The 72,089-nt window shown below is 41.8% G+C and overlaps 1 protein-coding gene across 1 annotated transcript; it reads right to left on the bottom strand.

Moving 5' to 3' along the window:
• Nucleotides 1–16,226: 16,226 nt before the first annotated feature.
• LOC126092858 (uncharacterized) lies at nucleotides 16,227–67,134 on the bottom strand. Its single transcript, XM_049908588.1, has 6 exons — nucleotides 66,889–67,134; nucleotides 54,949–55,092; nucleotides 39,752–40,278; nucleotides 30,373–30,472; nucleotides 20,011–20,124; nucleotides 16,227–16,298 (listed from the first exon to the last, which is right to left on the bottom strand). Exons 1-6 carry the CDS (start codon nucleotides 67,132–67,134, stop codon nucleotides 16,227–16,229), a joined length of 1,203 nt encoding a protein of 400 aa, XP_049764545.1.
• Nucleotides 67,135–72,089: the final 4,955 nt, after the last annotated feature.

Below are 72,089 nucleotides of genomic sequence, written 5' to 3'. Positions count from 1 at the left end.
AATTTTTCTTTACGTGGTAATGCTGTTAAGCGATTCTTTAATGGTTTTAGAAGGAAAAATTTTACAAAATTTGTATGGGAGCGAAAGCTGGGTGGATTCAGGTTACCTTATCAACAAGGTTGAGGTTACGGATATGAAAGTAGCTATGATGATTGCGGGTACTAGTAGATGGGAACAATGGCAGGAGGGTGTCCACAATGAGGAAATCAAAGAAAAACTGGGAATGAACTCTATACATGTAGCAGTCAGGGCGAACAGGCTTAGATGGTGGGGTCATGTTACACGCATGGGAGAAGCAAGGTTACCCAAGAGACTCATGGATTCAGCAGTAGAGGGTAGGAGGAGTCGGGGCAGACCGAGGAGAAGGTACCTGGATTCGGTTGAGAATGATTTTGAAGTAATAGGTTTAACATCAGAAGAGGCACCAATGTTAGCACTGAATAGGGGATCATGGAGGAACTGTATAAGGGGGGCTATGCTCAAGACTGAACGCTGAAAGGCATAATCAGTCTTAAATGATGATGATGATGATGATGATGATTTACCCCTTTTCAAAACAGGCTTAGTACACTTGGCTTCATTTTATCGACTTAAATAACTAATTATGAAATATTCTCTATTGTAGCAAATAAAATGATCATTCTGTAGTTACCATTCGAAATAACAAAAACTATCTTCAACTATACAGTGGAATACAGCGAACCAACCACATCCGTGTATTCCAGTGGTGACGAGCTGGTCCACTTTGCTACATTCACATGCCGAAATTTTCATAGTGATCCGCAACAGCTGGCAGCGCTTGTCCATAATGAAAAGGCTGAATATTGACAAATGTGTTCCTCAGGTTTCCATTGGGGGAAAGAATTTCTGTTTCAGGTAAGACACGTTGAAAGTTAATGTACACAGTTGTACCCAGTGGGTCTGAAAGGGTTAAAGTGACTCTACAATGTAATATCTCTAGCCAATACTATAAATGGAAAAATGTGTTTGCAGATGAGCCAGGAAGAACCGCCTTCTAATTTGCTATTATTTTATAAACTCTTCCTAACTTGTACTAATAAATTTCTGCAGCTCTTATTTCTGCAGATTTAGCGATTTATTTTCTCCATCCTCTTTTACTAAAGATAGAATTTGAATTTTCAGTTGATTACGTATTCAGGCAAAGGGAACTGACGGGAAACGATAGCAATATTACAGCAGCTAGGGAAAGAAGCCTTCCTAGACAGAGCCCCACTTACCTGGTTACGCCACATACAACTGAGATGCAGAGCTTTCACTGACGTTTGTTCCACCACAGCAGCCATACGTCTCATCGGTGTCCAACATATCTTGAGATTGAGATTTTCTGCTACAGTGATTTATACCATCCTCGCGAACTGGAATGTTAAGCGATGGTCCCCCTTACCTGTATGAAAGAACGGACTACCGCCGCTCCTTACTGTGGTCGCTGAAGCATGCCTAGAGGTCACGATTAGAGGGACAAGGGTGCGCCTTTCTGTTAAAAATATGTAAAAGGAACATAGACTCTGACATGCTTCGGTGCAGCAGTAATTTGAAAAGGTTGTAATACAGGTAGAACTTGGTGTTCAAACTAATCCTCAGATTGATGATACCTTCACCTTTAAGATATACTGCAGAATTAAGAATTGTGTCCTGCTCCCAACAAGCAGTATTAGCTAGCAGCTCAGAAAAGTGGGGTTCACTGAGCTTGTATCCATCAAACGAATGCTGAGCTCCTTGAAGTTCTCGCCATCTAGATTGACCCAGGGGACACGTGTGGCATTACTGGAATTCTCACGGAGTTGATAGAGCTGGTGATTACTGCTGGAAAAACCGATTTTGGGTCACATCGATTTTTCCCCTCCATTTTAGCGTGACTGTTAAAACCACTCAACATTTTTTCTGTTATTTGTAGAAACCAAAGTAGACACCGAACGTAGATTGAAAAAATATGTTAAATTATCCGTTTCCAAGAGGTACAAGCAGACAGTCTCACTGCATGGACACAGACAGCAGACCAGGTAGTTTCTACTTTTATTGTGAACTGTGAATGAATTGCAATTTTTTTTAATTTAGTACTGCTGTCATAATATCCTTTAACCTTTATAGCCTTCAGCTTCTTAACTTCTGAAACAAACGAACATCGTACTTCACTGCTGCCACACTTCGCAAAACACTTCCCGATTAGGGTTGGTGCCATTCCATAACACAACAGATGTTCAGCGACAACAGCGAGAAACTACCTTATAGCCCAGGCGGGGGCAAGACTTGCACACTCCACGTACAAGCATATCGTCTAAATGCCCGCCCCAAACAACGACAGGTAGATTTTTTTCTCGGTAATGATTTTGCAGTTCTTATGCCACTTGGTTGGGGATTTTACGAATAAATATTATTGGCATTTTAAGCCTTATTGAAAACCAAATAATAGCACCGCTATTATGGTTAATTTATATGCCGGTTGTTTGTTAAAAAGTACTATTATAACGCAGACCATACAAATACCGAAAAATACCGGTTCTTCAGAGCTAAAATACCGGTATCGGTTTTAAACTGACGCCTTTTCCCGTCCCTAGCACGCGGCGACCATTACCCTCCACGTCCCTCAAGGTCGCACGCTCCGCTATTCCTTTACGTGGGACCGGGCAAAAACCGCCGCCACTGTAGTCAAAATCAGACTGTTGACAGGATTCGCCGTCGACTGTTGGCGATTGTTCACCGACAGACTGAGGTGAGCGCGGAAGAGGTGGCCATCGCGCCACCATTTCACCATTTTGTAAATGGAGTGGTGGCTTGCGGGGAGGAGGGTGGGGTTGGGTTAACGAATTTACTGCAGATACACCCAGTTTCAAAACATTACTGAATCTGGGCAACATTATCGCAATATCACATACTGTTAAGCTGTAAGGATGGCTGCAAATGGCTCTGAGCACTATGGGACTTAACATCTACGGTCATCAGTCCCCTAGAACTTAGAACTACTTAAACCTAACTAACCTAAGGACATCACACACATCCATGCGCGAGACAGGATTCGAACCTGCGACCGTAGCAGTCGCGCGGTTTCAGACTGAAGCTCCTAGAACGGCACGGCCACACCGGCCGGCAAGCTGTAAGAACAAAGCCATATAGCTAACTGATACTGCTTCTTGCAAGAAGCAGTACACAGTTGTTAATTCGGTTGTGCGTCTTGAAGGTGCGGTTTCATCAATGTGAAGTTTAGTTTAAACACCAAGTTCCGCGTGTATTACAACCTTTCCCACTCACTACTACATTAAAGCATACCGCCTTCAATATTCCTTTCAAATACTTTTAAGTTCCGAATATGCTTTTGCCTAGTCTTGCGCAGTTAGTTATTTCATGTATCTTCGTTTCATGTGTTTCGAAGCTATCAACGAAAGATATGTAGGCATTCCTCGCTGCAGTGTTTTTCCTATGTTCCATCACTTAGACTGAATTCAGGTAGCAATTTAGCGAGGTACACTTGGAATGGAAAAAATGATTTAATCTAAAATATGGGTATGATTTACAAGACCTACGTTTATTTTGACCAAATAGTAATAGTTTCGACTTGGTCTTATTTCCTGTCCCTGAAATACTATTTTTTTTCTCACCCAGGAGAATATATTCTGTTGCCATGAAGCAAAGTTGAGAGTTTTACTTTCTTGACCTGTATGGTTATATTTAGTGCTAAATTTGTAAGATTTCCAGGAAGACGGGGGGGGGGGGGGTTCTTTTTGTAAATTATTTAGACGTAACATCGAGCATAGATTTAAGTGTCTGGAAGTCATTTCTGAAAGTATTTGTATGGAGTGTAGCCATGTATGGAAGTGAAACATGGACGATAAATAGTTTGGACAAGAAGAGAATAGAAGCTTTTGAAATGTGGTGCTACAGAAGAATGCTGAAGATTAGATGGGTAGATCACATAACTAATGAGGAAGTAGTGAATAGGAGTGGGGAGAAGAGAAGTTTGTGGCACAACTTGACTAGAAGAAGGGATCGGTTGGTAGGACATGTGTTGAGGCATCAAGGGATCACCAATTTAGTATTGGAGGGCAGCGTGGAGGGTAAAAATAGAAGAGGGAGACCAAGAGATGAAGACACTAAGCAGATTCAGAAGGATGTAGGTTGCAGGAGGTACTGGAAGATGAAGAAGCTTGCACAGGATAGAGTAGCATGGAGAGCTGCATCAAACCAGTCTCAGGACTGAAGACCACAACAACAACAACAACGTTATTTGAACATTTTTCGTCAGAGGTACCGACCGGTACGGCGTAACATCTCAAATCAAGCGCTCTTGTAGCACGTAGCCGTGTTTGCTCTCATTGCTGTTAATGTAATTTTCCTTACGGAATCTTCTTCACAGGGGTGAAATGATGTTGCGTCTGCCATGCAGCTCCGAGCACACCTCGCGCTGATTATTGATAGTCAACTTCTGCCAAGGATGCTACAATTCGTTCACTGTGGTGATAGCTATCGATTCGAATCCTGTATCATAGACTCACACTACAAACTGTTCGAATCACTATACTCAAGACGTCTGCACACACCGACTATTGGAAGCACTCTGAGGAATCACAAACTGGTGAGTCATTTGTCTCACGCATTCGTGAATTCCCACCACAGTTTATTCCACGATATGTCGCCATGAGAAATTTTTTTCTTCCTAGGGCATGAAAACCAATTAAAAGTGTATTTTATTCATGTATGTAAATTTCTTGAATATATTCCCTTGAAATTTGACCTTGAAAGTGTCTGCTGTTTCAAACACAGTAGCCTGAGCTACTCGCAAAGTTTTGTTGGCTTTGGTCTGGGTTTATGCCTGTGGCGTTTGTTCTGTTCTTCATCACTCTTTCTTTATGCTCTTAATTACTACAGTGAGTATCCACTTTGTGTAACTAATCGCGACAGATATTCTTCATGTTATAAAGTCCCTTATATTATAGTCTTAATTACTACAATGAACATCCGGTTTGTGTAACAAATCGCGACAGCAATTGCCCATGTCATGAAGTTTGTAGTGAGAACAGTGTTAGAGTTTCGGTTTTTATATTTTATTTTTTTTAATAATTGTTTTTTAAAAGCTTAATACCAGCTAGTTTGTGTCTTCTGTTATATGCTATAGCACTAGATTTTCTGATAATACACTTTAGTTTCCACGTTAAAATACAGTAGAAGCAACTCAATACGCATGTGATTGTAGTAATATCCTTTTCATTGACAGACTCTAAATTAGCTCGACATCACTATGAGAGTTGTCGTCAAAGTCCACCCGCAAATTATTTCTATAATAAATCAGTGAATAGGAGATTCATCATCGCAAGTAGAATTGTGACATAGGAGACTGGACATTGAAATATAACTAACGCAGGATGAATAACGAACTCTGAGTATAGGATACAGAAATATACTGTATTTGAAAATTTAAAAAGACTTGAGGTATATCTGGGAACACGCTTATGCACGAGTAATGAGATTTAACGTACGATGGTTTAATGTGCAGCATGGGACATTTATATACATACGTGAAGGACCCTTATTCATTTCTTGGAAAAGGATGCTTTGTTACACGAACGATAAAATGAAGTAAATAATACACCCAAGGCCCTCGTCGACTGACTCTAAAACGCAGTGGGAAATTATTTATTTGAATTGCAGAACCTTTATGTGTTTGTTCCTTGTTTTTCATTTATTTAATAGCGAGAAGAGTAACGATATACGTTTTATCTCCCGTTCGCTCAGCTTTGGAGAACGTCCATTTGTCTGTAAGTGTTTGTTTTTTAATACTGCGGGCAATATTCCTTTTCCACGTCAGAGCGCAGTCTTTATTTGTAGGAGGAACCTGTTCCATTGACAGCAGTTGTGTCCACACTTATGAAACTTCAGATGACCATTAATTCTTCTAGTAAATTCGACAATTTTTCGATAATCCCTTGTTCATTGTATATGACTACATACCTTGCGTTACAGCGCCTAAAGAAATCCAGAGTGGAACAATTTTTATCATTTACTTAAAACATTACCACAACCATAGCAAATCATATTTATGATTTATTTTTACTCGGCATTTGAAACGACGGATTTTATTGTTATTGTTGGTCTTACAATACTTGCTTCTTACATTGACATTGTAGCTTTGTACATTTATACTTTATAAATATATGTGTTTACAAAGAAAAACACAGAAAGTATACTGAAATTTAAGTTTATTAATATTGTAAGTGTGTACAACATCAGCGTAATGACTATACATACAACTATCATCACTACTGCCACTGAAAAGGAGATACAACATTTCTTATTTTCATTAGAAACTGGTTGTTGATTGTTGCTAACTCAGAAGTCTAATCTTTTAGACACTTGACCATTGTAAATAAGATCCTGAGGATTCAAACCATACCATGTAAATAACAATGACGGTTTCACTTTCCACATCTATTTTGTTGCGAAAGATTCTGCTGTATGTAGTGCCTTCGACAAATTAAACGTACGACTTACGCATCCAGTGTGTCAAGAAGTATATTTGGTGAATATTTTGTAAAGTGTGACACCTACGCTGTCAAGCATACCACTTTCACAATTATATTTCTGTGAACATAATACATACACCAATTTATATCATAGAACGTTGCAAAAACGGCAGAGTGCATTTTGAAATTTCAGCGGTGTTGATCCTTTTTCATGTTTATATGTTCACTGTGTATTTAACAGCATGTTGAATATTGTGTATGAAGCATTCAGTACCTGTAAGAAGATAAGTCTAAATTAGTCATAGCAGTAATTACATCCTACAGCTTAAATATAACTTAGAATTCTTAGTTTGCTATCAGTTTGAAAACTGGCAACTGCTTTTCTCATCCACCTATAGGGATACATGGATAGCATTCCGTTGTGCAGTGATTTACATTTCTCAGTGCCAGATACACTTTCATTTCAAAAATGGTTCAAATGGCTCTGAGCACTATGGGACTTAACAGTTATGGTCATCAGTCCCCTAGAACTTACAACTACTTAAACCTAACTAACCTAAGGACAGCACACAACACCCAGCCATCACGAGGCAGAGAAAATCCCTCACCCCACCGGGAATCGAACCCGGGAACCCGGGCGTGGGAAGCGAGAACGCTACCGCACGACCACGAGATGCGGGCACACTTTCATTTCCCTTTCAAGAAAAATGTGGAAATACGTTATGATACAGAATCTATAAACACTTTTTTAAATATAACAGTTGAGTCAGCTATTTTGAAAAGGGCATGAGTCACATTTTTTGCCGTATTGAGTTATGCTTGGATTCCGAATCCGAGAAAGATACATCGCTGTGTGTGAAAACGGCATGAGTCCAATGCATAACATAGGCAGGGGAAGACAATGAGTTTGTTGAATGTTTTGAAAAGGGCATTAGTCCTGGACTCATGTCCCTTTCAAAACAACTATGCTGCTGCTATCTGGTGACCATTTTAGTAAACTCTTCAAGCAGCTGGTTGAGTGTAGTTTTATAGTTGATTAGCGTGCAAACATGGACAGTGATAGTAACGGATCACCTGGAAAACGCATAAATGGCCAACGAAACCCAGAAGAATATAAACAGAATAAGATTAAAACGTGTAAAGAAAAAGGAAATGAACACGTCAGCTATTCTGGGAAAGTCATTACAGCTAGATCTACAGGACCCAATTGCAGATAAGTTTCTAACCTAACTTTTATGTAGGTTACATCTTATTAAAAACATAATCTAATACAAAATAAGCTTTCAACATAATGGTCAGCAGAACAATAAAAGTCACATTTGTATGAGGCATCGTCGCTCATTAAAACCTATAAAATAAATATATCAAAATTTTAGTGTAGGCTTATTCAGTTTACTGGGATCAATCAATGGATTTTACTGTAATTATTAATCTTCAACCACATAGCAGAAATACAGTCTCACCTGTACTTAAGCTCAAAAAAATTAAAAATCTACAGTATTGAAATTATATTTCCATGGATTTATGCAGGTAACACAGTTTACCTTAATACCCATTACAAGACACTAAAGCCAAAACTAGTAGATTTTGTTTGATTTCAGATGCAGTATGAAGTGTTCTACAAAATTCAGTGACCTAGAGAAGATAACAAATTTGAAAAATTTCCATGAATTTGAAACTAAAATGGAGCAAGATATTTTCCTACAAGGCAATCTGACTTTATCTGATGTTCATCGCTGTACTCCATGGAAGGATACTCCAAAGGCCAGACTCCACAATGGTTTTTACATAATTACTCTTGCAGGTAGTAGACATGCTATTTGCAAAAAAGCGTTCATAAGTTTGTATGGAATATCCGAAAAGAGAATGAGAAGACATGTTGACTTGCTGGCTGCAGGGTAATCTCCAAAAGAAAATCGAGGAAAATCAGAAACCTCTAGAAACAAAGATGTTGCAGGAGCAGTTTGTGAAAAAATAAATGAGCATATTTCCTCATTCCCAGTCAAGGAAACACATCATGCAAATCGAAATCTCAAGTACTTGTATAGAGAGCTAACAGTAAAAATCATGCATTCACTCTTTTGCAAAAAGTATCCAGACATTAGAGTTAATTATTCATTAAAGTATTACATGGAGAACTTCAGCTATGCATTGCAAGGCCACAAAAAGATGTGTGGGCTACTTGTGAGGAGCTTGGTCAAAAAATTAAAAGTAATTTCCTAAATGACAACGCTAAACATGTTGCAGCCGCAGAGCCGTTGATATGTAAGCGTAGATCACAAAAGTTCTACAACATAATGAAGGAAGTAACAGTAAATTGTGTTGAACCAGATGACATCACATGTATTTGTTATGATTACATGCAGCATTTGCCCTTGTCGCACATTACATTGCAAGAGGTATTTTACATGAGACAACTATGGGTGCACTTGCTATGTATCCATGGCATGGAAAAGGGAACTTCAGTACATCATTTATATCATGAGGGCTTGGGCAGAAAATGACCCAACGAGGTGTGCTCACTTCTTAATCATTACATATGAAATAACATACCTGACAGCACCAAGGAGCTTCATTTATTTTCAGATTCCTGTGGTGGTCAAACCGGAAACCACACAGGAACACGCTTCATCATGAGTCTGGTTGCAACACTTAGATTCAACAAAATTGTACAATATTATCCTACATGGGTGCACTCTTCCCTCCTCCCCTGTGACCATCACTTTGGGGTAATTAAAAGATACATAAGGCGGAGTGATCGTGTGTACTCGCCTACAGAGTATGCAATGAAAGTAGCTGAATCAAGTTCAAAATGTAAATTTAATAGCGTACTGAATGAAAAATCATTCAATATTGAATATAAAAGTTGGTGGGCAAAATTTTACAAAAAGACAACCAAGTCGACTGAATCTTTGGGAAATAGGGCGCCAAAAATTGATTTTATTATATCAAAGTATTTCGTGTTACAGTGTGAAAAATATAATCCTTGTGTGTTAAAAGATTGTGAACATATTGATGAGTTACAACACTTTACTCTGGATAAAGCAGGAAACATTTCCTTACTAACAGAGGAGGCTTACAATAACAAGTGCCCAATCAACCATAAGAAAGTTGAAGATATTGAAAAGTTGGTAATGTACATTCCACAGGAGCATCTCCCCTTTTATGAAGAAATATATGAATGTCTGACACAAGACGAAGAACTCAGTGACGACTAAATATAAAATATTACCTTAAAATGCACATATTTTGTTATTTTTTATTGATAATCCAAATAAGTAATAATTTTTTGATACAATGTTAACATATTCAGATTCAGCATTAAACAAAAACACATTTGCTTAGAAAGTCCTATTATTCAAATTTTCTTTTTTTTGAGGGGCCTGAGTCCAGTTACTTTAAACTTTTTTGCGAAAACAAAAAAGATAATCACTTACAATTTAGGTACATAATAGATGTTAAATATATACATTAATGAAAATTACTTAAAAAATGTGAATAAAAACTTTTCAAAAAAAAGTTTAATCGATTTCCCGAAAATTGCTTCTTGTGGACTCGTGCCCTTTTGAAAACCACTGATTCAGTTTAGAATTTGATGTTCAGATTCTTCACCTAGAGATGGTTTCTGTCTGTCAGTATCCATAGTTTTGCAATATAGTGAATACTGCAAATGATGGAAACTTTTTCAAGTGTAGACTGGAAGTGCAATGCAATTATTATTTGAAAAGTAAAGAGGAATGCTAGTTGTCACCAAGGAAAAAACCGGACAAGTGTGAGAAGGACTCGCGTTCTGAGGGTTCCATACAAACATAATTATGTGTATATAGATGATGACGATAATAATAACAATTTTGTGTGGCGCAGTACCCTGTTACAGGGATTTCTACTGATCGTCATTTCGGTGACTTGCGTGTCCCTAACCTACATCAGTTATCCAGTCGGGTAAACGGGACCAACAACTTAACGTCGAGTTCAAAGCATGTGTTGTCGCTGGCGACTGCTCACGTCGTGTAGAAGCAAAGACTAGGTAGGTTTAAACGAAGATATGAAAAGAAGTGATTCGACCGAGATTCGTTCCCGAGCCTTCTCGGTTTTCCTGCACGTGCATCAAAATGTTTGATTTTATTTAATGTGTTATAATTGCAAAACAATGATATTAGAATTTTTAGTATATTACTACTGTGGAATCTATCTTCTTATCAAATTTTATAATTCCAGGCGAACGGTAAGCACGCTACAGGTTTTGATCAGTGAGTTTGGGAGTAGCAAAATACGTTACATAAATTGTCGTTTCTTTTGATTGCAGTGACTTAGCAGATTAAATTCTTCACACAACCTAGAAAGCGCAGACCTTTGTATGTGGCATATGTTGCCGATTGATACCTCTACCCGCTTCTGAGAAAAACACGTCTCAACAGTCGGACGGACACAAACAGATAGACGGACAAGTGAAAGTGTTCCTATAAAAGTTTTGTTTTTACCGATTAAGGAACGGAACCCTCAAATTAATGAGTTTGTCGATCAGAGACCATGAAAATAACTGAACTGATCAAGCGACGAGATATGCTCGAAACAAAGGATCTCAGCTTAAGTGGCATACTGGCACACAACGTTGGATAAACCTGTCTCGCTGTTGAAGAGCGGACAGTGTAGTTTAGCGAACCAAACTGTCCAAAATATGTAGATGGAGTAGCAGCTCTGCCCAAAATTAGCTTAGAAATCAATTTTATGGGTGCTTGCCAACGTCGTCATTTCAGAGTGAGCAGTGTTCCTCTAAGCATTGCAAAAATTTGTATGTTTTAACTTTTAGTGTAAAATTCCTTTAGACTATTGAGTGAGAGAAGGTAAATAATGGTACGAACATAATAACTTGTTCTGAAGTGAAGTGTTGCGTCCTTAGCCAGATGTTCCACGCATTCGTTTTATTGAAACCTCAGACTCACGAAATAAAGATTTTGTTGAAAGAGTTTCGTAAGGGTTTCGTGGGTGTATTATACTCCCGTCGATTTCATCCAATAAGCATCAGTGGAGCCTTTGGGAAGCTTAGATTTACGTAACTGTTCCGCCTTAAGTGCCTTCAGATGGATACTTCTTGGTAATTCATTGGTGTGATTGTAGTGAAATTGCGGACTGTGCAGTCAAACGATTTCGAGAATAGTTTCTGAACATTACATTACACTTATTTATGCTTATGGACATTTTCGTGTGCTAGATTCATCGTTCATGAACATCATAAAACAGCTACAAATGTCCAGCGGCTATACTTTTCTATAGACAACAGCCTGGTCAACGAACAAACTTATAGTACTGGTAACTCTATTACATTGTTTATCCGTATTGAGAGTACATAAATTTCCAAAATGCATCCTTGTGCCAGAGCCGATATTGAATTCTTCTCTCTGAAAAAAATTGTTGAGTGTAGCATACTGGATTCTGTTAATCGAATACTCATTGAAAGAACCACGTATCTGCAAGATACCCCGTGTGATCGAATATTGGACAGTATCTGACGATGCGGTACATGTAGGAGTGTAGCCGTTTACCTGTAATTATTGGTTGCAAGATATAGTGTATGAATGAAGTGATCTGTGTTTTAATATTCTAATCTGAAAACGCTGTAAAAAAAGAACCACAGCTCAGAACGACATCAAAATTTCAGGAAATATTATCGAAGAAGGGGGAGTCGTTATGGAAAAAAAGCTAACAAAAATTTTACTCCTAGATCGCACTGTAAGTGGCAGAATAAGGGTGATAAAAGATACGGGGTACAGGGCTGTTCGTCACTTCCGTCTGAGATGCTCGGCATGACTTTTCAATGCAGGATCTCGCGCTGCTGGTAAAGCTCTTTTACACGAATAATGACTACGTTCCAGTGGTTCTGCAGAAGTTCCAAACACTCAAGAATATGAAAAAAGGTGTTGCTTCAATGCCTGTCAAGGATCTGAAGAAAATGATTACGAAATTAGAAAAGAGAGGTTCTTTTGAAGTGCAATGTGGCACAGGGAGTACAAACTGTGGCCACAGCATTGCAGGAGGTGTCGAGCGTTAGTGTGCAAGGGACGGGGAACTGCCCTAACTTTGGACATGCCTGCGTAATGCATAAAATTCTGCGAAATATCCTGCACTGCTATCTTTACAAAGCTACCTATGTTCAAGCTGACCTTCCAGTAAGACAAACGTTTGCTCCAGAATCTTGCCAACATGGCAGTGGACAGTGAAGGACCATGGCACATTCTGTGCACAGATGAAACCCATTTTGAACTCCAGGGACATGTGAGTACACAGAACAGCAAAATGTGGGCAACGGAAAATCCGCTCACACACTATTGGTACCACTTCATTCAACAAAGGTTGCGGGTTGACGGCATCGTTTATTGTAGGGACATATTTTTTTCAAGGAAATAGGTCCTGCGGATCCTGTTAGCTGTACCTCCACTAGCAAACGCCACGAGAGTCTTTTGCGCACCAGCATCACACCAACCCTGTGTTTCATGTGCGGGCAGGATCATTTTTATACAAGATGGCGCTGCTTCGCACATCGCACAGCCATTGAAGCTGCTGCTGTAGAGGCATTTTGAAAATGCTAAAATCTTTATCAGCCGTTGTTTCCCTACAACCTGGCAGTCCAGATCACCCAATCATAAACTGTGTGACTTCTGGCTGCGATCTCAAAAATGCTGTGTTCAGTGCTCCCATTACAAACGTTGCTAAAATGAAGGTGTATATTGCACAAAGCATTCTGAATGTGCCCCCTGAGACACTCCGATCCGTTGCAGAACATGTTGCTTCTCGATCACAAATTGTGGCAGAAAACGTTGGACAGCATGCTGAACGTGTCTTGCGTTCGTCCCAGGGAGTGGAAACCCAGTTTCATTGTTGTTTTTTATGCGGTTTTTGCCCTCAACCCAATTAAAACCCGATGTCATTGTTTTTTTTATGCAATTTTTGTCCTCAGAACCAATAAAAACCGTTTTTTTTCGCTACTAGATGTGGCGTGACCTTGCAGTGGTGGATGGGATTACGTAATTAACTGCGCCAGTGCTGTTGAATGCCAAACTTGTGCTGTCACGCACATTGCACAGTACATTTGGTTTATTGTGCAACTCACACCATAACCGTCGTACTGTGATTCTTGTAATTCTTCTGACATTTTGTAGCCGAACACATTTACGTTCTGTAGCGTACAAGGTTTTATAGTGGGAAGATTTTCGTAACTTCTTTTTTCATATCGTTTCATTCTTCTTCGTTCATATTTGACGTCATTCTGAGAGGAAGTTCTTTTTTTAGAGGGTTTCGAAACTAGAATTTTAATTATAATTAACCGCTGCAATATATACAGATATCGTACGTATCTACGTCTACATCTACAAACTCCGCTAGCCACCAAGCGGTGTGTGGCGGAGGGCACAATTCACGCCAAAGTCATATTCTCCCCCCCCCCCCCCCCCTCTGTTCCACTCGCGGATCGCACGAGGGAAAAACGACTGTCTGAACGCCTCAGTACGAGCTCTTATTTCCCTTATCTTTGAATGATGACCATGACGCGATTTGAAATTTGGTGATAATAATATCTGCTCTACATCCTCGGTGAAGATAGGATTTCGGAATTTACTGAGCAGCCCCTTCTGTCTGTATCAAGTATCTGCGGCATTACCAGCTTTCATAAGTTAATACTTTGATCAGAAACCGTATCTTTTTCAGATATTCAGTTGTTCTTGAAATTTGCTCCATATCTGTACTCAAATAGAATCACTTTAGTTAAATCAGTTCACATACCTGTAAAAAAGAGTTTCTGGAGAGTGTGACGATTTTGCCTACCCTGATCTTGAGAGGTTGCGACGCCTGTTGCATGAAGATGACGACTGCGCTGCAGAAGCGACCGTCGGCGGCTGGCCAGTCGCAGCTGAAGGCAGAGTCCAGCAGGCGCTCGCTCTAGTAACAGACACACGACGCGTGACGTAGCCTGCGAGATTTCTACGGCATGATATGTTGTAGAAAATAACTGTTTGTGATTGCAAACAAAGTAGTCTAGGTACTTTTCTTACAAATAGTTAATAATGGTCGAAATGTTATGTATCGCATATTAGGACTGAGCCACCCTGCATTAGAAACCATGCCACATAGCTACACTGCTTGGTGAAAAGCACAATTCATTATACCAAATGAAAGAGTACTTTGTGAACAGTACAGTCATATGAATATTGTTGCAACAGATACTCTACTTGAGATATCGAAGCTCGACAAGAACATACACTCAGCTAACTTCATATTCAAAACTTCCAAAATCAAGGTTTCTCTGTGTAACGGTCCTATTTTCATTGCTGTACGCATCAGGCACTGTAAGCTGAGCTGAGCGCTTACTTTAGTCAGAATCTAGCTGCCTCACATCAGCAGAATCTCCCTTAATAGGCATCTTTCTCTTACGTTCAAAAGTTTGGGTAAATAAAAAAACAGTGTCAAATCAGAACATATATAATTATTTTCTCAAATTAAATTCTTATTGCAGCAAGGCTAAATGTAGTCCGATCCGTCTTCAGTCTTTAGTTTCATGCCTGCAGACCACTGAAGTTACTGAATCTCACTTTATTTAAAAATTAGGGGAAACCGAACCGTAATTTCCGTCGGAAACCACATTTTACACTTGGCCTGAATATTTGAAGGTCGTGCAGTTTCATACCTACTTATTTATTTCAGATCATTATACGCGTTCAAACGTTTTAATACATATTACCTTATTGAATTTAAACGTTTCGTTCATATCCATTATATCGAATAGCTGAACTTAGTTTTCTCAGCATGCTTGTAATTTTACTTCGGGACCAAATTTTATGAGCTCATCGTTAAACATTTATTGACTTTCATGTTAATGATTTTTTCCTGCTGAATCTGTTTTCCCGATCTGTCCGCCACTTATGTGCATAATTTTAAGAATGCAAACTTTCTTCTCAGCAATTTATGACCTTTTTCGAAACTGAGAGTGATAGTAAATTTAGAGTTCCCGAGTGAAAGGGCAAAATGAGTGTGAGTTGAAAGAGGTAGATATTAATCAGTTTCATTCGTGCCAAAGAAGTAATTATTCGATTCATTATTGTCTGCTACATCTGAAACAAAATCTCCGCAAAACCTAAAATTTAGCAAGAAGTCTGGCATCTAAAATCCTTTACTCCTCAAAATAATAACATTCTCTCATTCCTTTAACACGAATGCCCTTAAAATAACTTGCATGAATTTCATGTAAAGCTAGCTGTTCCTCCTCCCCCGTCTCTCTCCATCTCCTCCTGCCCCTTCCCTCTCCCACCCCCCTGCCTGCCTATCACTTTCTACCCTTTCTTTGTCCATCTTCTCCTCCTCTCTCTCCCTTTGTGATCCTACCCTCTCCCTCTGCCACCTCTCTCTGTCTCTCTGCTTTTTTCCACTTTCTGTTTCCTTCTCCTGTTCCTCCCTCTTTATGACCTTTAGCATTGGTTATTCATATTGTAAGTTCAGATTCTGTGTTAGTATTCTAATCATGAGCTCATAAACCATAAATACAAACTTATCCGTTTCCCTATCACACATTTTTATCACATATTTTTTGTATTTTTATGCCCAGTAGGTACATAAAAACACTCACATATTCAAATGAAATATTGTGACGAAATTTTAAACCATTCGGTACGGAACTTTCGGAGCCATACGATTTTGAACACACGAACATTTACGTTTCTATATTTGTTTGTTTTGTGACAATTTTTGTAGCTCGTACTACAATACTTATCTTAAAGACCCCAAATGATTTTCACCACTGTTGTACTCGTCAAGAAAAGAGAAGCTACCACAGAAAGGCTGTTGACACAAGCGGAACTCTCAGTTAGGACCAACCAGGCACTTTGGCCGTGATCTACGCTCAAATCAACGGTAACACATTCTTTGGACCCGATCTAGCGTCGCCAGTCATATCACTACATATTTCACGATTGCTGTTGACATCCTATACGTCCTTGTATAGTGTTTAATTGGTATTAATTTTCAGTGTTGCGTATAGTAAATCTCACTGTTACAATAATATGCTACTGCTGTAACTCATCATCAGCATTAATGGGGCGAAAGTGTTGCCATAATTTGTGACGTGGCTGTACACGCCGAGAATGTGCAATGTGGGGAGTTAGAGGCATGTTCAGCAAATACCTGATATTGTTAACTAACATTGAAGTTTCATATAGACATTGTTATCTTTATTTACATCTTATTACAGCAAATAATTATAATGTATTTCTATTATATGAGTAGTCTGCTTAAAAATTATACAGTATTAAGCATATTTGGAATACATGAAGAATGTTAAAAAACTTCACCAACACTAACTAACTTCATTACTCTACCTATAACAGTTACATTCGATTTCTGTATGTGATGTCTTCTGATCTTAGCTTTACATTTGATAATACGAACTTTTGTTACAGATTTAAATGATCTTCCCAGCAATTGTTCCAAGATACGTTGTGCATAATAAATTTCTCAACAAGACAAAAATAATGCAATTAGTACTAAATGAGAAATGTGTTCAATAATTATCATTGGTGTGAATGGTTATCTTAGCCTCATTGTAGACTAGTGGGTGGTGCAGGTAGCGCTGGTAGTGTGGTCATGGGCGTGTGTCATACGCTTTTGTCCTTCAATATCAGTGACAAACATGTTGCCTACACATATATCCGTGTTATACAAAACTAAATAGAACTTTGTGCTGTTATTTCAGTAACTGCCTGTACCAAAACTCTTTTATGTATAAAGCAGGGTGTATGTGTGATTGATTTAAATTGGATTTGGCACAGAAATAGTAGCACTGTGTGGATTATAACCTCATAGCCCCAGTGGGAGTGGATGTATAGGAAGAAATTTTTTTCCCAGTCCCTGATGTATAGCCTGCCCTACACAACAGACATTATGTGGGAACAGTACTGGCCTGCCAAATCAACCTGCTTTGCAGGGCAGTCCAGATGTCAGGGGAAGAAATGTCCTGCAACGTAGGCTGCCCTGTATGACATCACCCTGAATTACTGAACTGTACTGCAGGGGTGCATGTGCTGATGGGCATGCCTGGGGGCAGCTTGAGATGGATATTGAAGGGTATAGACAGAGAGAGAGAAGAAGAAGGAAACGAAAAGATAGAGAGGGGAGGGGGGATATAGAAGGGAGATGGAATGCGTATAGGGGCTAGTGGGCATGTGGAAAAGCAAAAGGGTTAGGAGGAGATGGAAAGAGAGAGCTGGAGGAGGACACAGGCAGGGGCAGTGGAAAGGAAGTTAATATCATAGAGAGAGAATGGAGGAAATAGACAAAGAGAAGAGGAGAGGAGGAGACGAAATAGTGAGGAGGATGGGCTGGGCACAAAGGGGGGGGGGGATAGTGAGGTGTGTTAAATACATGTGTTGAACACATACATGGGCGAATCTACAGGGAAAGGACTAATGATTAAAAGTTTGCAGTATTTCGTAATGTCGAAACATCTCACTATTTAAGAGCTCTTGTGCAAACTGCAGTTTTAAAAGGGCTGCAGACATAAAAATTGTTTAGTACTCATTTGCTGCAAAAGTTATTTGGAGAAATACAAAACAGAACCACGGGACTTTGTCAGCTCATCGTACAAACGACAGTTTTTGCAGTTGTAAAGCTATTGCAGTATGTTCTTAAACATACTTACACACACACAGTACAGTGAAAAACTTGCCTGTCTGATGAAGTATTTAAAGCTATTGAAATACGTAAATGCTAGTATTTATCTCGTAACTGGAAAGGTACACTTCTTTGGTGCTGTTACACTACTGGCCATTACACCACGAAGATGACGTGCTACAGACCGACAGGTAAAGAAGATGCTGTGATATGCAAATGACTAGCGTTTCAGAGCATTCACACAAGGCTGGCGACAGTGGCGACACCTACAACGTGCTGACATGAGGAACGTTTCCAACCGATTTCTCATACACAAACAGCAGTTGACCGGCGTTGCCTGGTGAAACGTTGTTGTGATGCCTCGTGTAAGGAGGAGAAATGCGTACCATCACATTTCCGACTTTGATAAAGGTCGGATTGTAGCCTATCGCGATTGCGGTTTATCGTATCGCGACACTGCTGCTCGCGTTGGTCTAGATCAAATGACTTTTAGCAGAATCTGGAATCGGTGGGTTGAGAAGGGTAATACGGAACGCCGTACTGGATCCCAACGACCTCGTATCACTAGCAGTCGAGAGATAAGAGGCATCTAATCCGCATGGCTGTGCCGGCCGGAGTGGTCGTGCGGTTCTAGGCGCTACAGTCTGGAAGCGCGAGACCCTTACGGTCGCAGGTTCGAATCCTGCCACGGGCATGGATGTGTGTGATGTCCTTAAGTTAGTTAGGTTTAAGTAGTTCTGAGTTCTAGGGGACTGATGACACTCAGAAGTTGAGTCCCCTAGTGCTGAGAGCCATTTGAACCATTTGAACTGCATGGCTGTAACGGATCGTGCAGCCACGTCTCGATTCCTGAGTCAACAGATGGGGACGTTTGCAAGACAACAACCATCTGCACGAACAGTTCGACGACGTTTGCAGCAGCATGGACTATCAGCTCGGAAACCATGGCTGCGGTTGCCCTTGACGTTGCATCACAGACAGGAGCGCCTGCGATTGTGTACTGAACGACGAACCTGGGTGCACGAATGGCAAGACGTCATTTTTTCGGATGAATCCAGGTTCTGTTTGCAGCATCATGATGGTCGCATCCGTGTTCGACGAAATCGCGGTGAACGCACATTGGAAGCGTGTATTCGTCATCGCAATACTGGCGTATCAACCGGCGTGATGATATGGGGTGCCATTGGTTACAGGTCTCGGTCACCTCTTGTTCGCACTGACGGCACTTTGAACAGTGGACGTTACATTTCAGATGTGTTACGACCCGTGGCTCTACTCTTCATTCGATCACTGCGAAACCCTACACTTCAGCAGGATAATGTACGACCGAATGTTGCAGATCCTGTACAGGCCTTTCTGGATACAGAAAATGTTCGACTGCTGCCCTGGCCAGCACATTCTCCAGATCTCTCACCAACTGAAAAGGTCTGGTCAATGGTGGCCGAGCAACTGGCTCGTCACAATACGCCAGTCACTACTCTTGATGAACTGTGGTATCGTGTTGAAGCTGCATGGACAGCTGTACCTGTACACGCCATCCAAGCTCTGTTTGACTCAATGCCTAGGCGTACCAAGGCCGTTATTACGGCCAGAGGTGTTTGTTCTGGGTACTGATTTCTCAGGATCTACGCACCCAAATTGTGTGAAAATGTAATCACATGTCAGTTCTAGTATAATATATTTGTCCAATGAACACCCGTTTATGATCTGCATTTATTCTTAGTGTAGCAATTTTAATGGACAGTAGTGTATATTAGCGATTTTGGGTTGGGTCCCTTGGGTTTCCGTAAAAAATTAAAGGCATGGATGGCAAAAGAAGTGAATCACATTTGCATACTCTTACTCATTAATGCAAATCGACTTCTCGTCGCGAATGCCAACTTACATGGTCAGTCAGTGATTGTCCGACGAGGCAGAAGACGGCAGTCTGACCCATGTAGACTGGGCAAGCCATCAGCCTCTTCACCACGGCTCCTCCTTTCCCACCTCCCTGAAACAGCTGAAACAACACAGCTCGAACAAACAGGAGAAATTTGTAACAATAATAACTTGATTACATATAAATGCGTGGTTTCGCCATGATATATTACACCTAAGCAGAAGTAGCCGAGGAGCGCACGAAGCATCTTGCATTTCTACAATTATGTGACACATTGACAGGAAAGATTCAATGTCTAATCAAGAGACGTGAAATATAGTCCTCCTGCAGACCTCTTGCAAAAATTCCGCAAAACATGAGGCCTAAGGAAGACGATGCAGGTCTCATAAAGCTAGGAATATTAGAATACAGTGTGCGTGTGTGTGGATAGTCTTGTGCGTAGAAGAAGTTTGGGGTATAATTCGGTAGCTAAGGACAAAATTATATAACAATGAAAATTTTCATCGTTGGGATTGCAAATTTAATTCGGTGAATGGTGAACAAGGCATGAACAGCGTGATGACCTATTTTTGATGGTTCAAATGATATTTAATATAGTTCAGCAGTGTGCAGTATACGATAATACCTCATACCTTGGGGTAAAAGCAGGTACTCCTTGTGTCACAAATCGGAAAAATTGTATTTTCCGTTCAAGGCATGAGACACAACGATACTCATGCAAGTTATCTTCCTTCCACCCTGTACAATCCTGATGGGCCCATTTTGGACACTTTCAGTACTTCACACAGTCATCTGATTTTCTTGTTGACGAGTAGATCTCTTTGCAAAGAAGGCTAGAAATTTCATTCTCATCTTCAGGAGAGCTGTTTGCCTCACACGTCTTAAAACGTTTCTGGTCTACACCAGAGTCCTTCAACAGTATTTGTGGTGTTGGCAGAAGAGCCAACACCGTGTTACAACTGGAGGTCGAAATGCACGCGTTTTAGCTCACATAGGCTAGCGTGAGGAGGGAAGATCTATACTGACGTGAGGTCTGGAACATGACAAGGAATGAGAATTCAGAAAGCGGACGTAATTAGTTTGATACTTAACTTAAATCCATTAATGATGAACGTCGCTCTTGACGGTACATGATTCACGATATTATCTGTTCAGAATACATTCGTAGTAACTGAATCTGGCGCCTTGCTAGGTCGTAGCAAATGACGTAGCTGAAGGCTATGCTAAACTGTCGTCTCTGCAAATGAGAGCGTGTGTAGACAGTGAACCATCGCTAGCAAAGTCGGCTGTACAACTGGGGCGAGTGCTAGGGAGACATTCTAGACCTGCCGTGTGGCGGCGCTCGGTCTGCAATCACTGATAGTGGCGACACGCGGGTCCGACGTATACTAACGGACAGCGGCCGATTTAAAGGCGACCACCTAGCAAGTGTGGTGCCTGGCGGTGACACCACAGTATTGTACATCTGCCGGGAAGATGATTTTGTTGCACTCAGTTCATTTTTATAGGGAGACTGCTTGGTCACGCCACGTTTACCTCTCTACCTGGGTAATGACGGTTTCTCGTAATGAGGAACTGGAGTTACATTCTCTCACGATATAGTGAATGAAGAATGTGTTTGTACTTCACTCGGCGGACCAGGCTGTGGTGAAGAAACAGTGACTACTCTGTTATTTTCAGGGAATCTGGCATAATTATTTCTGTTGTACCTGATGGTGCAAATTCCTCTTCGCCAAATGCATTTGCATTAAGCGGGAAAATATCCTTATTTTTAAACACCGATAGGTCATTTTGCATTACTGCTATTACAGTACATACAAGTCCGGAACGACTGAGCTAATTGGTACTGGGGTGCCACTTTTCCCGGATAACTGTAAGGCCATACATTATTTTCCTGACTGTTTGAAGCTCTTATTGGTCCCATCTCAAATGAAAATATTCTTTTTCAATAAGGCATAATTTACCAATTTAATAGTGACAAAAATAATCTAAAAATTGGTGCAAAAATTGTAAATTCTGCATGTCATTATTTATTTATGTTTATCAAAATGTCTACAAGCAAGTAACGTGCCGTTAAAAGCAGATACGTCTCACGTCTCTCTCTCTCTCTCTCTCTCTCTCTCTCTCTCTCTCTCTCTCTCTCTCCCACACACACACACACACACACACACACACACACACTCACGTAAGTTATTCGCAACGAAATCAGGGTGTGATATCTAGTAGTTCCTGTTTTACCCCACTGCTTCTACCCGGGCAAAAAAAAACTTTACTTTCTCGATGAGAAAGAAGGTGAAAAATCGTTTAACATGCCGTATGTCCATAAAGCCTGTAAATGTAATAAAAATACAATGAATAATACTTTGTATTATTAGTTTTAACTTGTAATACGAAGGTATAAGTTCTTTACTAAACACAAAATATCACAAAGTAATCATACAACCACAAAAATCAAACAAATTATTTTTCTCAACAACAACGCGTCAGAATTACCAAGCATCGTGGCGGTACTAAAGTTGCCGGCTGTATTCGCGGTCTAACGACCAAAAAACAATGTTACCAACTAGTGAAGAGATATACAAGGGTTAGCGACTTGACGCCCATGCCCGATTATACCCTAACTCCCCTTATTATTTAACAGCGCGTTGCAGAACACGAGAGGTTCTCCCGCCTACGGTACTCCGAGAAACACGGCAAACACTCTAAATAAAGATAGCTTTATGTGGCTAAGCTTGTGATCAGGCCTTTAGGGCGCTGTAGTGGGCACTGCAGGAGTGCAACGAAACCATTACCATATAACTGATGTCACTGGATTGGCGTCACAGGCGGCAGCGTGGCTAAACTGGGTGTTCTGGGATAAATGGTCAATATTCGGGAGTTTGACAGCAGTGAAGGAAAAAAGTCTGGGAATCATGAGTTTTAAAATGTAGTTCTTTATCTCTTCTACTACAAGCTCTTTGTTTCCATATTTTGATAGGTAGTAGCATGGAACAACGAAAGAAAGAATTGTCTAGTAAACATGGGCTCTACCTAATGCATACCTCAAGAGCTATGAGCACTTCTTCGATACTGTGAACCAGATCTCTTCCACTGCAAATTCTTTGCTTTCCATATTTTCGGGGGAGGTAGTGGGGACCAAAACAAGAAAAAATTGACTGGTAAACATGGGTCTAAGACGCAAGCGTTAAAAGCTATGAACACTTGCTCAGTAGAAGAGATCAGTTTCACAGAACAGACGATAAACGAGTACACACAGCTCTTAAAGTACACGTTTTACAGGTCATGTTTACTGATCGTTCCCCTCATATCCATGAGTATTGGTCATCCTTCCTGGGATTCCCTGTATACGGACGGCATCAGCAATTACACAAGAGTCATCTGACAATGACCGAGGACCATTCGATTACTCTTCGGTATTTAAGTTCTTGATGCAGCTAGAAGTTTGAAAAATTTCTATAATTTTTACGTACAGTACATACTACGAAACAGCCAAAAATCGTTTCTTCGAACATCGTATTATTTCTATGAAGTATTTGCCAATTCTAAACTTAAATATGCAAACATAATGGCTTTAAAATAACTATTGCAAAAAGTGTTCAAATAACAATAATACAAAACTGTCTATAGTGTAGAGATAAGTAAAAGAATCTAGTTTCCAAGCACATTGGAATGAGTAGGTGTAAAAAGAACTGTTTTTATTAATGTTAACACTAATCATGTATACCTGTAAACTGACTCGTTTTACAACATTTCCATAAAAGAATCGTTCAGGTGATCCATGGAAAATGTGACTAACGAATTGTAGTTATCACACACAAATCAAGTTACGATCCTTCGTTAGAAATTACCAGTTGTCCTTACGTGAAGCTAATAAAATCCTTCATTGATAACTTTTGGTCGCATATAACTGTTGTGGACTACAGTCAGAGAAAACTGAGAAGACTCGAGACAGTTACCTGAACCACTTCGAACTTCTAAGAAAGTTTTCGTCCCAAGATATATCACTTGGGCACTGTCATCTACACTGTCCGTCAAAATGTTTCAGACTTCCAAACCTGATCACAGTTTGAGACCATATAACTGACATGAAGTATTTTTCCAAGCATCACAAATATCACCGACAGAAAGTAAACTATGTAATTCTGCAGGCTTTCGTGGCCGTTATCACTGAAGTTAAAATATTCTGTGTTATTAGGCCGCATCATATTTCTACTAAAATCATCGACGTTTCGAACCCTCTGCTGGGATCTTCCTCAGGATCTTATGGTGTCCACTACTGCTAGAACACCATAAGATCCTGAGGAAGATCTCAGCCGAGGGGTCGCAACGTCTATCATTTTAGTGAAAATATGACACGGCCTAATAACACTGAAGACATTAACATCAGAAAGTAAACTATTTAGGAATCCTGAACGTAGAAGATCTCACCATACAAACCAACAGATCCACCAATGTGTAACTGAATACTCATGTTTCCACGACCTATGCCAATTGTTACAACTTACATGTAAAAAAATTACTAAGAGAGATTATTTGAAATATTTTATGCCGTTGCATGTGACTTATGACTAGAGTACTGACAATTAAGTAATTAATACTCTTTTCCTTCGCTACTAAGCACGTGTGTATAAATGTATAGGAATTATGTTGGCAGCGTTGATATATTTCATTTTATCGTTGCATATTCTTTTTACAAATTTCGCTATAATGATACGTTTTTACCTATTTTACCTTTTTACTATATAATGTCACATTTTATTTACTTTCTGACCTTGTTCATACGTCCCTAGATCCTCAGTAGGCCTCTCCCTTCGAAATATGTCTGAATCCGACCTACCATAAATGTTGAAGACAGGACAGGAAGTTAATTAGCTCTAAATATTCCGTTATAATGGAATAAAGTTGAGTTAGCAATGATATGGATTTCCTCATAATTTTCTAAGGTCTGGAATTTCAGTTGTCGAAAGGAAAGCTCACTGTGTGTAGCATTGTAGGGTCCATTTTGTGATGCTATCGAGACTGGAAGTGTAGCAAACGAAAGACTAGCGGCCGATAGTTTACTGACAATTAGCGACTTCTATCAATTGTGAACTACGGGCTGCTTAAGGCAAGAAAAGTTTGTCAAATAATACTTCTCAACAGGTCACGACTGTTTGTGTTAAATGTATCATATAAATGAACGTCTTGGGATAATAATATGTAGACTGTTCTATGTCGAGTGCTGAATAAGCAGACCCAGTGTTCTAATATTTCCCACTTTAAGCAACATATGTGTAGTGATGTTCACAGAAAGAACAAAATTGCTGACGTCAACCTAACGGCTCTGAGGCAGGCACAAAAGAGCCCAACCACCGCAAATGAATCTTTTTGGGCTACGTGCTCAGCTATGGTACAAATTGTTAAGTACCTCACTATCTCGCGTGCTGCGGGGAATAGATTCCTGATGAATCGACGTTAAGGAAAAGGAGGAGGGTCTGAAAAATGTGCGGTTCTGTACAAGTAACCACCACGTATGGTTAAACGTCGACAAAACGACCAACGGATATGGTCATTTCGTTGGCAGTCCTATTCATGCCAAACACGAAGGAGAGGAACCCTAAAAGCCGTAACTGCTTTCCTGCAACGTTTCGGAACGCACAAATCATTCAACAGTAACTCGTTTTCTGAATAACAGTCTTAAAGTGTTGTGGCTGAGGGAAATCCAGTCGAAAAAGTGTCTGTTACGTGTTCAGATGCCGCTGCCTACATGGTAAATGCGGCAGCTACACTACGCGTATTGTATACATATTAATTCACTTCACGTACACAAAAAAAAAATCATAACCAATGAAATGATTCTCAATGCCCTACATCGTGCGTGGCTCTGCAGGGACTTTCTACCGAATCTATTGTTTTCTCCTATGCCTGTCCAAATGAGGTGGATTGAAGCCGTCGCTTTTTACAATGAACATTTTAAAGCCGTGGAATCTCTAATTCCTTTCCGAAAAAATCTTCAACTTCAGACCAAAATGATTTCACTGAATCTAAAAGAGAAAATACTCTTTCGTATGTGAATAACAAATTCGACTTCGTAGCATAGCTATCGAGTTGCCTCTGCAGAAACCGGTTGAAGCTGTTGAGAATGAGAAATGTAATCTGACTGACATTAGGAGTGATACTGGTAGTGTAGAAGTTTGAAGCTGTTTTGGCAAGAAATCCAGGCTGCTCGGCTTTTGTTAATGTCTGCAATATACTCAGTGGAGAGACAGCCCTCTAGAAATATTTTATTTCCTAAAATCTGCACCGTTGACGTCTGTGATGTGGACTGTCGTTTTCCTGCTACAAAAGCATTATATCAGATCAGCAACATTCTGTTACTACAGAGTATTTAGAGAAATATCTAGTTATTCATTGCGTTTCAACAAAACTGGGCATAGACTATGCCGTGTAGTACGCGTGGTGCGGATGACAACCAATTAAGGTACAAAAAATGGTTCAAATGGCTCTGAGCACTATGGGACTTAACTTCTGAGGTAATCAGTCTCCCAGAACTCAGAACTACTTGAACCTAACTAACCTAAGGACATCACACACAACCATGCCCGAGGCAGGATTCGAACCTGCGACCGTAGCAGTCGCGCGGTTCCAGACTGAAGCGCCTAGAACCACTCGGCCACTCCACCCGGCACCAATTAAGGGCGTTTGCAGCATTATGGCCAGGGACCCCCAACCAGCTCGGGATTTTGAATCTCTAACGTGCCTTTCCTATAGAATTTGGCAGGATATTCCTGAGGAGGCCATCCTGCAATAATTCTATACTGCCAAGGCGAATAAGTGCGTGCATAAGAGCCAGAGGTAGACCAACTTGTTCTTGACTTCCTCAGTTTGTGAATCTGTTTCCGAAATTGTAATTATGGGCTTACACGGGGCAACAGGGTCCAACAGACCGCCGTGTGTCATCCTCTGCCAATGGCGTCATCGAATGCGGTGTGGAGTGGCATGTGGTTAGCACACCGCTCTCCCAGTCCCTGTCGTGTGTCTTAGCCTTGGAGCAGCTACTACTCCGTCAAATAAATCCTCAGTTTGCATCACGAGGCTGAATGCATGCCATTCCAGTCCTCCAACCACGGAAAAACACCTCGCAATCTCTGGAATCCAATCCGCTTCGTCACCCCATTAACGGAAACCAGAATTGTTGGAATTAGTTCGTAGTTCCTATATACCGGATGGGGTGTATGTATGCTTACGCAACACACTGTGAAAGAAGGAGTTTCCTTTTCTATGAATGCGGAAACGGGAAGTCCCCACTTTCTCCAGATCCCTGGTAAAGCAGATGTTCCATATGTGGAGATAAGATGTTCCAAAAATGAATGAAGAGTTGCTGTTTTCCCATGTGGCCATACCACACAGGTGTGATCCACATATCTTCAAAAACCCTTAGGTTTCTAAATCGCCGACTGAAGTGCTTTGTCCTCAAAGTCTCCCATAAAATGGTTTCCTACTACGGGAAAGAGAGGACTAGCAATAACAACACCATAATTTTGCCAAAACTATTGGTAGTTCATGTGAGATGTCCTCCACCAACTTCGCTCCTATGAGTCGAAGTTAATACACCTGAGGTACTAGTGTATACGAAGAGACCACGTCGAAATTACATATCGGTTGCTTCGACGTGCGCGTCCTTCGGTCGCTGTATAACAATCTTCGAAGTTCAGAATATACTATTCGCATTTCCCTTCCAAAGGTCTGGGCCTGCATCGTTATAGACTTCTTGTAAGGACAATATATACCTAGTAACCCAAAACGCAGCTATTCAAATACTATTATGATGTTATTTTCTGGCGCTATAACCTTATTTCGGCTCCATGGTCATTATCAAGTTATCCGCAAACATATGGAGTTGTTAGTCCATATACCTGTACCTATTTGTAACTAACAATAATTTTGTGTATATCTATCGCAGTACTTACTTCCGTAATAAATCTTTAACGCTGTGACTATGTAATGCCGTGTACTATTGCGTATCTAGGTGTAACATAGACGAAATAGCAGACATGTAATGTCTCAGCAGTGGAATTTGTCGCCGAGCACATTTATAAGCAAAGACAACATCAGATAATATTCACAAAGAATTTACTAGTACCATACACAAATCCAGAGATGAATCAGCCAATTATATAAACACATGACATCGTTGAATTAGCGGTCAACTAAAGCTGTGAAACTTAAGAAAAACATTAAATAATTCTTTGTGAATATCGCTCAGAAACAAATTGCACTGCTGAAACATTACGTATCTACAATTTCGTCTGCGCTCCACCTTTGATACGCAGCAGCAAAAGGTATTAGATAGCGTTAACGATGTCACGGAAGTAATTACTACAACATATATTCACAAAATATTTGTTAGTTACAAATATAAGCAGATATATGCACTAACAACTCCATATGTTTGCAAATACAGTAGCTTGGCATTTACTAGGGAGCCAAAATAATTTTATAACACCAGGAAATGATACGATAATAAAGAATCTTTGTATATAGCACCATTTTGGCTTACTAGACATGTGCTGTCCTTCCCCAATTATTTGATATCAAATTATTTTCTGTCGAACAAATGCACAACATATGAACATACAGCAGTTTAAAATTTTCAGAAAAGGGACCTAAAAGTAATAACCACAATTAGTAAACGGGATGATTATAATGGTGTGGTCAAATCACTGAGAATTTTAACTAATCTTTGCGAATGCACTTACCAACCAGTTACGCACATCAAAAACTTTTATAACTAACTTACTGCATGAAAAGGTTTGTTCATGGCCATCATATGAAATCTGAAAATAACGTACATTTACAAAGAAAGAATAAACGTAAAATGCAAAATAGAGTTTTCTAATAAAGAGTAAGCCCGCATCTCGTGGTCGTGCGGTAGCGTTCTCGCTTCCCACGCCCGGGTTCCCGGGTTCGATTCCCGGCGGGGTCAGGGATTTTCCCTGCCTCGTGATGGCTGCGTGTTGTGTGCTGTCCTTAGGTTAGTTAGGTTTAAGTAGTTCTAAGTTCTAGGGGACTTATGACCACAGCAGTTGAGTCCCATAGTGCTCAGAGCCATTTGAACCATTTAATAAAGAGTAAACTGGTAACAGAAATTACCTAAGGGAATTAAAGAGATTACTAACTGATTTTTATGCGAAATCGTACACCAAAGTTCTGCAACCGATACTATTAAAATCTTGTCGTCTATTCTGAGCTCAACATCTCATGCATAATAAAGGGGTACTGACTTAGTCTTTCAGACAAGCTAATGAGAAGTTGCTTTACACAAAATGGAAACAAATATGATGAATCATGTTCCTGATGTAGTGTGGTGTGTGTTGAGAGATGAATGAATAGCGTAGCACTAACGTTTCATCGAATGAAATAGCTTCTTTGCAAAGACCTTATAAATAAAAGAATATTCTACACAAGGGATAAACCGAACGAGATTGCGCTGTTTAAAACAGACTGGCCTTGTATTCAGGAGGTTGGAGGCTGGACATAATGAATCATACTTTCAAAAAAATGGTTCAAATTGCTCTGAGCACTATGGGACTTAACATCTGAGGTCATCAGTCCCCTAGAACTTAGAACTACTTAAACCTACCTAACCTAAGGACATCACACACATACATGCCCGAGGCAGGATTCGAACCTGCGACCGTAGCGGTCGCACGGTTCCAGACTGAAGCGCCTAGAACATTTATACTCTCCATTGTTTCTCTGAGTACTTCAAGAAAATGCTCGCATCGTTCCTTCTATAAATCCATTGCCCTGTATCTCTTCTCTCTTCTGACAAACTAGACCCGTAAGCCTGTCAGTGCCTCTGTTTACAAGTCATTTGTTAAAGTACGACATGTACAGTACTCTGAACATAACTCGACAACGTCTACTATTACTATCATTAAACGTCCACGCAAAGATAACAGTAATACTAAAGACCGAGTTGGCTCTGGCGTGTCAGTGCATATAAGCAAATATTGATCATGATGCAGTACGTGAGTAATGTCTGTTGGTAAAGGTCATAAGCTGTGATCTTCCACTTCATACTGTCACTACCACAGAAGAGTGTTTCTTACAATAAAAGACGTGTAATTATGTCAGATTACTGTTATTAACAGGTGACTGGTTGTAGTATACGCAATAGTTTTCAGGCAAATGTTTTTTCAGAGCTTTCATTACTGAAGGAGGTGGTCAGGAGCTGCGATCTTCCACTGCATACTATCACTAGCTCAGTACAGTATTCCTTACAAAAAATGTGTATAATTACGTTAGGTTATTTTTATTCACATATGATAGGATACATCATAGTCATTAGTTTTCAATTAAATGCTTTTATCAGTGAACACCAACCTCAACAAATCCAAAGGCGTGTAAACAAATGGTAAGCGCGTTCACAAGCAGAATGATGTACGTCGACATACTCATAACTTGCTCCAGCTCGTTCACGCATCTGTCAAGAAAGAAACAAAAGATAATTTTGGTCCACTATGTCCCATTTCTGTCGGTTATAATTATGTTTGACATGTACGTAGTCGTCTTTTTGAAAGGAAACCACTATACAGTTACCATGCACAAGTTCTGATCTTTTGCTTGCTCTCTCTTTCCCCGTCCACCAAGCATCTGGATGTTTTCGTTACTATTAAAAAGAAAAGACAGAAAATATTTCTCCTTTACATTCTCATATTTTGGTATAATTTACTGACTGCTAGTGAGACAATTGGCATATTGGTCAAATCTGCGCTGTGTGCTGATTCAGGTAAGGGGATAAGCCCCTCGCCCTTTATATTTTTAATTTTCTCGTCCACGGTCCTTCCACGACTTCTATTGATAAAGAAGACGAGAGACGGCGCATTGGCTTGGGTTGCATCTACTACTGCACAATATATAAAAAAAGGAATAAAAATCGTGACGGAAAATATTGTCACATTTAATTAATATTCTGTACCATTTTATCTAGATAACTTTTACAGCTGATGTTTGTAAGAAAATAGATGGATAGTTGGTGGATCGTCATGTCGTAGATATCATTATAATATACTATGTAACCAACTATCTCAAAAATGTTATTGTTTACACTATTAATTATTTCTTCTGTCAAGATTTACGTACATTGGGCCTGGAGTTATGAGTACCGTTCTCACATGTGGAAATTATCTCAATATTTTACACTCTTTTCTTATTGTGTGGCTTTACCGCTTTACATATTCCTATCATATTTAACTTTACACAATTCCTGTTTATTGTATTGTATGTCATGTCATCCACGCTCTTCTTCTAAAACTGTGTGACGTAGACGATCCCGCTGATTTCGACCCATGTATGTGTGTGAAACGATTTTTTACACTGTAAGTTACGACTGAGTTTGAGCGTGACTAACACTGTTCCAACAGTTGACGTCTCAAACAGGGAAATCTCGGTTTCTGACGAACTTTGTAGCGACGCCTGTGGGTACTGTCTCCACGACTTCTCTTACAGGCTATAATATGTTGTCACGATCACAACTAGTCATATCGGTGCCGAACTAATCTATTTATAAAAGTAGGAAACAATTTAATTACTGTCCTGTGGAATTTAATTATAATAACTGTGTATTCTAGAGCGCAGGTAATCAGCAGAAATCAATAAATAAAATTATCAATCGCGATACAGACTTAAGCTTCTGCTAGCCCCACAATCTAACGACGTCTGTTGACGTTGTCTACACTACACGTCTTGCAACAGTAATTTATTCCTGGGACCGTATCTGCAGTTTACTTTAATATTATTTAATTAATTTATTAGACATTTAATTTCTAATTATTTTTTCCCTTATTTCATCTGACTCGGTCCATCTTGTTATCAATATGATTAAAAGCTCTTCAAGTAATTACCGTTTATTATTGTACGTCAGCAGGGACCAAAATGCTCATTTGCAACCTTTTGCTTAAAGGCACCACACCCTGCCTATCTAACCCATGTTAATTTAGACAAGTATTTGACCTATTTCTGAAAAAACTATTTGATGCAGGACCTTAATATTTTTACTGTATGTTACATGATGCTAATAAAGCCAACTATATTAAAAGCTACTTTATCCATCTTACAGTTTTTAGGAAATGCTTCTTTAAATTTACTAACAAAAAATATTAATTTTTTTCTGCAGAAAATATTTTTTGTGGGCTTCCTAAGGGGGAATATTAATGAATGTAGTACCAGGGTGGCTTTTTATGGTATGCAGAGTCTCTGTAAATTTCATTCATTTTACTATGACAGTTTCTGATATAATGCGGCATATGTACTGAAAATTTTAACTTGCGGGAAATTGACTTTAAAGAAAAAACTTTTGAAATTTGTTACTTACAGATAATTCAAACTGAATTGCTGCATATGATGGCCCTTCTTTGGCCTCTAGCAGGTCTTCTAGCATCATTTTCACCTTCCCAGATATTAGTCTTCCTTTCTTGGCCATATTAGATGCAGTCCTGTCTGCCTCGGCTATCCTCATTTTAGCGCAATGTTGCAGCCCAGTGGTCATATTTTTCACCAGGATTAATTCCCAGCTTTTTCAGTACGCAACACTTTCCAATATTACGACAATTGAATGTAATAACAGCATCTTGAACTCTTGGTTTCATTGTATGCATGCCTACAAATACAGTTTTAGGAAGGCGGTTCCCAATTATGTTGTTGAAACATTCATTTGGGTTCTGTGTCTGCCCATGCAGACATTTCCTTAGAAGGTCAAGATGCGCCAGGTCTCTGAAAATAGGTTTAGTTGCTCTAATAACAGCGTCAGGAAGAGAATGCTGGTGAGAATAAGATTCTCTAGTTGCTTGATCCCTATTGTATTTGCACCACGTATTTTCTCCTGATGGACACAATCCATGACATGGCTTATCATCAGTAGAGGACTTATGGAAGAATATGGCCCAAACATACCTCTTAATTGCCTCCAGGTTTTCTTTATTTGTCCTAATTGCCTGCCCATAGTGTACCTGCAAGTTTTCTATAACATCTACTCGCAATCACACTTGAACAAAACTAACCGCGTGTTTGAAAGCGTGTCGTTTACAAACAGCAGAAGCAAAAGAATACTGACCGTTGCATTCCAAGGATAGCCAACACACTTGGGAGTAAAATTATCCCTAACGTGCGATGTAGGGGATATAAATATCTGAAATATATGCAGAAAAGAGGGTGACAGAAAAGTGGGCGCCTCACATAAACACACGTGGAAGGAAAATGCTCTTTAAATGATCGAAAAAAATTTTTTTCAGCAAAATTCTCTTCAGAGTACTTAAATGAAACCTTAATCTATCGAAATATGATGAAAACCGAAAATTCATTTAATTCGAGCTGAACTGCTGTGTGGTCCCCTCACATCACTATAAACAAATTAAAAGTGATTTCTTCTTGTGTTGTGTTCAGAGTCAAAAAAAGATATTTTGAGGAACAATATTTTCGCCCTTGACCTAAATCAGACGCGGTACTGTCTTCCATTCTGAAGCACTGAGCGACTCTGAAGCGTTCCGAAAACAAGCTAAAGTAGTAGAGACACGCTCTCTTTGTTCACATTCGCGGTCAAGCATTGCAAATGTCTTCAGCATCATCATTCATCCGCATTACGGTCGGAGGAAGGCAATGGCAAACCACCTCCGCTAGGACCTTGCCTAGTCAGCGGTGCGGGTCCCCCACACCGTCCCCTGCGCTCCTTGGAGTATGGGACATCATCATCATCATCATCATCATCATCATTGCAAACGTGTTGGTTCAAGGCGTTTCCATTTCTAGAACCAATTTTTGACGTTCTTTCTGTAACTACTGCTGTACAGTCTCTAGCTTCTCCTTTGCTAAACAACTAGACTTTATCAATTCGACGGCACTAGTCTCTGAATTTTTTTATACATTTTGAATATCGGATACAATATGCTTTACCATGAGTTTTTCTGTATGATTGAAAGAAAGCAAATGCTGAACGCCTGTGGTGAACCTGGAAGCATCTTTCATTTTTCCAGCGTTGTCAGTTACTGTTTCACGCTTTACCACATGGATTTCATTCATTTATGGTTTCCACAAGGGATACTGTGAATGGGGAGGATGTGTGAGCCTCCACAATACGTGTATTTTTCGGTGGCAGACTTTGTAAAGGTACATCTGATTACCATTGAGCGCTCGAAGACGTCCACATGTCTGTTGTTAACGACACGTGTTGGGCACTTGTTTCTGGGCCTTACTATTGGGCTCGTATGTTTCTTCCGTCATTTGACCTAGCCTTTTCGTCGTTGGAAAGTTATACCGAGTATCCAACAGATTGACGAAATTGTTGAAACCGTTATCCTCGACTACTGATAAAGGTTAGTAATCGTCAATCACTATCCTAACCAACGCTTTGTAAATTTTGGCCTTCCTGGGATCATTATGTAGAACTAGAAACGGTTAATGAGCAAGAAGAACGGATATTTTTCAGCATCATACCGGTACTTTCTAAAATTTGTAAAAAAGCAAATAAGCATATTAGGTCATCGTCACCATGCAAATTATCTATTATAACAGTTGGAACAGACACACCATCTTTGAGGTATGCACTTAATAAAGGATGTTTATTAGTTATTTTGTTTTGTTTTGGTCTATACTTCCTCGTTCCAAAATATGGAAGGTAAAGAGCTTCGCTTATAATTTTTGACTCTGTCTTTTTCGACCTGAGTCCCTTACCTCAAATTGATAAATGTACCCTTCTGTATCATTCCTAAATGTTTGTAAGATCATTACTAAATCACTGTGTATGATGTTTCCGGAAATGTTGCCATATTGCAGTGGTTTCATTACTTTCTGCTGTTAGGCAAGAAATTACCTTTTGGAGCGCTAGTTTCGCAATCTTAAATCACGGATTGTTCTTACGATTTTGTGATATTATTTTCAAATGTGTCTAGGTGCTGTGTGTATACCGGGATATCCGAATTTGCGAAAACGTTTCACTGTGTGTTGGTTGTGGGTATTTACTGTATACAGTGTTGCTATCTATTGCTGTGCGTTTTCCGATCGTCATTTGTTTGTTTTGTTGTGCCTACATGCAGTTTCATATTCGGCTGTTTGCTATGTAGGTGCATATGTTATTGGTTTTATGGAGAGAATCGTAAATATTGTTTTTTTTTTTGTTTCCATTAAGTGTTCTGTGGAGAGACCGAGTTATTATTTAGTCCGGTTATGTTGTGCATCCCGGAGGAAAGAAAACAGAATTGGATTATATCTGGTTAGCAACGACAATAGCAACGGCTGTACGAGCTCTCCGAAATATTGTGCAAGGAATAAGTATTTTTGGAAGTATTTCCGAGTGTCACATTGTTTAATAGGAGATCTTGAGTGGAAGTGTAAAGTTTCCGATTCCGTGACAACACAATCTCTCCAGTAAAAGTAGTCCTAATCGAGAATATAAGCGACATCGACATTAATGACTACTTACGGGCGATAAGTGATATAACATATGGCACAGATATGTTCTCTTACCGTAGGTGGCAACTTCTGTATTTTCGTATGGCAAGATGAACATGTCGATTGCTTGCTGCATGAAGGCGACATAGCACATAAAGGGACATGTAAGGCGTTTCAGAAGTTCAAGCGCATGAGTTGCCTTTTCCAATTTGAGTCTTTGACAGCTAACAACTCATCTGGTACTCAAACGTCAGAATGCGGCCGCGCACTTCGGTATATGCACGAAATACAATCTGGCTCTAAGGTTAGATTAGATGTGCTTTACGTTCGAATTGAGCTATAATGTGGTGATCGTCCAGGATATAGAACACGTTAGATAATAAGAATACCGAACAAATAGTTTTAAAGGAAAACAGATATGCTGCTGTGTCTTGCACAGATCCCAAGTGAAATGGCCCTGATTGAGGTAGAATAGGTAAAAAAATAGGTAAAAAAATAGGTAAAAAAAGTCTTGAACATATTTTCATGTGAAATTTAATAACACTTGTCACAAAACGTGTAAGTGTTCAACGATCTGAATTAGGAAAAAATGATAAAATTTTATCTACGCAGAAAGAGTCTGCGATTTTAACTGCCGCAGGGCACAACGCAAGATCGAGCATGTGGATCCATTCCGTAACCAAGAACAGAAGTAAAGAAACGGAAAGCTTTTTGAATGTCAGAGACTTATTCATAATGAACGAAGGCTGTGACACAACAACTTTCTAAAGTAGCAGAGGCAAGAGTAACATTGACCTAACAATAGGAACCTCTCACATGCTGCCTATAGTGCATCAATGGGAACGTAACGAAGGAGAAAGCTGTTCGGGTCATATATAATTCACTTCAGTGTACTTAAATATGTGGCTAAGCAAAATGAAAACTTTATCTGAAACACATCCATTTCCATCAGTGATTTGAGGAGTATGTAGTTGACGAGCTTTCCAGCGAATATTTTCAAGTCAGTGCCACGACGAATATGAAGGAAATAGACGATAAGATGAGCCAACTAGTTGAAAGAGAAACGCAAGTGGAGAAAATTGTATATTAAAACGAAACAATTTTAGAAAAAGTCTGAAATAAAGCTTTCGAACGATATTCAGAGACGCACGCTGAACAAATCAATTCGCTGGTGGGCACTCGAATTAATGAGAAAGAGGAAACATGCAAATCCACTGAGGTGACTTAACCTTTGGAACCTAGGCTATCATTTATTATCTAGAAAAATTAGAAACACAATGCTGAAGATAACTGTAAAAAAATCAGATAGTACTTCCACGTCTAATTTAGAAGACAAAGTGAGTTACATGCTTCATTATTTTGCACTATCAGACGGAGAAACAGCAGCTAGCGAGCACCATAAACAAATGCTTCAACAAAACCGAAAGCTATACGAACGACTGATGAATGAAAATTTACAGAACAAGAAATTGTTGAATAAATAAAAATCGTGAACCCAAATAAGAGTGCTGGTGAGAACGAAGTCAGCAGCAAAATACTCATTCAGTGTTTTTCTAAAGTACATCGAGAAATTTAAAACACTTTCTTGAAATGCGGTTCCTTTCTGAAGAAATGGAAGTAAGCCAAAATAATACCAATAATAAAACCTGGCAAGGAGAACAGTATGGATGTTACTAAATGTCGCCTGTCATCCTCTTGCATATGGTGGTAAAAGTGGTGGAAAAACTGCTGACAAACAAAATCATTCAGTTGATTTCCTCAAAGAGCTTTTTAAACACCTGCCAAGATAGGATTATTCCGCAGAAAAGCACTACAGACACTTCAGAAATTTCTTGAAGACACTTTGGTGCATAGCCAGTATCTGTTAATGGTAAGCCTGAACGTACAAGGAGCCTTCGATACCGTTGTGTTGCCTAGCTTTGTTAATACACTACTGGAATTTCAGTATTCTAAAAAGTTATACAATTTAGTTCAAAGTTGTTTGGATTATGGCATTTTTTGGCTGTCAACAAGACTGAGAGAAATTTAGTCAAAGCATACTCCCAAGGTTCTTGTCGGAGTTTAGAAACTGGAACATGCGACTCTTTGCTGAACATCAATTACACAACGCAAACACAATCGATCGCCTACGCTGAAAATTTGGTCGTACTGTCGAAAGGAAGAAGCACCTCTAAAGCTAAGAGCGTTTGTAATACTGAAATATGAAATTTATGGCGCGAAAATAAAATTTGTTTCAATGAGTAGAAATAGCGGGCCCTACAAAAAGTACAGGAAAAGAAGAAAACAAAAATCAGCATCTTCTTGAACAATAAACAATTGCATCAAGATGACAGATGAAAATATCTTGGAATAATTATTTATGATAAATTCAGATTCATTGACCATATACAGCATATCACAGGCAAATGTACGAAATTATTACACACATTATCAATAACAGCCAGACTTAACTGAGAACTTGGTTTCGAAGCTCTAAGAATCATCTACAGAGGAGCAAACCGTGGGTTTTTGCTGAACAGTAAACGATCTATCTGGAGACCGAGGCAATGTTGGCTAGATACCATCCGTATAGACCTGAAGATTGCGGGCATCTGCTCTCACCAAGCACAATACCGCACCAAATAGAGACAGACAGTCAAAAGAGAAGAACCCGATACATTGCCGAACAAACGCTGACGATGAAGAGGAGAAACAGCAAGAAAGCGAAATGGAGTGCAATTACTCTGCAACGAACCACCAGAGACGACTGACCTCTAGTAGATTTATCACGTAGAGGTTTGTGGAAGGAGCGAAGGAAGGAGGCCGGCAGCTGTGGCCGAGAGGTTCTAGGCGCTTCAGTCCGGAATCGCGCTGCTGCAGCGGTCGCAGATTCGAGTCCTGCCTCAGGCATGGGTGAGTGGGATGTCCTTAGGTTTAAGTAGTACTAAGTCTAGGGGACTGATGACCTCAGATGTTAAGTCCCATAGTACTTAGAGCCATTTGAACCATTTTTGAAGGAAGGAGGGTAGGGCGTTAATGCTCCATAGTCAAAACGATTATTATTGATATAATAATATTGTAGCTTGTATGAAACAAGTATGGGGTAGGAGTCTGTCGTTCATTTTCGGCAATTACGGGTAACTTCAATTTGACTGGATTGACGAAGAGGTAAACTCCAATTAATAGGTGACTTCTAAGTTTCATATAGCAGACAATTCCTCTTATTTCGTTAGACATGTACAGGGGGCTTCCGTAAGAGCGTGCACAAATGTATCAGGACTTAGAGAATGGTCCAATGAACAATTTGAGGTAGGAAACCTTGTCTCGGAGAAGCCAGCTTAAGGAGATATTCAAGTAAACTTTTCTACCGCTTCGTCTAGCATCACTGCTTTCCAGCTCAGTTAAAACTAACATGCGAACAAGTTTACACGTAATGTGCTGTTTATTTATGTGTAAATTCTTTATTTCCCGCAATGAAGCAAGGAGGACGGAACATCCATATCTTCTACCTGGCCTTCTGAATGGCCATTAGTACTCGAGGTTCGTGCAAGGAGTTCTTACCTGAGTTGCTGGAAAACGTAACATCGGCTGCTCATGAGAGGATGGGGATACAACATGACGGTGCACCGCCTCATTTCAGTGTGAATGCCCGCAGCCATCTTAGTGTTGTGTTTCCTGGTCGCTGGATTGGAATGGGAGGTCCTATTCCATGGCCTGCCAGGTCACGTGACCTTAATTCCCTTAATTATTTCCTATGGGGATATCTAAAGTCACTTGTTTATTAGATCCCAGTGGATAAAAAGATGGGATTAGTTGCCAGAATTGTAGCTGCCTATAATGTGATTCGAAACACACCAGTGATATTCGCCATGCTTGCATTGAGGTTAGTGACCGTCAGTTTCAGCACATTTTGTAAGGTACAGTGCAAATGGTACGTTTATTGTGCCAGTGATGGTATTTGCAGTTAACTCCAACTAATGTGAATAAAAAATACACAGTAATGTGATTTTATTCCTATTCTCTCCTTAAGCTGCCTTCTCCGCTCCCAGGTTCCCTACCTCAAATTGTTCAGTGGAGCATCCTCTACGTCCTGTTAAATTTTCTCTTTTTCGAGAGAGAGAGAGAGAGAGAAAGATGGAGATTGTAACGGCTTGCTTAAATCGAAATAAGGTTTGAAGCTACGACAAAACATTATTAGAAATTGTGTAGAACAAGTGATCTAATGACTTCTAGGCGAGAACTGTGATTAGGTGATCTGACACGGTTAACGTCACCAACAGATGAGATATTCAGAGTACTGAACGAAAATACGTGATCGACTACAAATAAGATACAGACTTACAGTATAATGGTCTGGTGATGCTGAATATTCGTCTTTAAACTGGCATACAGTCGTCTATTTGCATCCTGGTCGTAGAGAAGTGTGTTGTTAGGAAGATGTGCGGGTACTACAGGTGACCATTTGACACACTCTTCACTGCCCGGAAACAGCACCACGCCTTTGTCCTTCTCTCGACCAACAGCAGTCACGTCTCCAGATTCTTGAAGGTGACTGCACTTCTCATCCAGTCTGGCCATGTGTATGCTGGAGACGTTCTTGTTGAGAACAGCTATCTCCGCCGTGACGAGGATCACGAGGCAGGCGAGGAAGATGTCGAGCAGGATGCTAGCTTCGGACACTGCGACGATGCCGACGACCTGCAGAGCGAAGACGATTTCGTAGACGGGCGACTGCTGGGTGTCGAGCGGCAGCCAGAGGACCAGTGGCTCGCGGCGCACCACCATCGTGGAGTTCCCCACCGTCACCAGCTTCGGGGTGTCCGTCACCGGCTCCAGGGCCCACAGCGATAAGGCGGTGAGTGGCAGCAGCTGCAGCACACAGTATCGGTCAGCAATCAGTGTGCTGTTCCAGTTAACTTTAGATCAAAGGATAAAAACCAAGGCCCAACTCCCGAACTGAAGTGAGCAAATGACGGGTTGACTGGGACAACAGAGAAACCGGCCAAAATACCCACTATATTTATCTACATCTACATTTATACTCCGCAAGCCATCCAACGGTGTGTGGCGGAGGGCACTTTACGTGCCACTGTCATTAACTCCCTTTCCTGTTCCAGTGGCGAATGGTTCGCGGGAAGAACGACTGCCGCTCGAATCTCTCTAATTTTACATTCGTGATCTCCTCTGGAGGTATAAGTAGAGGGAAGCAATATATTCAATACCTCATCCAGAAACGCACCTTCTCGAAACCTGTACAGCAAGCTACACCGCGATGCAGAGCGCCTCTCTTGCAGAGTCTGCCACTTGAGTTTGTTAAACATCTCCGTAACGCTATCACGGTTACCAAATAACCCTGTGACGAAACGCGCCGCTCTTCTTTGGATCTTCTCTATCTCCCCCGACAACCCGATCTTGTACGGATCCCACACTGATGAGCAATACTCAAGTATAGGTCGAACGAGTGTTTTGTACGCCACCTGCTTTGCTGATGGACTGCATTAGGACTCTCCCAATGAATCTCAACCTGGCACCCGCCTTACCAACAATTAATTTTATATGATCATTCCACTTCAAATCGTTCCGCACGCATACTCCCAGATATTTTACAGAAGTAATTGCTACCAGTGTTTGTTCCGCTATCATATAATCATACAATAAAGGATCCTTCTTCCTATGTATTCGCAATACAAAACATTTGTCTATTTTAAGGGTCAGTTGCCACTCCCTGCACCAAGTGCCTATCCGCTGCAAATCTTCCTACGTTCCGCTGCAATTTTTTAATGCTGCAACTTCTCTGTATACTACAGCATCATCCGCGAATAGCCGCATGGAACTTCCGACACTATCTACTAGGTCATTTATATATATTGTGAAAAGCAATGGTCCCATAACACTCCCCTGTGGCACGCCAGAGGTTACTTTAATGTCTGTAGACGTCTCTCCATTGATAACAACATACTGCGCTCTGTCTGCTTAAAACTCTTCAATCCAGCCACAGAGCTGGTCTGATATTCTGTAGGCTTTTACTTTATCAGGCGACAGTGCAGAATTGTATAGAACGCCTTCTGGATGTCAAGGAAAATGGCATGTACCTGAGAGCCTGTATCTAATATTTTCTGGGTCTAATGAACAAATAAAGCGAGTTGGGTCTCCGTGCATTCGCGAACGCCTAGCCTTTAGCCACTGGAGTCAGGGTGTGGTACACTGCTCTGCTAAACCAAAGGAAGAGATAGATGAAGAAATATAACATATTAACTGCTGACTGCGGGTAATGGAGCATGTTGTCAGAGGTCACCAAGTTGTGCACAGAAAGCTGGATGCCAGATAGCGCAAGGTCAGCACGACTGTAGGGCAGTGTGTGTCAGCCAGCGAGCATTTACATTGCACTTTGGTGGTATTCTTCATTACAATATGACCCGGAGACAACATCCGGGTGACTTCACACGGGAAAGAATCACTGGGAAAGTGGAGAAGAGACGAAATGTGGCGAGTGTAGTCCACGAGTCTGGTATTTCTCGCAGCACTGTTTGACGTGTATAGGGAACGTTTCGAAACACTGTCACTGCAGGACGAAAGATAGGAGGTGGTCGACCACGGTCAGATACAGCGGCAGATGAGCGCTACGTTGTGTAACAGCAAGAAAGGACCTACACGAAAGACCGGGTGCAATTGCAATCTTGTTTAACTGTATCGCAAAATACGCAATCTCATGTCATCCGACAGTGGCAGGCGATTGCATGGGTGCGTTCTCTTTGCCCCACTACCAGCGGCGACATCGGCGGTACCGTGTGCGATGGAACAAAAAGCATAAGGACGGGACCGGCAAAGAGTGCGATCACGTGATCTTCTCGCATGAGAGTAGATGCGGTCTGAGTAGTGACTACGGACACATCCTCATACGGCAAGAGATGGTATTGCCCAAGTTTCATTGGGCTATGCTACTTGGCAGAGACACATCATGAGAAAGTTACTTTAGTCCTTACGTTTTGCGCACCTGTCTACGTTATAAAGCAGCAAACGGTCTGTATCCAAGTTTATCTCTACTCTATGAACAGAGAAAATAGACATCTGTAGTCATACGGAAACATTCGATCACATTATATTTCATCGTGACGCCTTCAACAGAATTACGGAGCCAATAAAAACTAACCATATTCGACACGATCTTTTGAGAAATTACTAATGGTCATCAATACTGGACAATGTCGCTCACACCGTTTCCCGCCACGAAAAAGACAAATTTGCCTGGGTATGACAGTTATATAATCCCTCCCATCCCACACAGTGTCGTCGTAGATGTGTTGTTGTGATTGAAGAAGTGCTACCGATTGCATCTTGTATTGTTGAACAATTGAAGGCGAGTTTTGCGTTACAGAATGTGCATGTACGATCAACAACACAGCGGCACTAATTTTTGTTGCCTCTGTAAACCTGCAACTGGGATCGCGCCACGTGCAGTGTTGTAGCCGTTTACTTCTAAGGATGAAAAAACAATATTTAACAAGAGGATATATAGGTATTTATCAGCTGAAAACAGACCAAATGAAAGTTTAAAAGAGAATGAATAATAAACAGAAATATATAACTGTTACTTCTAAATATGGAGGTTACGGGCAGAGAGGAACAGTTAGAAAGAATACTATCACATTCATATTTCCTTTTTTTTTGTGACAGTATTCATTCTAAGTGTTCCTTTTTGCCTGTGGCTCTCTTATTGAGGACGAAGTGCTACTATTAAATATTGTCTGTCTAGTATTCATTATGTTTTCTAAACTTTCGTGTTCTCAATTTTTAGCCAATATATACGAATGTATTATTTCAGGTACTATTGATAAAGATACATATTTTTTACGGTTGATTACTCATTATTACTATAATTATTAACGGAAATAGTAAATGACTACAGTGGGTCCACGGTGCGCGATCCCAGTTGCAGGTTCAGTCCGGAATCGCGCTGCTGCTACGGTCACAGGATCGAATTCTGCCTGGGGCATGGATGTGTGTGATGTCCTTGGGCTAGTTAGGATTTAGTAGTTCTAAGTCTAGGGGACTGATGACCTCAGATGTTAAGTCCCATAGTGCTTAGAGCCATTTTTGACCAGTCGCAGGTTGACGAGCTCATGATTTGCAGAGACAATAAAAATTTGATTTTCACTGTGTCATGCAGTTATTGAACGAACTGAAACATTCAAAATACTGCCATAATCTAGTCTTTAAGAGATATAATCTTACGTTAAAGGCTGATTAGAGAAGTATGAAACTCGAATACTGAATACATGGAGCTGACAAAAATCATGGGATAGCGGTATGTACCTAAACAGATGGCGGTAGTGTCGCATAGGCGTGGCATAAAAGGGCCGTGCATTCACGGAACTGCTCCCGTCCCCCACACGGATCCTCTATGATCTCATTCCTTTCCCCCATCTGCTCCTATTCCTCAAACATATCCGCATCCTCTACACCTCCCGCCGTCTTGAACCCCCTCACCCCCTGGTTGCTCCTCTCCTCTCCCATCCCCGCCCCGTGCCACGTCTTCACCGTTGTGTCCCCCCTACCCTCCATCTCTACACCCTACATCTCCTTTCCCAAGGTGGCTTCCATCAACTCCCCCTCCTGGATGATGCCCTCTCTCACTCCATTTATCCCTCCTATCAACTCTGATCCTCCCTCCCCCTCCTTTCCTCTGTCCTTTCCCTGGGCTCCCTCTTCCCCCCCCCCCCTTCCGTCCTGTTTCCTCCCCACTAAACCTCTCTCTACCTCCCTTCTCCCCCCCAGTCCTTTTGTATTCCCCTCCTCTGCCTACCCCCCTCCCTGTCGCGTCTGCCCCCCCCCCCTCTTATGGGTCCTCATCCTCCATCAGCTTCTTTCCCGGTTCCCCCCCTTCGCTTTTACTCTCCTTTCCCCCTTTTTTGTTTTCCCATCTTCTGTCCAGTTTCCCCCCACCTGCTCTCGACTGTGGTGTCACATTTGCCAACTTTTCGTGCAGTGTTCCAGTGACTATTCAGTGTTGTTTGTCTTTCTCGTGTTGCGAACAGAAACCATGCTGTCGCTGGGTGTGAATTTTATGTCTTTTGGGAACAGAATCCAGACTGTCGCCGTGTTTTTTAATTGTCTATTGTTTTCCCTGTCTGCTCCATATGTATTTTTTTCAGCATCATCATCCCTCTGTTGTTTATTTTAAGTTCCACGATTTCTTTCCGCCTTGTTACTCTCTAAGTCCCCGATTTTATCGCCTGTTTTTTATTATTATTTGTTCTCCTGATCTTTGTCACAAAATCTGTAGGCTGAAGAGCGGCATACAAAGCTGCTGCCAGCCCGCCCCCTTCGGGGGGAATTGAAATTCAATAAAGAAAAAAAAAAAAAACGGAACTGCCATTTGTACTCAGGTCGCCCATGTGAAAAGGTCTCTGACGTTATTATGGCTGCACGACGCGGATTAACAGACTCTGAACGCTGAATGGTTGGTGGAGCTAGATCCACGGGACATTCCATTACGGAAATCGTTAGGGAATTCAGTGTTCCGACATCCACAGTGTCACGAGTGTGCCGAGAAAACCAAATGTCAGGTATCACCTTTCACCACGTAAAACGTAATGGCCGACAGCCTTCACTTAAATGGCGGGAGCAGTGGCGTTTGCGTAGAGTTTTCAGTGCTAACAGATAAGCAAAACTGCGTGAAATAACCTCAGGAATGTACGTGGGACGTACGACGGACGTTTCTGTTACGACAGTGTGTCGAAATTTGGCGTTAATGGGCTTTGCCGGCAGACGAACGACGCGAGAGCCTTTGATAACAGCACATCGCCTGCAGCGCCTCCCACGAGCTCGTGACCACACCGCTTGGATCCTACACGACTGCGAAGCAGTGACCTGGCATAAAGAGTCCCGATTTTAGTTGGTAAGAGCTGATGGTACGGTTCGAGGGTGGCGCACACCCCACGAAGCCACGGACTCAAGTGTCATCGAGGCACTGTGCAAGCTGATAGTGGCTCCATAGCGGTGTTGGCTGTCATTACATGGAATGGACTGGGTCCTGTCGTCCAATGGAATCGACCGACAGGAAATGGTTATGTTCAGCTACTTGGAGACCATCTGCAGCCATTCATGGACTCATGTTCGCAAATAAAGGTAGAATATTTATGGATGACAATGCATCATGCCACCACGCCACAAATGTTCTCGATTGTTTTGAATTGCGTTCTTAACAATTCAAGCGATTGATTCGGCCGGCCAGATCGCCCGACATGAGTCCCGTAGAACGTTTATGAGACGTAATTGAGAGGTCAGTTAGCGCACAAAATCCTGTCTATTCTTTCGCCCTTCCAACTACTTTTGGTGTGTCTGTTAGGTCGAGTTGCTGCACTACACCGAGCAAAGAGCCGTCCGACGGGGTATTAGGAGATATCCCATGAGTTTTGTAGCCCCGTTGTATGACTTGATGCAGCGTAATTCACAGTGCGCAAAGTACCATGAACGATACCAATCCCGTGTTTGATAACGGCAGCACTTAGCGACTTCCAAAAAACTTTGAACATAATTTCAGATTATTTCTAAACTATTTCAGCAATCTACGAGTGAAAAACCAGGAAACTAACAAAACCAACGTATTTGTGGTTGGTTGGTTGGTTGGTTTGGGGAAGGAGACCAGACAGCGTGGTGATCGGTCTCATCGGATTAGGGAAGGATTGGGAAGGAAGTCGGCCGTGCCCTTTCAGAGTGATTTAGGGAAATCACGGAAAACCTAAATCAGGATGGCCGGACGCGGGATTGAACCGGCGCCCTCCCGAATGCGAGTCCAGTGTCTAACCACTGCGCCACCCCGCTCGGTCGTATTTGTGGTTTTGCGTCTCCAGTCATGAACATTTGTATGCTTAACTTTAAATATTCAACTCATTAACTCATTTGTAAAGTAATCACATGATTCATGCTGTTTTAAACGAATGAGTTCTATTCTTTAAGGGATCTGGAGTGGGTGTTATCGTTTATTATTAAGCTGAGACATATCTTCGTTACCAATTATAAATTGTAAGAACTTCAGTTAAAAACACCACATATTAACTAAACAGAACAGGGATAAAGAAATCTATAAACAAATTGATAAGCAAAAAGAATCCATTTTTCCTGTGTCTGATATTTTTTAACTCTTCACATTGTAATACAGTGAGGTGGTTAATCTAAATTTAATTAGAGTAAAGGACCTTGAAAGCAAGTTGTGACTTAATATGGTTATGTTACCCTTTTTGTTATTAATTGAAACTGAAATCTTCTTATGTACTGACATGATTATTAAAAATCTTATGTACTGATATGAATTTAAAAAAATCGGAACTGTAACACGTATTGACACTTATCATAAGAAAAGGGCACAGAGTTAAGTAGAAAACAGTAGTAAAGAGGCAACAACTGCTACCTGATACAGTACCGTCGGCTACTGTACGCACAATATAAGCTGACAGTTTTGCAATAAACGCTGGAAGCATAAGCACGCGATCGACGCCCTGTTCAAGTTAACGGGCAGCGGCAGGAGAAGTAGAAGTGTACAGGAAACTTCTTTCTGTCATCGCAAGCAGCACACTACGATCAACATCGCATTTACATTGCCTGCTACAATAATACGGAGTGTGGTATTGTTTAACAGTTAATGTCAGTAACAAGCGGGAACATTCCGTACCGACCCGCAGTCATCCGTCTTCCACTGATTTATTCCCTCCCAGAAAAGGCTCAGTCGTGTGGCTAGGGTCTCCTGTCGGGTAGACCGTTCGCCTGGTGCAGGTCTTTCGAGTTGACGCCACTTCGGCAACCTGCGCGTCGATGGTGATGAAATGATGATGATTAACACAACACAACACCCAGTCCCTGAGCGGAGAAAATCTCCGACCCAGCCGGGATTCGAACCCGGGACCTTAGGATTGACATTCTGTCACGCTGACCACGCAGCTGCCGGGGCCGGACAAAAGGCTCAGTGCGTACTGTAGATAACGTTAGCTGAAAAAAAAGGAGAAGATGAAGAGTACTTGCCGATCGTCCAAATTACAGTTAGGTATATTACCTGCTGCACTCCTCGACTCATCAGAACGAAATGCGCCATATAAAAGCGGCTTGCAGATTTGCCAAATACAGATTTTATTTATTTATTTATTTTTTGAGCCATCAATCTCCTGACTGGTTTGATCACGCCCGCCACGAATTCCTCATCTGTGTCAACCTCTTCTTCTCAGAGGAGCACTTGCAACCTACATCCGCAATTATCAGCTGCATGTACGAGGTTTGGAACTTAAATAGTGGCAACTACAGTATTTATTCACAACCGATACAAAAGAGTTACATGTTTACAGCTGTTACTGTCCTTCAAAGCAATCATCAGCTTTGTGTAGCACCCGTTGCCGGCGATATGGAAGGTGTAGTACACCATTAGCAGAGCCTGTTCTGTTGATGGTGCGAAAGGAGCGGTCTAAAGTTATGGTGATTCTCGTGTATGTCTGTGATGGTATTATCCTAACGCATTACGTTCTTCCACGGCAGAGCGTCAGTGCACAGTATAACTGTTCGTTTCTGGAGCATCACCTGCGACCAGCATTGCGAAAGAAGCGGCGACACTTTCTGCGCAATCCGCCCATCATTTTGCACAACAACGCGCGGGCGCATACAGCGCAAGCTGTAGCTGCTCTCTTTGGTCGATGGGATTGGGAAGTAGTGTACCATCCACCATACTCCCCGGACGTAAGTCCTTGTGACTTTAATTTGATTTCGAAGATCAAAGAACCACTTCGTGGCATTCGCTTCAGAACTGTTCCAGAGATTCGACCTTCAGTAGACCGCTCCATTCCTCCCTTCGCACCATCAACAGAACAGGCTCTGCCAACGGTATACTAAGTCTTCCATATCGCTGGCAACGGGTTCTGCACAACGCTGGTGACTAATTTCAAAGACAGTAACAGGTGCAAACATGTAACTCTTTTGTATCGGTTGTGAGTACATAGTTGCCAATATTTAAGTTCCAACCATCGCAATCCACTCTCTGTTTTCCCTTACAGTTTTTACCTGCTACATATCCCTCAAGAACCATAGAAGTTTCTCCCTAATTTCTTAAAAGATGTCCTACCATTCTGTCCTTTTTTCTTGTCAGTGTTTTCCATGTATTCTTTAATTCGTCGATTCTCCAGAGAACCACCTCATTCCTTATCTTATTAGTCCACTTAACTTTCAACATTCTTCTGTAGTACCACATCTCAAAGGCTTTGATTCTCTTCCCTTCCGGTTTTCCCACAGTCCATGTTTATCTATCACACAATGCTGTGCTCCAAACGTACATTCTTAGAAATTTCTTCTTCAGATTACGATCAATGCTCGCTACTAGCAGATATCTCTTGGCCAGGGATGCCCTTTTCGCTAGTGTTAGTCTGCTCTTCATTTCCTGCTTTGTCCGTCATGGGTTATTTTGCCGCATCTACTTCGTGATCACCAATCCTGATGTTAAATTTCTCTCTGTTCTCATTTTTGCTACTTCTTATTACTTTCATCTTTTCGATTTACTCTCAATCCGTATTATGTACTCATTAGACTGCTATTCTGTTCAACAGATCCTGTAATTCTTCTCCACTTTTACTGAGGATAGCAATGTCATCAGCGAATCTTATCACTGATGGTCTTCCAACTTGAGTTTTAATTCCACACTTGAACCTTTCTTTTATTTCTTCGATGTATAGTGTGACAAGCAGGGGTGAAAGAATACATACCTGTCTTGCACACTTTTTAATCCGAGTACTTGGTTCTTCGTCTTCCACTCTTATTGTTCCCTGTTGGTACTTATGCAAACTGTATATTACTCTTCTCGCCCAATAGAGTATGCCTATTTTTCTCAGAACTTCGTAGATCTTGCGCCAATTGACATTGTCGAACGCTTTTTCCACGTCGACAAAACCTACGAAGATGTCTTGATTTTTCTTTAGTGTTCAACTGCAACCCCATAATTGCCTCTCTAGTTCCGTTCCCTTTCTCAAAGGTAAATTGATCGTCATCTAACACATCCTCAATTCTTTTCCATTTTCCTGTATATTATCTTTGTCAGCAGCTTGGGTCCATGAGCTGTTAAGCTGATTGTACGATAATTCTCGCACTTGTCGTCTCTTGCAAAGTTCGCGATTGTGAATACAATTTTTTCCGGAAGTCAGATGATATATTGCGAGACTCATACATTCTAGGAATAGGAGTTTTGTTGCCCCCTCCCCAATGATTTTATAAATTCTGATGGAATGTTTTCTATCCCTGTGGCCTTATACGATCTTAAGTCTTCCAAAGCGCACCTAAATTCTGATTCTAATACTGGACTCCAGTTTCTTCTTCTGTCTCTTCATCAGACGAGTCGCCCTCAGTTTCCGCCTACCTGCTTTTCCTCCTCTGCATATAACAGTGGAATTACCGTTTCACCCTTAATGGTACCACCTTTGCTTTTAATTTCACCGAAGATTTTTGTGATTTTTCTGAACCCAGACTGCTTATGAGACTACCTCTTTTACCAGCTTATAAATTTCTCACACTTTCCCAAACACCTAGAACATCTTTGACTTTGCTACATCGTCTATATAATTGAACACCAACACTCAAGTCCCCACAAGCCTTGAGGAACCTGTCCTGAAGCCCCTTCTCTACCGACACATTTCATCTTTACTTCATCTCCAAACACTCCACGTCCTTTCCCACCATATCAGTCTCCTTCCGCTCCGTCAACTCATCTCTGAAATCTACCCTTTGTCCCATCGCACCCCATCAGTAATTAGGGTTCGAACTCAATGTTTACTTCCACAACTGACATCCCACACATCTACTGACACTAACATTCCACTTCCCAGTTGCTTTGAGCAAAGAAATACTACATTCTTTTCCATACTAATCCACATACTACACATGTAATTTCGTACATGCACACCATCGGCAAGTATGTAAATGATTAGAGTTGTAATTCTCTACGACAGATGGAACCGCCACTAGAGTGCATTAGTGCCGCTCGTTTTCAGCGTTTTTACCGGGCCTGGAAGGATATGTAAGAGGCGTGAACAGCGTCAGATGTTGAGAGATCATTGTGAAGGATATGGAGATGCGTAGTCGTGTGAGACAGAGTTATCAGTACCTGACAGAGATTGAAAGAGTCGTCATTGTGAGTCTTGAGTTAGCCGACTTGTCGTATCCTGTAACATAAAAATTTATGGGGGCATTCTGATATGAGAGAGATCCGATGTTGCACTGCATGGAAACCTCAGAGCAGGCATACTCGCTGTCAAGGTTCCCCATAAACCACATATGACCGCCACTAGGAAGTATCGGTGTGTAGTGCGCCAACCTCATTATGGTAAATCTGCGTCTGCCATCTGACAACAAAAAATGGGCTTCATGTATCATTCTGCGTCATCCCAGACCACTGGTCGGAGACTAGCAGCAGGATAACTAAGGAATTACTGTCCCATGTGTAGCCTGGTGTTAATACAACACTAACAACTGTATTTGTAACCATCAGGTATTAATTCAATTCACGGCTGGTCGTGACTGAGGGAACTCTGACGGCATGGTGGTACATGGTGAACATCCTGAGTCCTCATGTGTGACACTATCATTGTGCCATTTTTCAATAGTACAATGCTTGTCCACACATGGAATGCCTTTCTATGAATTGCCTGAGTGATGTAGAGGTTCTCCTTTGGTCAACAAGATCCCTAGATTTGTCCCAGCTGGGACGGCTACTCAGAGGATGTCATGGACCAGTTACAACAGTTGTGGGCCAGATTGTCTGAGGAAAGATACAAAGTCTTTATGAGATCCTTCCCAACCGAATCAGTGCCTGCATCCAGGCCAGAATGGGTAATACTGATAAGTGGGCTCATACTATCAAGTGCTTTGCAAATTTGACTCAACGAAGGCAATCGGTGACAAATCAACATACACGCTCTCAACCCGTGAAGTTTTATATCGTTTTCTTATCCCATTCTGGGTGCTTCACTTTTTTTTTTCAAGCTGTGTAATATCCTCTGCAATTCTACTTACAACTCAGTCCCCTTACCAGAAGCCGCCATCGTACCTTACTTATCGTAACGAGAATGTATGCTGGATCACCGTCATCTTCTAATAAACATCACCATGTTATTGTGCCTCGATGGCGGATACATGTGATGGACGCGCTGGGCACGCGCAAACACCTTGCGGGGCCGCCCGAATTGCCACCCGCGCCGCACCCGCCAGACAGCCCTCACGCTATCGTTCGTTGTTTTCGTCAGTCGACTCGACTCAATCGAGTTATCGAGTGGTCACACGTTCCTATGTAGCACGCGCGTCCGTATCATCGTATTTTGTAACTTTGTCTCGCAAGTAGATACAGGGTGTTTCAAACATGACCGGTATGTTTGAAACGGCAATAAAAACTAAACGAGCAGCGATAGAAATACACCGTTTGTTGCAATATGCTTGGGACAACAGTACATTTTCAGGCAGACAAACTTTCGAAATTACAGTAGTTACAATTTTCAACAACAGATGGCGCTGCGGTCTGGGAAACTCTATAGTACGATATTTTCCACATATCCACCATGCGTAGCAATAATATGGCGTAGTCTCTGAATGAAATTACCCGAAACCTTTGACAACGTGTCTGGCGGAATGGCTTCACATGCAGATGAGATGTACTGCTTTAGCTGTTCAATTGTTTCTGGATTCTGGTGGTACACCTGGTCTTTCAAGTGTCCCCACAGAAAGAAGTCACAGGGGTTCATGTCTGGCGAATAGGGAGGCCAATCCACGCCGCCTCCTGTATGTTTCGGATAGCCCAAAGCAATCACACGATCATCGAAATATTCATTCAGGAAATTAAATACGTCGGCCGTGCGATGTGGCCGGGCACCATCTTGCATAAACCACGAGGTGTTCGCAGTGTCGTCTAAGGCAGTTTGTACCGCCACAAATTCACGAAGAATGTCCAGATAGCTTGATGCAGTAATCGTTTCGGATCTGAAAAATGGGCCAGTGATTCCTTTGGAAGAAATGGCGGCCCAGACCAGTACTTTTTGAGGATGCAGGGACGATGGGACTGCAACATGGGGCTTTTCGGTTCCTCATATGCGCCAGTTCTGTTTATTGACGAAGCCGTCCAGGTAAAAATAAGCTTCGTCAGTAAACCAAATGCTGCCCACATGCATATCGCCGTCATCAATCCTGTGCACTATATCGTTAGCGAATGTCTCTCGTGCAGCAATGGTAGCGGCGCTGAGGGGTTGCCGCATTTGAATTTTGTATGGATAGAGGTGTAAACTCTGGCGCATGAGACGATACGTGGACGTTGGCGTCATTTGGACCGCAGCTGCAACACGGCGAACGGAAACCCGAGGCCGCTGTTGGATCACCTGCTGCACTAGCTGCGCGTTGCCCTCTGTGGTTGCCGTACGCGGTCGCCCTTCCTTTCCAGCACGTTCATCCGTCACGTTCCCAGTCCGTTGAAATTTTTCAAACAGATCCTTTATTGTATCGCTTTTCGGTCCTTTGGTTACATTAAACCTCCGTTGAAAACTTCGGCTTGTTGCAACAACACAGTGTTCTAGACGGTGGAATTCCAACACCAGAAAAATCCTCTGTTCTAAGGAATAAACCATGTTGTCTACAGCACACTTGCACGTTGTGAACAGCACACGCTTACAGCAGAAAGACGACGTACAGAATGGCGCACCCACAGACTGCGTTGTCTTCTATATCTTTCACATCACTTGCAGCGCCATCTGTTGTTGAAAATTGTAACTACTGTAATTTCGAAAGTTTGTCCGCCTGAAAATGTACTGTTGTCCCAAGCATATTGCAACAAACGGTGTATTTCCATCGCTGCTCGTTTAGTTTTTATTGTCGTTTCAAATATTAAGAAATGAGACTAAAGGGAGAGATTCTTCAATGCAAGCAACGAACATAAACGCCCTTAATGATCGTGATCCTGTTATGCAAGTGCTGTTGTTTGTCCTAGATCTGACTACCCTGCTTTTCACCTGCTGAGCGTAATATTTGCTTGTCTACCAGCATTTATTGCTACCGTAGAAAAACGTTTTTCAGCGTTGTGGCGTAGAAAGATATTGTTGAAGTCGACGATGAAGTAGGATCTACTTAATGGCTTAGATCTGTTGAACACTCACCCTGATGTTGATTGTCGTATTGACGATGTACTTAACGAATTTACCATCGATAAAATGGGTGCCAATTATCCTTCCTCCCATAATTCCGCACCATACATTACCCGCCAAGGTCGCTGATCTTCCATTTGTCAAGCCATCGTGGATTTTCCGTTGCCCAATAGTGCATATTATGCCGGTTTACGTTACCGCTGTTGGTGAATGACGCTTCGTCGCTAAACAGAAGGCGTGCAAAAATTCTGTCATCGTCCCGCAATTTCTCTCGTGCCCAGTGGCAGAACTGTACACGCCGTTCAAAGTCGTCGCCGTACAATTCCTGGTGCACAGAAATATGGTATGGGTGCAATCGACGCTGATGTAGCATTCTCAACACAGACGTTTTTGAGATTCCCGATTCTCGCGCAGTTTGTCTGCTACTGATGTGCGGATTAGCCGCGACAGCAGCTAAAACACCTACCTGGGCACCATCATTTGTTGCAGATCGTGGATGACGTTTCATATGTGGCTGAACACTTCCTGTGTAACTATCCGGCGAACAGTCCGGACACTTGGATGATGTCGTCCAGGATACCGAGCAGCACACACAGCAAACGCCCGTTGGGCATTTTGATCACAATAGCCATACATCAACACGATATCGACGTTTCCCGCAATTGGAAAACGGTCCATTTTAACACGGGTAATGTATCACGAAGCTAATACCGTCCGCAGTGGCAGAATGTTACGTGATACCACGTACTTATACGTTTGTGACTATTACAGCGCCATCTGTCACAAAGTGAAAAAAGTGATCCAACTAAAACATTCATATTTCTTTACGTACTACACTAATATGTAATAAAAAATGGGGGTTCCTATTTTTAAAAAAAGCCAGTTGATATCCGTTTGGCCTATTGCAGCGCCATCTAGCGGGCCAACCGTAGCGCCATCTGGTTTCCCCCTTCAAGCTAGACGATTTTCGTTCTTTGTAATTTTCTCGTTTGACGCTTATTTCGTGAGATATTTGGCCCGGTCACTACCAATGGACCACCCTGTATAAGGAAGAGAACCACAGTTGGAACTTTTTTTATATCATAGCATGGCATTGTCTTTTACATGTACATATTCAGTTTAAATAAAACTTTCTTAAACTTTGCATGTGACCTCATTATTTTTTATTACGGTAAAAGTAAAAGTAGCTCAAGATATCTTTAGCGCCCCCTCCTTGAAATATTTCTGTATCCGCCATTGGTACCTTCTCAATGCCATTGTTTAAAAATTTTACTGTCCAAGAAAGTTGATTTAACGACTGCCACGACCCCCCCCCCCAGGTAAGAGAAATGTAAATTATTACTAAATAATAATAACAATAACAATAATAATAACATGAACACGTCAATAAACTGACCTGCCAGACGTTGAAGACTGTTGCAGCGCGCCGGTCATAGATACGCCTGATTCCTGGAACTTGCTCAACGTATCTCTTCCTTGTGTCCAACAGCGTCACTACCAGACGTCCCAAGCGATCTCTCTGCTGCATGAAGAGCACCGCCTGTCAACATCAACAGCAAAGGAAATCAGCCGTTCTGTACATTAGGAATGCAGAAGTTGAAGTCGATATAGCAGTATTCGGGAATATGTATAAAAATATAGGTAAGTTATGAGTGGTAAAAAGTTGGAGCACACATCATAAACAGCAATATAGACGGATTTCAGAACAAAGATGAACCAGAACGGGATTTAAAACAGGCGATTAGTAAAGTTCTGAAACCTACTAAGCACAAAACAGTTAATGTGATACATGGTTTAGTCTGTCTGGCTCAGATGAATGGCAGGGACATTGCATATTGTCTAGGAGGTGGTTGACCCCATTCCTGAGAGATAGCACCAAGCGAGGTGACATTGCGGTAAGACACTCGACTAGTGTGTGGGAACACAACAGTTTCCCATCCGGATTCATTTTCCCGAGTTAACCTAAACAGTCAAGTGGGACGCTTTGGTAGTTCCTTTCAAAGGACATGGCCGTTTTGTTTCCTCGTCTTTGTCCTATCCGAGCTTGTGCCCCGAGTTAACCTAAACAGTCAAGTGGGACGTTTTGGTAGTTCCTTTCAAAGGACACGGCCATTTTGTTTCCTCGTCTTTGTCCTATCCGAGCTTGTGCCCCGTCTCTAATGACCTCATCGTCGACGGGAGACAACAGTTCCCTGTGTGACATCCAGCCCATTGTAGACCTTGGTTCCTTTCAAACGAGTGTCGCAAAACTGGAGGTGGAACTGCTTGAGAAATTCTTGGTTGTAAAAGTAGAGGCATCATCTGCAAAACGTCATTATGTTGCTGCAGATAATGTGGCTCTACCATTTCAAATGAAGGCAAAACCGCAGTGAAATTAATATGTTGACTAACCTAAGAGCACTCTGGAAAAGAATAAAAACCATTATGACACAGGAGAAAAAAGAAGGCTCCTTTTCCTTCTGCGGCTCACTAGATCCCATAAATAGCGGTTATCTGAAAAGGGTATGACAGAGACTGGCTCTTTCTATATAAAAACAGTCAAGTGGGACGCTTTGGTAGTTCCTTTCAAAGGACACAGCCATTTTGTTTCCTCGTCTTTGTCCTATCCGAGCTTGTGCCCCGTCTCTAATGACCTCATCGGCGATGGGAGACAACAGTTCCCTGTGTGACATCCAGCCCATTGTAGACCTTGGTTCCTTTCGAATGAGTGTCGCAAAACTGGAGGTGGAACTGCTTGAGAAATTCTTGGTTGTAAAAGTAGAGGCATCATCTGCAAAACGTCATTATGTTGCTGCAGATAATGTGGCTCTACCATTTCAAATGAAGACAAAACCGCAGTGAAATCAATATGTTGACTAACCTAAGAGCGCTCTGGAAAAGAATAAAAACCATTATGACACAGGAGAAAAAAGAAGGCTCCTTTTCCTTCTGCGGCTCACTAGATCCCATAAATAGCGGTTATCTGAAAAAGGGTATGACAGAGACTAGCTCTTTCTATATAAAACTACGCATTCATTCTCACTGTGAGTTGAAAAAATCAGTCGAGATTTGCGTTTAAGCAGTACATATCGACTATGACAATGAACCTGCTAGAGCATAAGCAATTGCGATGGCGAAAGTGCACTAGTTGCATTAGAAAGTTTCCCCACACATCCCATTGCCCAGGTTTGACCCCTTAGCTCAAAAAGTTGTTTTTAGTCAATAAAATTCAGCCATGTGAAGAGATCTGGTCTATCGTAAACTAGAATTCTCGAATGGGAAGCAAATATATCTTAGGGAATAAAGACACGGGAATCATCATGCCCAAAAGGCAGTGAAGATAGGAAATTCCTTAAAAAAAAAGTCTCTTATTGGCTTTTTACGATATTAACAGAATACACAAGTATTTTGTACTCCTAATTAGTGGATAAACATTTGAAAAATTGTTTCTTCCTTTCTTTACTGAACAGTTACTGAGCAGTTACCCAAGAAATCAAAGATGGAAAGATCAATACAGCACAAAGTGACAGCCACAGTTTCCTGAAACAATATGGTTTCTATTCCCAACAGTTTTCGATATAGAACACTAGAGCCATTTGGTGCATACAGAACCCCCTTTTCTTGCCTTGTGGTAGAGAACAAATGGGTTTTTTACTGCTTATTCTGAACTTGTTATCACTACAGTTCATACAGTTTGAAAAAGGAGCACACTTTCATCTATTCGATGCTATAAATTGCTGAACCACTGGTCAAAATTACATTATTCTGTTTTCTTCCTTCTATTACAAGTTCATTGAGCGAAATTTTTCCCGTTTGTCGCATAGACGCCCAATGAGAAAAACGTATGAACTTACATTTATGGCAGGATGTCTCGCAACTAGCAATGGAGACAGCGATTGTTATCCAGACTTGGACGGCTTTTCATACATTCTGAAAGACGGTTCCGTAACTGTCGTTAATAATGAACTGGAAGACCTCTTCTAGTCTTTGTAGCTTGTTGAAATCGCAGCTTGATATCAGCAAACTCGTCTCAAAATTTCTACATATTGTTGTTCTGCGTCTAAATCATGCTCGAAAATTTAGCGAGTCCTTTTGCATTTGGCCTTGAGATAGTTTCTGCGAGCCTCGTGGCTGAGCCGTTTCAAGTCCAGCACAAAATCAAAATCTTCGTACATTTCAAAAAATGGTTTAAATGGCTCTGAGCACTATGGGACTTCTAAGGTCATCAGTCCCCTAGAACATAGAACTACTTAAACCTAACTAAGCTAAGGACATCACACACATCAATGCGCGAGGCAGGATTCGAACCTGCGACCGTAGGGGTCGCGCGGATCCAGATTGAAGCGCCTAGAACTGCTCGGCCATCAGCGGCCGGCTCGTACGTTTCATTCAAAAAGCTTACTTTCATGTCAACATTGCTAGTCCCCTCCTCGTTCTCAGTCCTGCTCCGGCCTCACTCTTGTCATTTTCTTCTGTCTTTCAGTTTTTCGCTCGTTGCAAAAACGCACTCCCAGGTGAACTGTGCCAAGGGCCTATGGTCTTGCTACCATTCGGTAGTTGCTTCATGAATATTAGCCGCGCTGAGTGGCCGCACGGTTTGAGGCGCCATGTCACGGATTGCACTGCCCCTTCCTCCGGAGGTTCGAGCCCTCCATCGGGCATGAGTGTGTGTGTTGATTTAGCATAAGTCAGTGTAAGTTTAAATAGTGTGTAAGCTTAGGGAACCACGACCTCAGCAGTTTTGTCCCTTACGAATTTACACACACATGAACATTAAATGATTCAAAAAGGTGGCGTTCGTTAATTAGATGGATGTTTGATACCGTTGCCTTGATAAATTGGGGTGAGTCACTGACATGCACAGACTGTACACAGCATCCATTCTTATAGCAGTGGTTTATCAGCCGCCTAACTTCGAAGAGGTTCCCTAAGAAGACGACGGAGCTTCATTCATTCACGTCGCCTTGATCAACAGTCAGAGGTCGTTGGCCCACATGTCTGTTTGTTGGTGTTTGGAAGGGGGGTGGGAGAGGGAAGGGGGCACACGATGGCAAGTACACTGAAGAGCCAAAGAAACTGGTACCCTGCCTAATATCGTGTAGGTCCCTCCCGAGCACTCAAAGTGCCGCAAGAAGATGTGGCGTCGACTCGAAAAATGTCTCAAGTAGTGCTGGAGGAAATTGAGACCATAGACCCTGCAGGGCTGTCCCCTCTCCACCCCCCGCCTTTGGAGATGACCAGGAATGTAATATCGGTTGTCGACCCCTAACGTGATATTTTGTTCTACTTTCCAACAGCATATCAGACGTTGAGTGTTTCGCTTAAGATTCCAGCCTAAGTTTCTGACTTGTGCAAATGCAGTGCGAATCACGAACCATCGCAAATTATTGTACTGATTAACTTTCTCGAAAGGTGGAGTATTTTCGTTTTGGATACTTATCAATAAAACTGTTCTATGAGGGTGTTTGGTAAGTGTAATGCAACACATTCTTTTCTCTGCCATTTTCGGTTGAAACGGTGTAGAATTTGTTCTGGGTCATCGTGGAACATTCCTTCTTCAGCATGTATAATTTCATGAATTTTCGTTTGGTGGCGACGTTATACGTAAGCTTCAAAGTGGCATTCATAACAGAGGTGGTTTCCAAGCAGAGAGCTGTGATTGAGTTTCTTTTGGCGGAAAACCAGAGTATCGCAGATATTCATAGGTGCTTGGACAACGTCTGTGGAGACCTGGCAGTGAGCGAAAGCACACTGAGTCGGGCGCGACGTCTGTCATCATCGCAACACTGTTGCACAAGCCTGGCTGATTGCCTGCGTGATGGCCAGTTGCACATAGCGCTGACCCCAGCACTGTTGGAACGTGCTGACACTCTCTTTCGCGGTGATCGACTTCGCTTCACAATTGCACATTTCTGTTGGCGGTGCTGTGACACTCACCCACCAGGTGGGGTACTCGAGAGTGTGTGCCCGCTGGGTTCTTCGCTGCCTAACAGAAGACCATAAAGATCAATATAGGAGCACCTGTGTGGAATTTCTTGCGCGTTATGAAGCTGATCGTGACAAATATTTGTGCATCATCCTCACAAGCGATGAAACACGGGTTCATCACTTCGAAACGGAAACAAAACGGCAATTGCCTCCGAAGAAAAAGCTGATAGCTTGTAAGGTGTCAGGCGTGAGACTTTTTCGCGTCTCTGTTACGTTAGGACCACCCCCCAGCCCATGTTAAAAGATAGAGCCCACCAGAAGAACAGTATAGATCTTACGATAACGCTAAAAGGAGCACACCAGCTGCAAATTTTAGCGTGAGACTTTTTCGCGTCTCTGCTACGTTGCAAACTTTAAAAACATTGCCCCACAACGGAAAGTATAACGTTTCTCATTGGATAGACAGAATTTTTGTAGGCGGAGCTTAAGGTTAACATTGAGACCCTGATTGGTAAGATGAAAACACAGCCAGATGGTTTTTTTTAAACCAACTTCGGTAAATTGTAGTAAGGAGAAGTTAAGAGAGAGTTGCTTCCGAGAGGGCGAGGTGCGTGGAGCTGTGCCGCCCGCCCCCCCCCCCCCCCCCCCCTTGACGAACACCGACAAGGTAATGAACGCACGCGATGCCGCATTTTTGAGCACATAAGGCTTCACTCAGAACTGCAGAAGTCTCATCTGTTACATCCCCTTTACGTAATACTAGTGTCGATCGTCAATTAAAGCTCATGGTGTTCACATTTGCCACTTGAAGTAAAAATCTGAAACTCGATGATTTTTCTGGTATATAGTTATTGAGAAGCCACATCAGCCACTGTAATTTACGACAAGTTAGATAAGTAATTACAGATAATTGAGGGTCGCTGTAGACCATTTTGATAGTTTTCTCTTTTATGAAACTTAATTTAAACCTAGATTATAGATGTGATATGGCATAGGTCATCCTTCGATCCATTGTAGAACTTGGAAACCCACTCAGGGAATTTTCATTCAGATTTTTGTTGAATGCAGTTGGTTTTTATCATCCTTTATTAAGATATTTCATTTTATCAATAGTGCAATTTATAAACAATGTTTTGTGAGTAGAATAAAATTTCCAATGGTAAACTTAACTGCTTTTTCGACGTTATTTTACCAGCTAACTAAAAATAGGAAAGCCTTGAACCCCTTCCACCACAGTTAGTTATTATTAAGATTCCTTTACAGGGAGTGCAGTGGAGCTGACGCTGAAATCATTAAGTATTTGGTTATATCATCGCTAGTCTCTACATGTCATGTGTGGTCTGACGTCTCCTTACCAGCAACAGGTCCCAGGTTCAAACCAGTCAATTCCCTAAAAAACACGCTCTGAGCGTCGTTGCGCGAAAGTTGTGGGGAGACACGATATGGAACAAAGAGACACCACGCAGAATGATTAGAAGCTGCACTCTCAGCCGTTCTACATCGACATGGTTACTCAGCAATTCACACTTAAGTGCCTGGTAGAGGGTTCATCGAACCATTTTCATACTACTTCTCTACCATTCCACTCTCTAATGGCGCGTGGGGAAAAGGAACCCCTAAACCTTTCCGTTCGAGCTCTGATTTCTCTTATTTTATTATGATGATCATTTCTCCCTACGTAGGTGGGTGTCAACAAAATATTTTCGCATTCGGAAGAGTAATATGGTGATTGAAATTTCGTAAATAGATCTCGCTGCAAAGAAAACCGCCTTTGTTTCAGTGACTCCCACCCCAACTAGCGTATCATATCGGTGACACTCTCACTCCTATTGCGCGATAACACGAAACGAGCTGCCCTTTTTTGCACTTTTTCGATGTCCTTCGTCAACCCTGTCTGGTAAGGATCCCACACCGCGCAGCAGTATTCCAGCAGAGGACGGACAAGTGTAATGTAGGCTATCTCCTTAGTGGGTTTGTCTCATCTTCTAAGTGTTCTGCCAACAAATCGCAGTCTCAGTTTCGCCTTCCCCACAATATTATCTATGTGCTCTGTCCAGATTAAGTTGCTCGTAATTGTAATTCCTAGGTATTTACTCGAATTGACAGCCCTTAAATTTCTGCGATTTATCGTATACCCAAAATGTATCGGGTTTCTTTTAGTACCCATGTGCATGACCTCGCACTTTTCTTTGTTTAGTGCCAATTGCCACATTTCGCACCATACAGAAATTCTCTCTAGATCATTTTCTAATTGTAATTGATCGTCTGATGATTTTACTAAACGGTAAATTGCAGCGTCATCTGCACACAATCTAAGGGAGCTGCTAAGATTATCACCCAGATCATTTATGTAAATCAGGAACAGCAGAGGGCCTGTGACACTACCTTGCGAAACGCCAGATATCAGTTCCGTTCATTAAAGTCAAGGCTACACTGTGTAGCGCTCTGCAGATGTTATTGTGTTTGATATTATACATCACGGTGCAATGATCAGCTGTGAAGTGTATTGTGCTATCCTCAGGAAAATGAAGAAACGACTTTCGCAGATTCGTTGCCACAAGAATGCAGATTATCTTCACCTTCCCAACGCAAGGCCCACCTCGATGGGCGGACTTTTCATGTCCGTGCAGAAACTGGCTTGTCAACAGTGCGTCCCATCAGAGCAGGCGTGCCACAAGGGTCGGTTTTGGGGCCGATCCTGTACACGCTGTACACGGCTGACACGCCAACGGTCCCTCGTGTGCACCTTGCACTATACGCTGACGATACTGCGCTCTATTCACGAAGCATGAGTGCAGCCACACTTCGCCAGAGGTTACAGCACGCCGTTGACACCCTCGCCGCTTGGGCCATCAAGTGGAAGCTGCAGTTTAACGGAGCTAAGACGCAATTTTTCACTGCAACCCGTCGTGTCATCCCAGCCGCTCTGCCCCCAATCATCGTTGGAGGCAGTCCTGTCAACTGGCGACCGACTGCGCAGTATCTTGGGGTCACCATAGATCGCCGCCTCACCTGGGGCCCACATGTGAAGAGCGTCGTAAACAAAGCAAGGGGTCGACTTCTTAAGCTCTACCCCCTGCTCAACCCGACGTCGACTCTTCCTCCGCGACTGGGCGTAACGTTATATAGGGCGCTAATCCGCCCTGTCTTCGATTACGCGGCCGTCGTCTGGGGGAACGCGGCAGACGACCACCTGAAGAAACTACAATCTTTGCAGAACAGGGCTCTGCGCCTCGCGCTGCACTTGCAGAGGGACTTCCCATCCGGACCGCTGCACGACCTCGCTGAGGTCCGCAAAGTCAAGGCACACATCCGAACGGTTGCCCGTCGCTTCTACGAAAAGGCGCGGCAGTCCGAAAATCGGTACATCCGCACACTGGGGCAGAAGATCCAGCGCAATGCCAACACACGCTGACCCCAGCTCCTTACAGCATAGGCTGTTACTGAAGAAGTAAAAAGAGTGGAAAAAAAATCAAGAAGCCAATCACCTCTTGAAGACGCACCACCAGAATTAAATAGGAGGCAAAACATGAATTGGTTGTGAACTCCACATTAGTCGAAGACTGAAGACTCTTCGCGAAGAAGCCACGCAGGGCAAGGCCTCACACAAGTGTGCACACCCGAGAGGAGCCGACAAAACTTCATTGGTACGTTCTTTCCTATCCACGCAACAGCCCGGTTCTCACACCTTCTGACTTTCTGTCTGCTTTGCCCAATGAAGCATGCACTCCACAGGAAGCAGTACATGGTTGATTTGGAGGTTGCTGGCGCAACAAAACTTTGGCTCCGACGTCGACCAGTACAGAGGTACCTTGCGGGCATACTAGCCCTCCCAGTAACGTGGCGTAAGGCTGCCGCGTTGAATGGAGTTTATGTTGAAAAATAGCGTTTTGGAGCCAAAAGATTCGGGTGTAATATGGTGTACTGCAGGAGCGGGTAAGGTTTCGGCTCGCTTGCCGTGCCCAGCCACGAGTCGTTTCACCTTTCCCCCAACGTCACGCCACGCTGTCTGAGCGAGAGGAGAGGGAAGAGCGGAAAACTGCAAACACACCGCATTCAAATGGTAGTGCAGTCTCGCTGCACACGACTTCTTTATATATTTCACATTACTCAACAACATTGGTGACAAACAAAACAAACTTTCAGAATTATTTCACTATTTTTGGCCCGCTGAATACATAAATTATACTTGGCACAATCTGTTGGCATAAGGACAGACGCAGACAACTTGATAGGGCTTCGCACTCAAGTTGCCATGTAATCGTGACTTATTTAGTTTCATAAACGAGAAAATTGGTCTCTGACACACACATGTCGATCGTAATATTGTAGCACTGTTGCAACCTCATTATGGAGACTTTGAAAGTCTTCGTGAGGAAAGCTATGTAGACATCCTTAACGGTTTTAACACAGAAAGATTTTCCGTTAGAACGGGAATTACCTTAAAGGCCAATCAGTTACACTTTCACATCCGCAGGAACGCTTTCTACAGAAACGGCAAACAGTCTCGAAAACAGCTCGGAAACCGATGTATGATTGGCAGTGTCCTCAAAATCTTTATAAAACTATCCCTGTCATTCTTTCAAGGCCACAATAAATTCTTCAAACCTAGCGTTTCCTTTAACGCCAGAGAGCTGAGGGAATTGGACACTCCTTGTCAGAAAGTGTACATTCTACATTGCGATTTTCTTTTAAATACATTCCCATAAAATAAGAAGTTAATATGCGATGTGTGCAAAATGCGAAGTCTGGACTCATTTTCGTTCTTGCAGTCTTTTGTAGTTTATAAATTCAACAATAGCGAGTTTTAAATCGAAAAAATCATACCGGGCATGCCACTTGACTTAGTCAACGGACTTTGTTGTAATGTCTGAATTATCGATACTCTTTATTCGGTTCCACTAAAACTGTTGCAGCTGAGAATGGAATAATGCGTGCGACTTCAGATATTTCGCTATTTGTACCACCAATTTCTTCACTTGCTCCATGCCTGCAAATAAGCACAAAATGCTTTTTGATGAACAGAACAATGAGTCCCGTCCGTCGATCGTCACAAATTTTTGCTCTTACATTGTCCACAAAATCTTTAAATTCTTTCTCGTTGGTATTTAATGTTTTAATGTTGTTCGTAGCAGGTAAACAGTACCTGTCACTTATGCGAACTGAGAATTCTTATCACCCTCTTCTGTCATCCCGATTCGTTTTAAAAGATTGCGACGATACATCACGAGACTACCTCGTTTTGTGCAAACAGCCACTGGGCCTGTGAACGTCCTTCATAGCTTAAACGAATAGCGAAGGTTAAACAGCGCTGACAGCACAATTGTGCCAAACTGAAGAGAGCTGTGCAGACCGAAAAATGACGCACCGCAATGCTGAATTAAATTCCGCGTTGCTCCGAGTACTTCCGAGAAAGACCGAGCAGAGCTGAGTGACAGGCTTCACCTTGGCCCGTCCGAGGGCCACACACGCTGTACTCGTGAAGTATGGCACGCCGTAGCCGGCCCTGGTATATTGCAATTCTCAATATATCTGACCTGCTTTCAGAAAAAATGTGTTTCATTACTTACTGAACTCCCTTGGGCTGTGTTCTCGTCAATAATTGAAAAACAGTCTTATCGAATTTAATGTTGTTATTATACCGCCAACCGGTTTCAACCCGACGTAGGAGTCATCTTCTGGGCGTTTACATTGTGAAATTATAGATATCCGTCAGAAAGACTCTATTATACAACAGCTAAAACTACGTAAATTTAAAATATGTTACCCATTGGTCGACTGCTGGTGGTGTCACTCCTGTCTACATAACGGCAGGAAACAATGCGAGTCTAACTCTTCGTATGGGCTTAAATAGCGTACTTAGATCACGTGAATAGACGAAACACCCCCAGCGGCGATCAACGGCATTTAATACAGTTTATTTTATGTAATTACTTGTCACAAAATAAACTGTATTAAGGGGCTCCGGAACGCCCTATACTTGCAATGTTAAAATAACGCTTATAAATTACATCTTTCCTCACAAAGTATTTGAGGTAGGAAGTTGAACTTTTTACAGATTATTTATTGGAATATGGGCTACAACTTAACACAGGGATTTTACAGAATTTTAGTTCAGTTATTCAAGATGACTTTTTTTCAATTGTAATGAAAATTCACAACACTTTTTTGCAATTTTTATTTATATATTAAAAAATATACAGTTTTTTGGAAAAAGGCTGTGTTAAATTATGCAGAAGGTACTGTGTAACATTTACTGAAAGTTTGAAACAAATATGTTTGGAAGATCCTTAGAAAACATGTAATTAGTATGAGAAAATAAAAGTTTTGGGAATCGAGCGACAAAGATTGGATTAACTTTTTAGTGCATTCCAGGTCCATAGGATGGATTATCTTCATCCTCTGCAAACTCCTCCTCCAGCTTCCTCTTGTTCCTCCTCCTGTTTACTCTTGCTTGTATTTCTAGACTCTTTACAGCCCTGTCGGCAGCCCGAAGGCGTTCCTTGTCTAAAGCAAGCATCGCTCGTACCATGTTAGAACCTATCTTCATTCCCATATTTCTAAATACCTTGCACCTTACAATGTTGCCATCCTTCAGAGGATTTCTAATAACTTTACTTTTACTCATTATTACACTTCGACAAAACAGAGACTCAAGGAACAGAATTAATTACGAATATTTTCGAGATAACGACAGAGTAAATAAACATGAAACAATCGACAATCACACCAGCGATATATATTGAACCATCACAGGTTATCCACAACACATACTTTATCTCACATCACTAAAATGTACCTGATGAACACGGACGATAATAATAACACCATTTGACAGCAGTTTAACAGCGCCACAGTGGGTCACGCCCATGTAGAACACATTTCAAAAAAAATTTAAAAATAGTTGTAGTCTTCGGAATTGAATAAATTATATATCTATTATAAGGTAATAGTCTGCAGATTCAGAAAACGCAAAAAAGTAAAAATTGAACTTTTCATGATTTTGAGCCTTTCCGGAGCCCCTTAAATGCCGTTGATCGCCGCTGGGGGTGTTGCCGTCTATTCACGTGATCTCAGTACGCTACTTAAGCCCACACGAATGGTTAGACTCGCATAGTTTCATGCCGTGATGTAGACAGGAGTGACACCACCAGCAGTCTACCAATGGGTAACATATTTTAAATTTACGTAATTTTAGCTGTTGTATAATAGAGTCCTTCTGACAGATATATATAATTTCACAATGTAAACGCTCAGAAGATGACCCCTACGTCGGGTTGAAACCGGTTGGCGGTATAATAACAATATTAAATGCGATTAAGACTGTTTTTGAATTATCGATTAATCATACTAATCGCTGATTCTCTCCACAACCATGTTGTCCAAAAATCTGTGTTCGCGTCGCTCCTCAACCAGACTTGTCACTCACCCTGACGGCCCAAGCGCCGCTGCATGTGCACTGGAAGAAGACGTCGCGCAGCGTCTCCGGGTCGGTGGGGGTGTCGACGACGAGCTGGACGAAGCTGGAGGCGGACACGAGCGCGTCAGTGGCGACGACGAAGAGCGCGGCCAGCATCCAGGGGCCGGCTGGCGCCGAGCCGGGGGGCCGCCACATCCCCAGCAGCTGCAGGGCCGTCCCGCTGGGGCCCAGGAGCGCCTTCGCCTCAGCCTCCATCTGGGGAACAAGTCGGTGCAGTCTGCGGCCAACCCCTGCGGGCACAGTCTGTCGGCGGACTCCATTCTTTCCCTCGAACTACGTCACAAGGAGCACCTGTACTGTGTATCACGAAGTTCTGGATCAGTGACGCAGCATAAGTGGGGGCTTCATTCCGCTCTTGTCATACCGCAATGTTAGGTTGGGTCCAGCTGATTTCTACTGCGATATACCGCTTTCTGTGGTCCATTGGGTTACGCTGGTTACTTGTGCTTGATAAGATTGACACATATTGTTGAGTAAATTTCGTAGCTATTTTACCTGACCATAAGCAGCCATATCACGCTCTATTATAAGTCGGCTTTCAAGTGCAGCTTTATCTGTTCAAATTCGAAATAGCACTGACTGCGTTATTAAGAAATTCACACTTGTCTGAAGCGAATGGCACTACAGCGTCTACAGTAGTCAAGAAACAGGGAAAATATATTCGCAGTTGCGAATATGAACTACCTATGGCTGTTGGACTGACGGCATTGAAAATGTGTACCACGCTGGGACTCGAACTCCTATATCCCGGCCGGCCGCAGTGGCCGAGCTGTTCTAGGCGCTACAGTTTGGAACCACGACACCGCTACGGTCGCAGGTTCGAATCCTGCCATGGGCATGGATGTGTGATGTCCTTGGGTTAGTTAGGTTTAAGTAGTTCTAACTTCTAGGGGACTGGTGACCTCAGATGTTAAGTCCCATAGTGCTCAGAACCATTTGAAGCTATATCCCGCTTTACGCGAGCAATCGCCTTAACCGCCTTGGCCATATGTGGATGACTCACGGCCAGATCCTAACTTCGATATGTTGTCTTCCTACGTCACAGCCTCTACTCCCACACACATTATGTAATTCCTGCACGTGAGAGCACCTTTATTTAATTGAAAGTCGCTGCCCGCATGCATGTCTGAAGAAAGAGGCTCTGAGCCGAATATAGCCGTTATGAAATCAGCTGTGTAAGGGAATGACGAAATGAAAATTTGTGCGGAAATTTCATTGTCATCTTTCCAATATGCAGACGAAGGTGGTTCATCTTCGCAGCTGCGACTACATTCCCTGTATTTCAAAATGGTTCAAATGGCATTGAGCACTATGTGACTTAACTTCTGAGGTCATCAGTCCCCTAGAACTTAGAACTAATTAAACTTAACTAACCCAAGGACATCACACACATCCATTCCCGAGGCAGGATTCGAACCTGCGACCGTAGCGGTCGCCCGGCTCCAGACTGTAGCGCCTAGAACCGCACGGCCACTCCGGCCGGCCCCTGTATTTCTTCACGGCTACAATCGCTGCATTGCCCGCTCCTTTGGTCATCCACCCATGTCCGAAGGAACAATGCATCATAGTTCTTAGTAACACAGGCACCGCTATTTCGTTTTTATTTGCCAAATCCAGCCCCTAGACTCTCAATAAGTACGTCATTTGTGAACGTAAATATACGTAAAGTACGAATGGAAGGTTCTGATAGATGGCTCGGATGGCCGAAGAGCCGGCACGGTAGCTCAGCGTGGTCCGGAAAAAAAAAAAAATAACAGAATACTTGTCAGTGAACAGTGAATATAAAAATGGAATTACACGTACAGTAAACAGTTCAAGTGTAACAGAAACTGTTGTTGTTGTGGTCTTCAGTCCTGAGACTGGTTTGATGCAGCACTCCATGCTACTCTATTCTGTGCAAACTGCTTTATCTCCCAGTACTTACTGCAAACTACATCCTTCGGGATATGCTTAGTGTATTCATCTCTTGGTCTCCCTCTGCGATTTTTACCTTCCACATTGCCCCCCAATGCTAAATTTGTGATCCCCTGATGCCTTAGAACGTGTCCTACCAACCGATCCCTTCTTCTTGTCAGGTTGTGCCACAACTCCTATTCTCCCCAATTCTATTCAATACCTCCTCATTAGTTATGTGATCTACCCATCTAATCTTCAGCATTCTTCTGTAGCACCACATTTCGGAAGCTTTATTCTCTTCTTGTCCAAATCATTTATCGTCCATGTTTCACTTCCATACATGGCTACACTCCATACAAAAACTTTCAGAAACGACTTCCTGACTCTTAAATGTATACTCGATGTTAACAAATTTCTCTTCTTCAGAAACGCTTACTTTGCCATTGCCAGTCTTCATTTTATATCCTCTCTACTTCGACTATCATCAGTTATTTTGCTCCCCAAATAGCAAAACTCCTTTACTACTTCAAGTGTCTCATTTCCTAATCTAATTCCCTCAGCATCACCCGACTTAATTCGACTACATTCCATTATCCTCGATTTGCTTTTGTTGATGTTCATCTTATATTCTTTTTTCAAGACATTGTCCATTCCGTTCAACTGCTCTTCCAAGTCCTTTGCTGTCTCTGATAGAATTACAATGTCATCGGCAAACCTCAAAGCTTTTATTTCTTCTCCATGGGTTTTAATACCTACTCCAAATTTTTCTTTTGTTTCTTTCACTGCTTGCTCAATATACAGATTGAACAACATCGGGGACAGGCTACAAGCCTGTCTCACTCCCTACCCAACCAATGCTTCCCTTTCATGCCCCTCGACTCTTATAACTGCCATCTGGTTTCTGTACAAATTGTAAATAGCCTTTCGCTCCCTGTATTTTAGCCCTGCCATCTTTAGAATTTGAAAGAGAGTATTCCAGTCCACATTGTCAAAAGCTTTCTCTAAGTCTATAAATGCTAGAAACGTAGGTTTGCCTTTCCTTAATCTTTCTTCTAATATAAGTCTTAGCGTTAGTATTGCCTCACGTGTTCCAACATTTCTATGGAATCCAAACTGATATTCCCCGAGGTCGGCTTCTACACGTTTTTCCATTCGTCTGTAAAGAATTCGCGTTAGTATTTTGCAGCTGTGACTATTAAACTGATAGTTCGGTAATTTTCACATCTGTCAACACCTGCTTTCTTTGGGATTGGAAGAAACTAGTTGCTTGAATTCAAATATACATGCACTGGAAGTGCTCGATCTTAATAATGAACATCAAAGTGTTAACATACACATTATAAAATTCTGGAAGAGTGACTATCACCATCTGTACATGCCACTTAGCAAGTCAAAATCAAACTGGAAGACAACGTAGCCAACAGAACGAGGAATATTTGCGTCTATTCCCTGCAAATCACATAATGGTGTGTGTGTAGCAGAGTAATTCTGATACGAGTCCGTCCTAAACCGACTGCTGATCGCCTGCAGACCTTCCTGCCTTTTCTGAGACTTTTTTTATGCACAGCAGCATTACCTGCGAATAGGCCCAAGTGGTTCAAATGGCTCTGAGCACTATGGGACTCAACTTCTAAGGTCATCAGTCCCCTAGAACTTAGAACTACTTAAACCTAACTAACCTAAGGACATCACACACATCCATGCCCGAGGCAGGATTCGAACCTGCGACCGTAGCGGCCGCGCGGTTCCAGACTGTAGCGCCTTTAACCGCTTGGTCACCACGGCCGGCCGGCCCAAGTGGCTTCGGACGTTATGCGCTAGGTCGCTAACATATTTGAAGAGTAATGGCCCTATAATACTCCCTCCGATTATTTTCCATGTTTTCTTACGTCAGATAATTTTTCCCCCTTGGTGAACGAGCTCTTGAGCTGTGTGTGCTACCAAGTCCTGAAACCAATCGCAAAGCGTGACCAGTGCTCCACAGACTCATATGTTGTTTATTTGTGCGGCATTTTGTAGAACGATTACCTGTGTCAAAAAACAATGCATCTACCTTGATCCAATAAATTGAAACGCTTCACTTCTCTACGACGAACTTATATTAGAGGGAATCAATTTATTTAGTTTCATCAGTTTAGAATTCTACAAGTATATCGTCAGATCCAGTCACCTTTCTACTGTTGAACGGTTTATGTGCACTTCCTCATTCGCGATCTGTTATTTCAATAATTTCGGCATTGAAAGTGGAACAGTTTTTGAAGAAGGAATTTGTCACTGCAGAATTGCATCTCTGTGGAAGATTCTACCATGATTTCTTCTTTCAGTCATTGGACGAATGTCGAAAGTAGAGATACTTCTCCCTTCGATTCTTCCTAACCGCAGTACTTTGATTTTTATGCAGGGTGTACCAGAACCTCACCGAGCAAGCTTCTGCGGGAGTAGTATGGACAAAAACAAGAGAAAATGTCTAGTGTACACTAACTATGAAATATCAGTGTTGTATCCGATGGTGCTTTTCTGGTATCCTTTGACATTAAAAATCCTTATACCAACATTCGTATCGGCGCGATCCTAGAGATTATACGAAAACACAACCTGAAATTTAAGGAAGTTAGCATGGTGAAAACATATGAATTGATCAAGATTATGCAGCTCTCTCTGCCATTTAACTACTTCACGTTTAATGATTGTCAAGAAGATGGACTAGCTATGGTCTGCAGCATTTCAGGAGTTACTGTTTGCATCTTCATTACCGATCTTGAAAAAAGGTTTTTGAACTCCCACAGTGATATAATGAGCAACCTCATTATTTATCGTAGATAGGTTAACGACATCCTTATTCCTTATCGAGAGAGAAGAGATGAAGCTAAGAGCTTCGCGCTGGCTCTAAATCAGCTCTATGTGCAGTAGTTCGTTTTCGCTACTGTGAAACAGATCTCTTCTGCTGAAGAAGTGCTCATCTCTCTCATAAGGTAAGCATTTTACAGTCCATGTTTACTTGACACTTTTTTATTTTTTGTTTTGATACATACTGCATCCACCGCAAATATGGAAATCAAAGAACATGCTGTAGAAAAGACAAGTTAAACGGTGTACAATATGAACAAGAGCTCATAGCTCTTAAGGTATGCATTTTAAAGCGATTGTATATTAGCTTTTTTTTTCACCTCTGACAGTTCGTCGGTGGAGTCCGGTTCACCAGTCGTAGAAGTGCAAGCTCTGCACTAGAGAAAAAAGAGAAGATATGTGTAACT

Source organism: Schistocerca cancellata, chromosome 7, assembly GCF_023864275.1.
Source record: "Schistocerca cancellata isolate TAMUIC-IGC-003103 chromosome 7, iqSchCanc2.1, whole genome shotgun sequence".
Taxonomy (NCBI): domain Eukaryota; kingdom Metazoa; phylum Arthropoda; class Insecta; order Orthoptera; family Acrididae; genus Schistocerca; species Schistocerca cancellata.
This window is presented reverse-complemented; position numbering and strand designations above follow the sequence as displayed.

What these genes read in the sequence shown, in the direction of transcription:
- LOC126092858 (XM_049908588.1), bottom strand. Translation starts at nt 67,134, where the DNA reads ATGGAGGCTGAGGCGAAGGCGCTCCTGGGCCCCAGCGGGACGGCCCTG. An exon ending in CAGTCTTCAACGTCTGGCAG is followed by an intron (nt 40,279 to 54,948) that starts GTCAGTTTATTG and finishes TGTGTGCTGCAG; the next exon opens with CTGCTGCCACTCACCGCCTT. An exon ending in ACGCCTTTGGATTTGTTGAG is followed by an intron (nt 20,125 to 30,372) that starts GTTGGTGTTCAC and finishes GTGTTGTTTCAG; the next exon opens with CTGTTTCAGGGAGGTGGGAA.